Genomic DNA, 72,089 nt, shown 5'->3' with positions numbered 1-72,089 from the left:
CAAAAAATGCATCCTACACCACTGAAAGTTACGAATATGTTAGCAGCCCAAAAAAGGCCGTAAAATGCATTTTAGGCCTGCAAACATGTTGAAAACTTTGGAGGCCCAAAAAAGGGGTTTACAGGCATCCTAGACACCCTAAAGTCCAGAAAATGATGGTGGCCCAAAAACTGTGTCAGAGAGCTCTGAAAGTCCCGAAAACATTTGCAGCCTAAAAGGGGCATTAACCCACATCCTAGACCACTGAAATTCCCAAAAATAACTTTGGCACAAAAAATGCATCCTACACCACTGAAAGTTACGAATATGTTAGCAGCACAAAAAAGGCTGTAAAATGCATTTTAGGCCTGCAAAAATGTTGAAAACTTTGGAGGCCCAAAAAAGGGGTTTACAGGCATCCTAGACCCCCTAAAGTCCAGAAAATGATGGTGGCCCAAAAACTGTGTCAGAGAACTCTAAATGTCCCAAAAACATTTGCAGTCTGAAAGGGGCTTTAACCCGCATCCTAGACCACTGAAATTCCCAAAAATAATTTTGGCACATAAAATGCATCCTACACCCCTGAAATGTAAGAATATGTTAGCAGCCCAAAAAAGGCCTTAAAATGCATCTTAGGCCTGAAAAAATGTTGAAAACTTTGGAGGCCCTAAAATGGGGTTTTCAGGCATCCTAGACCCCCTAAAGTCCAGAAAATGTTGGTGGCCCAGAAACAGGGTCAGAGAGCTCTGAATGTCCCAAAAACATTTGCAGCCTGAAAGGGGCATTAACCCGCATCCTAGACCACTGAAATTCCCAAAAATATTTTTTCCACGAAAAATGCAACTTACATCCGTGAACGTTCAGAATATGTTAGCAGCCCAAAAAAAGACCTTAAAATGCATTTTAGAATGCAAAAATGTTGAAAACTTTAGAGGCCCAAAAACGGGGTTTACAGGCATCCTAGACCCCTTAACTCCAGAAAATGATGGTGCCCAAATACTGTGTCAGAGAGCTCTGAATGTCCCTAACGCATATGCAGCCTAAAAGGGGCATTAATGCGTATCCTAGACCACTGAAATTCCCAAAAATAATTTTGGCACAAAAAATGCATCCTACACCCCTGAAAGTTAAGAATATGTTAGCAGCCCAAAAAAGGCCTTAAAATGCAATTTAGGCCTGCAAAAATGTTGAAAACTTTGAAGGCCCAAAAAAGGGTTTTACAGGCATCCTAGACCCCCTAAAATCCAGAAAATGATGGTGGCCCAAAAGGTGCGTCAGAGAGCTCTGAATGTCCCAAAAACATTTGCATCCTGAAAGGGGCATTAACCCTCATCCTAGACCACTGAAATTCCCAAAAATATTTTTGGCACGAAAAATGCATCCTCCACCCTTGAAAGTTAAGAATATGTTAGCAGCCCAAAAAAGGCCTTAAAATGCATCTTAGGCCTGCAAAAATGTTGAAAACTTTGGAGGCCCTAAAATGGGGTTTACAGGCATTCTTGACCCCCTAAAGTCCAGAAAATGTTGATGGCCCAGAAACAGGGTCAGAGAGCTCTGAATGTCCCAAAAATATTTGCAGCCTGAAAGGGGCATTAACCCGCATCCTAGACCACTGAAATTCCAAAAATTATTTTTTCCACGAAAAATGCATCTTACATCCGTGAACGTTCAGAATATGTTAGCAGCCCAAAAAAGGCCTTAAAATGCATCTTAGGCCTGCAAAAATGTAGAAAACTTTGGAGGCCCAAAAAAGAGGTTTACAGGCATCCTAGACCCCTTAAAGTCCAGAAAATGATGGTGGCCCAAAAACTGTGTCAGAGAGCTCTGAAAGTCCCAAAAACATTTGCAGCCTGAAAGGGGCATTAACCCACATCCTAGACCACTGAAATTCCCAAAAATAACTTTGGCACAAAAAATGCATTCTACACCACTGAAAGTTACGAATATGTTAGCAGCCCAAAAAAGACCTTAAAATGCATTTTAGGCCTGCAAAAATGTAGAAAACTTTGGAGGCCCAAAAAAGAGGTTTACAGGCATCCTAGACCCCCTAAAGTCCAGAAAATGATGGTGGCCCAAAAACTGTGTCAGAGAGCTCTGAAAGTCCCGAAAACATTTGCAGCCTAAAAGGGGCATTAACCCACATCCTAGACCACTGAAATTCCCAAAAATAACTTTGGCACAAAAAATGCATCCTACACCACTGAAAGTTAAGAATATGTTAGCAGCACAAAAAAGGCCGTAAAATGCATTTTAGGCCTGCAAAAATGTTGAAAACTTTGGAGGACCAAAAAAGGGGTTTACAGGCATCCTAGACCCCCTAAAGTCCAGAAAATGATGGTGGCCCAAAAACTGTGTCAGAGAGCTCTAAATGTCCCAAAAACATTTCCAGTCTGAAAGGGGCTTTAACCCGCATCCTAGACCACTGAAATTCCCAAAAATAATTTTGGCACAAAAAATGCATCCTACACCCCTGAAATGTAAGAATATGTTAGCAGCCCAAAAAAGGCCTTAAAATGCATCTTAGGCCTGAAAAAATGTTGAAAACTTTGGAGGACCAAAAAAGGGGTTTACAGGCATCCTAGACCCCCTAAAGTCCAGAAAATGATGGTGGCCCAGAAACAGGGTCAGAGAGCTCTGAATGTCCCAAAAACATTTGCAGCCTGAAAGGGGCATTAACCCGCATCCAAGACCACTGAAATTCCCAAAAATATTTTTTCCACGAAAAATGCAACTTACATCCGTGAACGTTCACAATATGTTAGCAGCCCAAAAAAGACCTTAAAATGCATTTTAGGCCTGCAAAAATGTAGAAAACTTTAGAGGCCCAAAAACGGGGTTTACAGGCATCCTAGACCCCTTAACTCCAGAAAATGATGGTGCCCAAATACTGTGTCAGAGAGCTCTGAATGTCCCTAACGCATATGCAGCCTAAAAGGGGCATTCATGCGTATCCTAGACCACTGAAATTCCCAAAAATAATTTTGGCACAAAAAATGCATCCTACACCACTGAAAGTTACGAATATGTTAGCAGCCCAAAAAAGGCCGTAAAATGCATTTTAGGCCTGCAAAAATGTTGAAAACTTTGGAGGCCCAAAAAAGGGGTTTACAGGCATCCTAGACCCCCTAAAGTCCAGAAAATGATGGTGGCCCAAAAAATGTGTCAGAGAGCTCTGAAAGTCCCAAAAACATTTGCAGCCTGAAAGGGGCATTAACCCACATCCTAGACCACTGAAATTCCCAAAAATAACTTTGGCACAAAAAATGCATCCTACACCACTGAAAGTTACGAATATGTTAGCAGCCCAAAAAAGGCCGTAAAATGCATTTTAGGCCTGCAAAAATGTTGAAAACTTTGGAGGCCCAAAAAAGGGGTTTACAGGCATCCTAGACCCCCTAAAGTCCAGAAAATGATGGTGGCCCAAAAACTGTGTCAGAGAGCTCTGAAAGTCCCGAAAACATTTGCAGCCTAAAAGGGGCATTAACCCACATCCTAGACCACTGAAATTCCCAAAAATAACTTTGGCACAAAAAATGCATCCTACACCACTGAAAGTTACGAATATGTTAGCAGCACAAAAAAGGCCGTAAAATGCATTTTAGGCCTGCAAAAATGTTGAAAACTTTGGAGGACCAAAAAAGGGGTTTACAGGCATCCTAGACCCCCTAAAGTCCAGAAAATGATGGTGGCCCAAAAACTGTGTCAGAGAGCTCTAAATGTCCCAAAAACATTTGCAGTCTGAAAGGGGCTTTAACCCGCATCCTAGACCACTGAAATTCCCAAAAATAATTTTGGCACAAAAAATGCATCCTACACCCCTGAAATGTAAGAATATGTTAGCAGCCCAAAAAAGGCCTTAAAATGCATCTTAGGCCTGAAAAAATGTTGAAAACTTTGGAGGCCCTAAAATGGGGTTTTCAGGCATCCTAGACCCCCTAAAGTCCAGAAAATGTTGGTGGCCCAGAAACAGGGTCAGAGAGCTCTGAATGTCCCAAAAACATTTGCAGCCTGAAAGGGGCATTAACCCGCATCCTAGACCACTGAAATTCCCAAAAATATTTTTTCCACGAAAAATGCAACTTACATCCGTGAACGTTCACAATATGTTAGCAGCCCAAAAAAGACCTTAAAATGCATTTTAGGCCTGCAAAAATGTAGAAAACTTTGGAGGCCCAAAAAAGAGGTTTACAGGCATCCTAGGCCCCTTAAAGTCCAGAAAATGATGGTAGCCCCAAAACTGCGTCAGAGAGCTCTGAAAGTCCCAAAAACATTTGCAGCCTGAAAGGGGCATTAACCCACATCCTAGACCACTGAAATTCCCAAAAATAATTTTGGCACGAAAAATGCATCCTACACCCCTGAAAGTTAAGAATATGTTAGCAGCCCAAAAAGGCCTTAAAATGCATCTTAGGCCTGCAAAAATATTGAAAACTTTGGAGGCCCAAAAAAGGGGTTTACAGGCATCCTAGACCCCCTAAAGTCCAGAAAATGATGGTGGCCTAAAAACTGCGTCAGAGAGCGCTGAATGTCCCAAAAACATGTGTAGCCTGAAAGGGGCATTAACCCACATCCTAGACCACTGAAATTCCCAAAAATATTTTTTCCACTAAAAATGCATCTTACATCCGTAAACGTTCAGAATATGTTCGCTGCCCAAAAAATACCTTAAAATGCATTTTAGGCCTGCACAAATGTTGAAAATTATGGAGGCCCAAAAAAGGGGTTTACAGGCATCCTAGACCCCCTAAAGTCCAGAAAATGATGGTGGCCCAAAAGGTGCGTCAGAGAGCTCTGAATGTCCCAAAAACATTTGCATCCTGAAAGGGGCATTAACCCGGATCCTAGACCACTGAAATTCCCAAAAATAATTTTGGCACAAAAAATGCATCCTACACCCCTGAAAGTTAAGAATATGTTAGCAGCCCAAAAAAGGCCTTAAAATGCGTCTTAGGCCTGCAAAAATATTGAAAAATTTGGAGGCCTTAAAAAGGTTTTTTTCAGGCATCCTAGACCCCCTAAAGTCCAGAAAATGGTGATGGCCCAGAAACAGGGTCAGAGAGCTCTGAATGTCCCAAAAACATTTGCAGCCTGAAAGGGGCATTAACCCACATCCTAGACCACTGAAATTCCCAAAAATAACTTTGGCACAAAAAATGCATCCTACACCACTGAAAGTTACGAATATGTTAGCAGCCCAAAAAAGGCCGTAAAATGCATTTTAGGCCTGCAAACATGTTGAAAACTTTGGAGGCCCAAAAAAGGGGTTTACAGGCATCCTAGACACCCTAAAGTCCAGAAAATGATGGTGGCCCAAAAACTGTGTCAGAGAGCTCTGAAAGTCCCGAAAACATTTGCAGCCTAAAAGGGGCATTAACCCACATCCTAGACCACTGAAATTCCCAAAAATAACTTTGGCACAAAAAATGCATCCTACACCACTGAAAGTTACGAATATGTTAGCAGCACAAAAAAGGCCGTAAAATGCATTTTAGGCCTGCAAAAATGTTGAAAACTTTGGAGGCCCAAAAAAGGGGTTTACAGGCATCCTAGACCCCCTAAAGTCCAGAAAATGATGGTGGCCCAAAAACTGTGTCAGAGAGCTCTAAATGTCCCAAAAACATTTGCAGTCTGAAAGGGGCTTTAACCCGCATCCTAGACCACTGAAATTCCCAAAAATAATTTTGGCACATAAAATGCACCTACACCCCTGAAATGTAAGAATATGTTAGCAGCCCAAAAAAGGCCTTAAAATGCATCTTAGGCCTGAAAAAATGTTGAAAACTTTGGAGGCCCTAAAATGGGGTTTATAGGCATCCTAGACCCCCTTAAATCCAGAAAATGATGGTGCCCAAATACTGTGTCAAAGAGCTCTGAATGTCCCTAACCCATTTGCAGCCTAAAAGGGGCATTAACGCGCATCCTAGACCACTGAAATTCCCAAAAATATTTTTGGCACGAAAAATGCATCCTCCACCCTTGAAAGTTAAGAATATGTTAGCAGCCCAAAAAAGGCCTTAAAATGCATCTTAGGCCTGCAAAAATGTTGAAAACTTTGGAGGCCCTAAAATGGGGTTTACAGGCATCCTAGACCCCCTAAAGTCCAGAAAATGTTGATGGCCCAGAAACAGGGTCAGAGAGCCCTGAATGTCCCAAAAATATTTGCAGCCTGAAAGGGGCATTAACCCGCATCCTAGACCACTGAAATTCCAAAAATTATTTTTTCCACGAAAAATGCATCTTACATCCGTGAACGTTCAGAATATGTTAGCAGCCCAAAAAAGGCCTTAAAATGCATCTTAGGCCTGCAAAAATGTAGAAAACTTTGGAGGCCCAAAAAAGAGGTTTACAGGCATCCTAGACCCCCTAAAGTCCAGAAAATGCTGGTGGCCCAAAAACTGTATCAGAGAGCTCTGAAAGTCCCAAAAACATTTGCAGCCTGAAAGGGGCATTAACCCACATCCTAGACCACTGAAATTCCCAAAAATAACTTTGGCACAAAAAATGCATCCTACACCACTGAAAGTTAAGAATATGTTAGCAGCCGAAAAAAGGCCTTAAAATGCAACTTAGGCCTGCAAAAATGTTGAAAACTTTGAAGGCCCAAAAAAGGGGTTTACAGGCATCCTAGATCCCCTAAAGTCCAGAAAATGATGGTGGCCCAAAAGGTGCGTCAGAGAGCTCTGAATGTCCCAAAAACATTTGCATCCTGAAACGGGCATTAACCCACATCCTAGACCAGTGAAATTCCCAAAAATAACTTTGGCACAAAAAATGCATCCTACACCAATGAAAGTTACGAATATGTTAGCAGCCCAAAAAAGGCCGTAAAATGCATTTTAGGCCTGCAAAAATGTTGAAAACTTTTGAGGCCCAAAAAAGGGGTTTACAGGCATCCTAGACCCCCTAAAGTCCAGAAAATGATGGTGGCCCAAAAGGTGCGTCAGAGATCTCTGAATGTCCCAAAAACATTTGCATCCTGAAAAGGGCATTAACCCGCATCCTAGACCACTGAAATTCCCAAAAATAATTTTGGCACAAAAAATGCATCCTACACCCCTGAAAGTTAAGAATATGTTAGCAGCACAAAAAAGGCCTTAAAATGCATCTTAGGCCTGCAAAAATGTTGAAAACTTTGGAGGCCCTAAAATGGGGTTTACAGGCATCCTAGACCCCCTAAAGTCCAGAAAATGTTGATGGCCCAGAAACAGGGTCAGAGAGCTCTGAATGTCCCAAAAACATTTGCAGCCTGAAAGGGGCATTAACCCACATCCTAGACCAGTGAAATTCCCAAAAATAACTTTGGCACAAAAAATGCATCCTACACCAATGAAAGTTACGAATATGTTAGCAGCCCAAAAAAGGCCGTAAAATGCATTTTAGGCCTGCAAAAATGTTGAAAACTTTGGAGGCCCAAAAAAGGGGTTTACAGGCATCCTAGACCCCCTAAAGTCCAGAAAATGATGGTGGCCCAAAAGGTGCGTCAGAGAGCTCTGAATGTCCCAAAAACATTTGCATCCTGAAAAGGGCATTAACCCGCATCCTAGACCACTGAAATTCCCAAAAATAATTTTGGCACAAAAAATGCATCCTACACCCCTGAAAGTTAAGAATATGTTAGCAGCCCAAAAAAGGCCTTAAAATGCATCTTAGGCCTGCATAAATGTTGAAAACTTTGGAGGCCCTAAAATGGGGTTTAAAGGCATCCTAGACCCCCTAAAGTCCAGAAAATGTTGATGGCCCAGAAACAGGGTCAGAGAGCTCTGAATGTCCCAAAAACATTTGCAGCCTGAAAGGGGCATTAACCCACATCCTAGACCAGTGAAATTCCCAAAAATAACTTTGGCACAAAAAATGCATCCTACACCAATGAAAGTTACGAATATTTTAGCAGCCCAAAAAAGGTCGTAAAATGCATTTTAGGCCTGCAAAAATGTTGAAAACTTTGGAGGCCCAAAAAAGGGGTTTACAGGCATCCTAGACCCCCTAAAGTCCAGAAAATGATGGTGGCCCAAAAGGTGCGTCAGAGAGCTCTGAATGTCCCAAAAACATTTGCACCCTGAAAGGGGCATTAACCCTCATCCTAGACCACTGAAATTCCCAAAAATAATTTTGGCACAAAAAATGCATCCTACACCCCTGAAAGTCAAGAATATGTTAGCAGCCCAAAAAAGGCCTTAAAATGCATCTTAGGCCTGCAAAAATGTTGAAAACTTTGGAGTCCCTAAAAAGGGGTTTACAGGCAGCCCAGACCCCTAAAGTCCAGAAAATGTTGGTGGCCCAGAAACAGGGTCAGAGAGCTATTAATGTCCCAAAATCATTTGCAGCCTGAAAGGGGCATTAACCCGCATCCTAGACCACTGAAATTCCCAAAAATATTTTTACCACGAAAAATGCATCTTACATCCTTGAACGTTCAGAATATGTTAGCAGCCCAAAAAGGCCTTAAAATGCATCTTAGGGCTGCAAAAATGTAGAAAACTTTGGAGGCCCAAAAAAGAGGTTTACAGGCATCCTAGACCCCCTAAAGTCCAGAAAATGATGGTGGCCCAAAAACTGTGTCAGAGAGCTCTGAAAGTCACAAAAACATGTGCAGCCTGAAAGGGGCATTAACCCACATCCTAGACCACTGAAATTCCCAAAAATAACTTTGGCACAAAAAATGCATCCTACACCAATGAAAGTTACGAATATGTTAGCAGCCCAAAAAAGGCCGTTAAATGCATTTTAGGCCTGCAAAAATGTTGAAAACTTTGGAGGCCCAAAAAAGGGGTTTACAGGCATCCTAGACCCCATAAAGTCCAGAAAATGATGGTGGCCCAAAAACTGCATCAGAGAGCTCTCAATGTCCCAAAAACATTTGCAGTCTGAAAGGGGCATTAACCCGCATCCTAGACGACTGAAATTCCCAAAAATAACTTTGACACAAAAAATGCATCCTACACCACTGAAAGTTACGAATATGTTAGCAGCCCAAAAAAGGCCTTAAAATGCATCTTAGGCCTGCAAAAATGTTGAAAACTTTGGAGGCCCTAAAAAGGGGTTTACAGGCATCCTAGACCCACTAAAGTCCAGAAAATGGTGATGGCCCAGAAACAGGGTCAGAGAGCTCTGAATGTCCCAAAAATATTTGCAGCCTGAAAGGGGCATTAACCCGCATCCTAGACCACTGAAATTCCCAAAAATAATTTTGGCACGAAAAATGCATCCTACACCCCTGAAAGTTAAGAATATGTTAGCAGCCCAAAAAAGGCCTTAAAATGCATCTTAGGCCTGCAAAAATATTGAAAACTTTGGAGGCCCAAAAAAGGGGCTTACAGGCATCCTAGACCCCCTAAAGTCCAGAAAATGATGGTGGCCTAAAAACTGCGTCAGAGAGCTCTGAATGTCCCAAAAACATTTGCAGCCTGAAAGGGGCATTAACCCACATCCTAGACCACTGAAATTCCCAAAAATAACTTTGGCACAAAAAATGCATCCTACACCACTGAAAGTTACGAATATGTTAGCAGCCCAAAAAAGGCCGTAAAATGCATTTTAGGCCTGCAAACATGTTGAAAACTTTGGAGGCCCAAAAAAGGGGTTTACAGGCATCCTAGACACCCTAAAGTCCAGAAAATGATGGTGGCCCAAAAACTGTGTCAGAGAGCTCTGAAAGTCCTGAAAACATTTGCAGCCTAAAAGGGGCATTAACCCACATCCTAGACCACTGAAATTCCCAAAAATAACTTTGGCACAAAAAATGCATCCTACACCACTGAAAGTTACGAATATGTTAGCAGCACAAAAAAGGCTGTAAAATGCATTTTAGGCCTGCAAAAATGTTGAAAACTTTGGAGGCCCAAAAAAGGGGTTTACAGGCATCCTAGACCCCCTAAAGTCCAGAAAATGATGGTGGCCCAAAAACTGTGTCAGAGAGCTCTAAATGTCCCAAAAACATTTGCAGTCTGAAAGGGGCTTTAACCCGCATCCTAGACCACTGAAATTCCCAAAAATAATTTTGGCACATAAAATGCATCCTACACCCCTGAAATGTAAGAATATGTTAGCAGCCCAAAAAAGGCCTTAAAATGCATCTTAGGCCTGAAAAAATGTTGAAAACTTTGGAGGCCCTAAAATGGGGTTTTCAGGCATCCTAGACCCCCTAAAGTCCAGAAAATGTTGGTGGCCCAGAAACAGGGTCAGAGAGCTCTGAATGTCCCAAAAACATTTGCAGCCTGAAAGGGGCATTAACCCGCATCCTAGACCACTGAAATTCCCAAAAATATTTTTTCCACGAAAAATGCAACTTACATCCGTGAACGTTCAGAATATGTTAGCAGCCCAAAAAAGACCTTAAAATGCATTTTAGAATGCAAAAATGTTGAAAACTTTAGAGGCCCAAAAACGGGGTTTACAGGCATCCTAGACCCCTTAACTCCAGAAAATGATGGTGCCCAAATACTGTGTCAGAGAGCTCTGAATGTCCCTAACGCATATGCAGCCTAAAAGGGGCATTAATGCGTATCCTAGACCACTGAAATTCCCAAAAATAATTTTGGCACAAAAAATGCATCCTACACCCCTGAAAGTTAAGAATATGTTAGCAGCCCAAAAAAGGCCTTAAAATGCAATTTAGGCCTGCAAAAATGTTGAAAACTTTGAAGGCCCAAAAAAGGGTTTTACAGGCATCCTAGACCCCCTAAAATCCAGAAAATGATGGTGGCCCAAAAGGTGCGTCAGAGAGCTCTGAATGTCCCAAAAACATTTGCATCCTGAAAGGGGCATTAACCCTCATCCTAGACCACTGAAATTCCCAAAAATATTTTTGGCACGAAAAATGCATCCTCCACCCTTGAAAGTTAAGAATATGTTAGCAGCCCAAAAAAGGCCTTAAAATGCATCTTAGGCCTGCAAAAATGTTGAAAACTTTGGAGGCCCTAAAATGGGGTTTACAGGCATTCTTGACCCCCTAAAGTCCAGAAAATGTTGATGGCCCAGAAACAGGGTCAGAGAGCTCTGAATGTCCCAAAAATATTTGCAGCCTGAAAGGGGCATTAACCCGCATCCTAGACCACTGAAATTCCAAAAATTATTTTTTCCACGAAAAATGCATCTTACATCCGTGAACGTTCAGAATATGTTAGCAGCCCAAAAAAGGCCTTAAAATGCATCTTAGGCCTGCAAAAATGTAGAAAACTTTGGAGGCCCAAAAAAGAGGTTTACAGGCATCCTAGACCCCTTAAAATCCAGAAAATGATGGTGGCCCAAAAACTGTGTCAGAGAGCTCTGAAAGTCCCAAAAACATTTGCAGCCTGAAAGGGGCATTAACCCAGATCCTAGACCACTGAAATTCCCAAAAATAACTTTGGCACAAAAAATGCATTCTACACCACTGAAAGTTACGAATATGTTAGCAGCCCAAAAAAGACCTTAAAATGCATTTTAGGCCTGCAAAAATGTTGAAAACTTTGGAGGCCCAAAAAAGGGGTTTACAGGCATCCTAGACCCCCTAAAGTCCAGAAAATGATGGTGGCCCAAAAGGTGCGTCAGAGAGCTCTGAATGTCCCAAAAACATTTGCACCCTGAAAGGGGCATTAACCCTCATCCTAGACCACTGAAATTCCCAAAAATAATTTTGGCACAAAAAATGCATCCTACACCCCTGAAAGTCAAGAATATGTTAGCAGCCCAAAAAAGGCCTTAAAATGCATCTTAGGCCTGCAAAAATGTTGAAAACTTTGGAGTCCCTAAAAAGGGGTTTACAGGCAGCCCAGACCCCTAAAGTCCAGAAAATGTTGGTGGCCCAGAAACAGGGTCAGAGAGCTATTAATGTCCCAAAATCATTTGCAGCCTGAAAGGGGCATTAACCCGCATCCTAGACCACTGAAATTCCCAAAAATATTTTTACCACGAAAAATGCATCTTACATCCTTGAACGTTCAGAATATGTTAGCAGCCCAAAAAGGCCTTAAAATGCATCTTAGGGCTGCAAAAATGTAGAAAACTTTGGAGGCCCAAAAAAGAGGTTTACAGGCATCCTAGACCCCCTAAAGTCCAGAAAATGATGGTGGCCCAAAAACTGTGTCAGAGAGCTCTGAAAGTCACAAAAACATGTGCAGCCTGAAAGGGGCATTAACCCGCACCCTAGACCACTGAAATTCCCAAAAATAATTTTGGCACAAAAAATGCATCCTACACCCCTGAAAGTTAAGAATATGTTAGCAGCCCAAAAAAGGCCTTAAAATGCATTTTAGGCCTGCAAAAATGTTGAAAACTTTGGAGGCCCAAAAAGGGGTTTACAGGCATCCTAGACCCCCTAAAGTCCAGAAAATGATGGTGGCCCAAAAACTGCATCAGAGAGCTCTGAATGTCCCAAAAACATTTGCAGTCTGAAAGGGGAATTAACCCGCACCCTAGACCACTGAAATTCCCAAAAATAATTTTGGCACAAAAAATGCATCCTACACCCCTGAAAGTTAAGAATATCAGCCCAAAAAAGGCCTTAAAATGCAACTTAGGCCTGCAAAAATGTTGAAAACTTTGGAGGCCCAAAAAAAAGGTTTACAGGCATCCTAGACCCCCTAAAGTCCAGAAAATGATGGTGGCCCAAAAGGTGCGTCAGAGAGCTCTGAATGTCCCAAAAACATTTGCATCCTGAAAGGGGCATTAACCCGGATCCTAGACCACTGAAATTCCCAAAAATAATTTTGGCACAAAAAATGCATCCTACACCCCTGAAAGTTAAGAATATGTTAGCAGCCCAAAAAAGGCCTTAAAATGCATCTTAGGCCTGCAAAAATGTTGAAAACTTTGGAGGCCCAAAAAAGGGGTTTACAGGCATCCTAGACCCCCTAAAGTCCAGAAAATGATGGTGGCCCAAAAACTGCATCAGAGAGCTCTCAATGTCCCAAAAACATTTGCAGTCTGAAAGGGGCATTAACCCGCATCCTAGACGACTGAAATTCCCAAAAATAACTTTGACACAAAAAATGCATCCTACACCACTGAAAGTTACGAATATGTTAGCAGCCCAAAAAAGGCCTTAAAATGCATCTTAGGCCTGCAAAAATGTTGAAAACTTTGGAGGCCCTAAAAAGGGGTTTACAGGCATCCTAGACCCACTAAAGTCCAGAAAATGGTGATGGCCCAGAAACAGGGTCAGAGAGCTCTGAATGTCCCAAAAATATTTGCAGCCTGAAAGGGGCATTAACCCGCATCCTAGACCACTGAAATTCCCAAAAATAATTTTGGCACGAAAAATGCATCCTACACCCCTGAAAGTTAAGAATATGTTAGCAGCCCAAAAAAGGCCTTAAAATGCATCTTAGGCCTGCAAAAATATTGAAAACTTTGGAGGCCCAAAAAAGGGGCTTACAGGCATCCTAGACCCCCTAAAGTCCAGAAAATGATGGTGGCCTAAAAACTGCGTCAGAGAGCTCTGAATGTCCCAAAAACATTTGCAGCCTGAAAGGGGCATTAACCCACATCCTAGACCATTGAAATTCCCAAAAATAACTTTGGCACAAAAAATGCATCCTACACCACTGAAAGTTACGAATATGTTAGCAGCACAAAAAAGGCTGTAAAATGCATTTTAGGCCTGCAAAAATGTTGAAAACTTTGGAGGCCCAAAAAAGGGGTTTACAGGCATCCTAGACCCCCTAAAGTCCAGAAAATGATGGTGGCCCAAAAACTGTGTCAGAGAGCTCTAAATGTCCCAAAAACATTTGCAGTCTGAAAGGGGCTTTAACCCGCATCCTAGACCACTGAAATTCCCAAAAATAATTTTGGCACATAAAATGCATCCTACACCCCTGAAATGTAAGAATATGTTAGCAGCCCAAAAAAGGCCTTAAAATGCATCTTAGGCCTGAAAAAATGTTGAAAACTTTGGAGGCCCTAAAATGGGGTTTTCAGGCATCCTAGACCCCCTAAAGTCCAGAAAATGTTGGTGGCCCAGAAACAGGGTCAGAGAGCTCTGAATGTCCCAAAAACATTTGCAGCCTGAAAGGGGCATTAACCCTCATCCTAGACCACTGAAATTCCCAAAAATATTTTTTCCACGAAAAATGCAACTTACATCCGTGAACGTTCAGAATATGTTAGCAGCCCAAAAAAGACCTTAAAATGCATTTTAGAATGCAAAAATGTTGAAAACTTTAGAGGCCCAAAAACGGGGTTTACAGGCATCCTAGACCCCTTAACTCCAGAAAATGATGGTGCCCAAATACTGTGTCAGAGAGCTCTGAATGTCCCTAACGCATATGCAGCCTAAAAGGGGCATTAATGCGTATCCTAGACCACTGAAATTCCCAAAAATAATTTTGGCACAAAAAATGCATCCTACACCCCTGAAAGTTAAGAATATGTTAGCAGCCCAAAAAAGGCCTTAAAATGCAATTTAGGCCTGCAAAAATGTTGAAAACTTTGAAGGCCCAAAAAAGGGTTTTACAGGCATCCTAGACCCCCTAAAATCCAGAAAATGATGGTGGCCCAAAAGGTGCGTCAGAGAGCTCTGAATGTCCCAAAAACATTTGCATCCTGAAAGGGGCATTAACCCTCATCCTAGACCACTGAAATTCCCAAAAATATTTTTGGCACGAAAAATGCATCCTCCACCCTTGAAAGTTAAGAATATGTTAGCAGCCCAAAAAAGGCCTTAAAATGCATCTTAGGCCTGCAAAAATGTTGAAAACTTTGGAGGCCCTAAAATGGGGTTTACAGGCATTCTTGACCCCCTAAAGTCCAGAAAATGTTGATGGCCCAGAAACAGGGTCAGAGAGCTCTGAATGTCCCAAAAATATTTGCAGCCTGAAAGGGGCATTAACCCGCATCCTAGACCACTGAAATTCCAAAAATTATTTTTTCCACGAAAAATGCATCTTACATCCGTGAACGTTCAGAATATGTTAGCAGCCCAAAAAAGGCCTTAAAATGCATCTTAGGCCTGCAAAAATGTAGAAAACTTTGGAGGCCCAAAAAAGAGGTTTACAGGCATCCTAGACCCCTTAAAGTCCAGAAAATGATGGTGGCCCAAAAACTGTGTCAGAGAGCTCTGAAAGTCCCAAAAACATTTGCAGCCTGAAAGGGGCATTAACCCACATCCTAGACCACTGAAATTCCCAAAAATAACTTTGGCACAAAAAATGCATTCTACACCACTGAAAGTTACGAATATGTTAGCAGCCCAAAAAAGACCTTAAAATGCATTTTAGGCCTGCAAAAATGTAGAAAACTTTGGAGGCCCAAAAAAGAGGTTTACAGGCATCCTAGACCCCCTAAAGTCCAGAAAATGATGGTGGCCCAAAAACTGTGTCAGAGAGCTCTGAAAGTCCCGAAAACTTTTGCAGCCTAAAAGGGGCATTAACCCACATCCTAGACCACTGAAATTCCCAAAAATAACTTTGGCACAAAAAATGCATCCTACACCACTGAAAGTTACGAATATGTTAGCAGCACAAAAAAGGCCGTAAAATGCATTTTAGGCCTGCAAAAATGTTGAAAACTTTGGAGGACCAAAAAAGGGGTTTACAGGCATCCTAGACCCCCTAAAGTCCAGAAAATGATGGTGGCCCAAAAACTGTGTCAGAGAGCTCTAAATGTCCCAAAAACATTTCCAGTCTGAAAGGGGCTTTAACCCGCATCCTAGACCACTGAAATTCCCAAAAATAATTTTGGCACAAATAATGCATCCTACACCCCTGAAATGTAAGAATATGTTAGCAGCCCAAAAAAGGCCTTAAAATGCATCTTAGGCCTGAAAAAATGTTGAAAACTTTGGAGGACCAAAAAAGGGGTTTACAGGCATCCTAGACCCCCTAAAGTCCAGAAAATGATGGTGGCCCAGAAACAGGGTCAGAGAGCTCTGAATGTCCCAAAAACATTTGCAGCCTGAAAGGGGCATTAACCCGCATCCAAGACCACTGAAATTCCCAAAAATATTTTTTCCACGAAAAATGCAACTTACATCCGTGAACGTTCAGAATATGTTAGCAGCCCAAAAAAGACCTTAAAATGCATTTTAGAATGCAAAAATGTTGAAAACTTTAGAGGCCCAAAAACGGGGTTTACAGGCATCCTAGACCCCTTAACTCCAGAAAATGATGGTGCCCAAATACTGTGTCAGAGAGCTCTGAATGTCCCTAACGCATATGCAGCCTAAAAGGGGCATTAATGCGTATCCTAGACCACTGAAATTCCCAAAAATAATTTTGGCACAAAAAATGCATCCTACACCACTGAAAGTTACGAATATGTTAGCAGCCCAAAAAAGGCCGTAAAATGCATTTTAGGCCTGCAAAAATGTTGAAAACTTTGGAGGCCCAAAAAAGGGGTTTACAGGCATCCTAGACCCCCTAAAGTCCAGAAAATGATGGTGGCCCAAAAAATGTGTCAGAGAGCTCTGAAAGTCCCAAAAACATTTGCAGCCTGAAAGGGGCATTAACCCATATCCTAGACCACTGAAATTCCCAAAAATAACTTTGGCACAAAAAATGCATCCTACACCACTGAAAGTTACGAATATGTTAGCAGCCCAAAAAAGGCCGTAAAATGCATTTTAGGCCTGCAAAAATGTTGAAAACTTTGGAGGCCCAAAAAAGGGGTTTACAGGCATCCTAGACCCCCTAAAGTCCAGAAAATGATGGTGGCCCAAAAACTGTGTCAGAGAGCTCTGAAAGTCCCGAAAACATTTGCAGCCTAAAAGGGGCATTAACCCACATCCTAGACCACTGAAATTCCCAAAAATAACTTTGGCACAAAAAATGCATCCTACACCACTGAAAGTTACGAATATGTTAGCAGCACAAAAAAGGCCGTAAAATGCATTTTAGGCCTGCAAAAATGTTGAAAACTTTGGAGGACCAAAAAAGGGGTTTACAGGCATCCTAGACCCCCTAAAGTCCAGAAAATGATGGTGGCCCAAAAACTGTGTCAGAGAGCTCTAAATGTCCCAAAAACATTTGCAGTCTGAAAGGGGCTTTAACCCGCATCCTAGACCACTGAAATTCCCAAAAATAATTTTGGCACATAAAATGCACCTACACCCCTGAAATGTAAGAATATGTTAGCAGCCCAAAAAAGGCCTTAAAATGCATCTTAGGCCTGAAAAAATGTTGAAAACTTTGGAGGCCCTAAAATGGGGTTTACAGGCATCCTAGACCCCCTTAACTCCAGAAAATGATGGTGCTCAAATACTGTGTCAGAGAGCTCTGAATGTCCCTAACGCATTTGCAGCCTAAAAGGGGCATTAACGCGCATCCTAGACCACTGAAATTCCCAAAAATATTTTTGGCACGAAAAATGCATCCTCCACCCTTGAAAGTTAAGAATATGTTAGCAGCCCAAAAAAGGCCTTAAAATGCATCTTAGGCCTGCAAAAATGTAGAAAACTGTGGAGGCCCAAAAAAGAGGTTTACAGGCATCCTAGACCCCCTAAAGTCCAGAAAATGCTGGTGGCCCAAAAACTGTGTCAGAGAGCTCTGAAAGTCCCAAAAACATTTGCAGCCTGAAAGGGGCATTAACCCACATCCTAGACCACTGAAATTCCCAAAAATAACTTTGGCACAAAAAATGCATCCTACACCACTGAAAGTTAAGAATATGTTAGCAGCCGAAAAAAGGCCTTAAAATGCAACTTAGGCCTGCAAAAATGTAGAAAACTTTGGAGGCCCAAAAAAGAGGTTTACAGGCATCCTAGGCCCCTTAAAGTCCAGAAAATGATGGTAGCCCCAAAACTGCGTCAGAGAGCTCTGAAAGTCCCAAAAACATTTGCAGCCTGAAAGGGGCATTAACCCACATCCTAGACCACTGAAATTCCCAAAAATAATTTTGGCACGAAAAATGCATCCTACACCCCTGAAAGTTAAGAATATGTTAGCAGCCCAAAAAGGCCTTAAAATGCATCTTAGGCCTGCAAAAATATTGAAAACTTTGGAGGCCCAAAAAAGGGGTTTACAGGCATCCTAGACCCCCTAAAGTCCAGAAAACGATGGTGGCCTAAAAACTGCGTCAGAGAGCGCTGAATGTCCCAAAAACATGTGTAGCCTGAAAGGGGCATTAACCCACATCCTAGACCACTGAAATTCCCAAAAATATTTTTTCCACTAAAAATGCATCTTACATCCGTGAACGTTCAGAATATGTTCGCTGCCCAAAAAATACCTTAAAATGCATTTTAGGCCTGCACAAATGTTGAAAATTATGGAGGCCCAAAAAAAAGGTTTACAGGCATCCTAGACCCCCTAAAGTCCAGAAAATGATGGTGGCCCAAAAGGTGCGTCAGAGAGCTCTGAATGTCCCAAAAACATTTGCATCCTGAAAGGGGCATTAACCCGGATCCTAGACCACTGAAATTCCCAAAAATAATTTTGGCACAAAAAATGCATCCTACACCCCTGAAAGTTAAGAATATGTTAGCAGCCCAAAAAAGGCCTTAAAATGCATCTTAGGCCTGCAAAAATGTTGAAAACTTTGGAGGCCCTAAAAAGGGGTTTACAGGCATCCTAGACCCCCTAAAGTCCAGAAAATGGTGATGGCCCAGAAACAGGGTCAGAGAGCTCTGAATGTCCCAAAAACATTTGCAGCCTGAAAGGGGCATTAACCCACATCCTAGACCACTGAAATTCCCAAAAATAACTTTGGCACAAAAAATGCATCCTACACCACTGAAAGTTACGAATATGTTAGCAGCCCAAAAAAGGCCGTAAAATGCATTTTAGGCCTGCAAACATGTTGAAAACTTTGGAGGCCCAAAAAAGGGGTTTACAGGCATCCTAGACACCCTAAAGTCCAGAAAATGATGGTGGCCCAAAAACTGTGTCAGAGAGCTCTGAAAGTCCCGAAAACATTTGCAGCCTAAAAGGGGCATTAACCCACATCCTAGACCACTGAAATTCCCAAAAATAACTTTGGCACAAAAAATGCATCCTACACCACTGAAAGTTACGAATATGTTAGCAGCACAAAAAAGGCCGTAAAATGCATTTTAGGCCTGCAAAAATGTTGAAAACTTTGGAGGCCCAAAAAAGGGGTTTACAGGCATCCTAGACCCCCTAAAGTCCAGAAAATGATGGTGGCCCAAAAACTGTGTCAGAGAGCTCTAAATGTCCCAAAAACATTTGCAGTCTGAAAGGGGCTTTAACCCGCATCCTAGACCACTGAAATTCCCAAAAATAATTTTGGCACATAAAATGCACCTACACCCCTGAAATGTAAGAATATGTTAGCAGCCCAAAAAAGGCCTTAAAATGCATTTTAGGCCTGCAAAAATGTTGAAAACTTTGGAGGCCCAAAAAAGGGGTTTACAGGCATCCTAGACCCCCTAAAGTCCAGAAAATGATGGTGGCCCAAAAACTGTGTCAGAGAGCTCTGAAAGTCCCGAAAACATTTGCAGCCTAAAAGGGGCATTAACCCACATCCTAGACCACTGAAATTCCCAAAAATAACTTTGGCACAAAAAATGCATCCTACACCACTGAAAGTTACGAATATGTTAGCAGCACAAAAAAGGCCGTAAAATGCATTTTAGGCCTGCAAAAATGTTGAAAACTTTGGAGGACCAAAAAAGGGGTTTACAGGCATCCTAGACCCCCTAAAGTCCAGAAAATGATGGTGGCCCAAAAACTGTGTCAGAGAGCTCTAAATGTCCCAAAAACATTTGCAGTCTGAAAGGGGCTTTAACCCGCATCCTAGACCACTGAAATTCCCAAAAATAATTTTGGCACAAAAAATGCATCCTACACCCCTGAAATGTAAGAATATGTTAGCAGCCCAAAAAAGGCCTTAACATGCATCTTAGGCCTGAAAAAATGTTGAAAACTTTGGAGGCCCTAAAATGGGGTTTTCCGGCATCCTAGACCCCCTAAAGTCCAGAAAATGTTGGTGGCCCAGAAACAGGGTCAGAGAGCTCTGAATGTCCCAAAAACATTTGCAGCCTGAAAGGGGCATTAACCCGCATCCTAGACCACTGAAATTCCCAAAAATATTTTTTCCACGAAAAATGCAACTTACATCCGTGAACGTTCACAATATGTTAGCAGTCCAAAAAAGACCTTAAAATGCATTTTAGGCCTGCAAAAATGTAGAAAACTTTGGAGGCCCAAAAAAGAGGTTTACAGGCATCCTAGGCCCCTTAAAGTCCAGAAAATGATGGTAGCCCCAAAACTGCGTCAGAGAGCTCTGAAAGTCCCAAAAACATTTGCAGCCTGAAAGGGGCATTAACCCACATCCTAGACCACTGAAATTCCCAAAAATAACTTTGGCACAAAAAATGCATCCTACACCACTGAAAGTTACGAATATGTTAGCAGCCCAAAAAAGGCCGTAAAATGCATTTTAGGCCTGCAAAAATGTTGAAAACTTTGGAGGCCCAAAAAAGGGGTTTACAGGCATCCTAGACCCCCTAAAGTCCAGAAAATGATGGTGGCCCAAAAGGTGCGTCAGAGAGATCTGAATGTCCCAAAAACATTTGCAGCCTGAAAGGGGCATTAACCCACATCCTAGACCACTGAAATACCCAAAAATAACTTTGGCACAAAAAATGCATCCTACACCACTGAAAGTTACGAATATGTTAGCAACCCAAAAAAGGCCGTAAAATGCATTTTAGGCCTGCAAAAATGTTGAAAACTTTGGAGGCCCAAAAAAGGGGTTTACAGGCATCCTAGACCCCCTAAAGTCCAGAAAATGATGGTGGCCCAAAAACTGTGTCAGAGAGCTCTAAATGTCCCAAAAACATTTGCAGTCTGAAAGGGGCTTTAACCCGCATCCTAGACCACTGAAATTCCCAAAAATAATATTGGCACAAAAAATGCATCCTACACCCCTGAAATGTAAGAATATGTTAGCAGCCCAAAAAAGGCCTTAAAATGCATCTTAGGCCTGAAAAAATGTTGAAAACTTTGGAGGCCCTAAAATGGGGTTTTCAGGCATCCTAGACCCCCTAAAGTCCAGAAAATGTTGGTGGCCCAGAAACAGGGTCAGAGAGCTCTGAAAGTCCCAAAAACATTTGCAGCCTGAAAGGGGCATTAACCCACATCCTAGACCACTGAAATTCCCAAAAATAACTTTGGCACAAAAGATGCATCCTACACCACTGAAAGTTACGAATATGTTAGCAGCCCAAAAAAGGCCGTAAAATGCATTTTAGGCCTGCAAAAATGTTGAAAACTTTGGAGGCCCAAAAAAGGGGTTTACAGGCATCCTAGACCCCCTTAACTCCAGAAAATGATGGTGCTCAAATACTGTGTCAGAGAGCTCTGAATGTCCCTAACGCATTTGCAGCCTAAAAGGGGCATTAACGCGCATCCTAGACCACTGAAATTCCCAAAAATATTTTTGGCACGAAAAATGCATCCTCCACCCTTGAAAGTTAAGAATATGTTAGCAGCCCAGAAAAGGCCTTAAAATGCATCTTAGGCCTGCAAAAATGTTGAAAACTTTGGAGGCCCTAAAATGGGGTTTACAGACATCCTAGACCCCCTGAAATTCCCAAAAATATTTTTTCCACGAAAAATGCAACTTACATCCGTGAACGTTCACAATATGTTAGCAGTCCAAAAAAGACCTTAAAATGCATTTTAGGCCTGCAAAAATGTAGAAAACTTTGGAGGCCCAAAAAAGAGGTTTACAGGCATCCTAGGCCCCTTAAAGTCCAGAAAATGATGGTAGCCCCAAAACTGCGTCAGAGAGCTCTGAAAGTCCCAAAAACATTTGCAGCCTGAAAGGGGCATTAACCCACATCCTAGACCACTGAAATTCCCAAAAATAACTTTGGCACAAAAAATGCATCCTACACCACTGAAAGTTACGAATATGTTAGCAGCCCAAAAAAGGCCGTAAAAAGCATTTTAGGCCTGCAAAAATGTTGAAAACTTTGGAGGCCCAAAAAAGGGGTTTACAGGCATCCTAGACCCCCTAAAGTCCAGAAAATGATGGTGGCCCAAAAGGTGCGTCAGAGAGATCTGAATGTCCCAAAAACATTTGCAGCCTGAAAGGGGCATTAACCCACATCCTAGACCACTGAAATACCCAAAAATAACTTTGGCACAAAAAATGCATCCTACACCACTGAAAGTTACGAATATGTTAGCAACCCAAAAAAGGCCGTAAAATGCATTTTAGGCCTGCAAAAATGTTGAAAACTTTGGAGGCCCAAAAAAGGGGTTTACAGGCATCCTAGACCCCCTAAAGTCCAGAAAATGATGGTGGCCCAAAAACTGTGTCAGAGAGCTCTAAATGTCCCAAAAACATTTGCAGTCTGAAAGGGGCTTTAACCCGCATCCTAGACCACTGAAATTCCCAAAAATAATATTGGCACAAAAAATGCATCCTACACCCCTGAAATGTAAGAATATGTTAGCAGCCCAAAAAAGGCCTTAAAATGCATCTTAGGCCTGAAAAAATGTTGAAAACTTTGGAGGCCCTAAAATGGGGTTTTCAGGCATCCTAGACCCCCTAAAGTCCAGAAAATGTTGGTGGCCCAGAAACAGGGTCAGAGAGCTCTGAAAGTCCCAAAAACATTTGCAGCCTGAAAGGGGCATTAACCCACATCCTAGACCACTGAAATTCCCAAAAATAACTTTGGCACAAAAGATGCATCCTACACCACTGAAAGTTACGAATATGTTAGCAGCCCAAAAAAGGCCGTAAAATGCATTTTAGGCCTGCAAAAATGTTGAAAACTTTGGAGGCCCAAAAAAGGGGTTTACAGGCATCCTAGACCCCCTTAACTCCAGAAAATGATGGTGCTCAAATACTGTGTCAGAGAGCTCTGAATGTCCCTAACGCATTTGCAGCCTAAAAGGGGCATTAACGCGCATCCTAGACCACTGAAATTCCCAAAAATATTTTTGGCACGAAAAATGCATCCTCCACCCTTGAAAGTTAAGAATATGTTAGCAGCCCAAAAAAGGCCTTAAAATGCATCTTAGGCCTGCAAAAATGTTGAAAACTTTGGAGGCCCAAAAAAGGGGTTTACAGGCATCCTAGACCCCCTAAAGTCCAGAAAATGTTGATGGCCCAGAAACAGAGTCAGAGACCTCTGAATGTCCCAAAAATATTTGCAGCCTGAAAGGGGCATTAACCCGCATCCCAGACCACTGAAATGCCAAAAATTATTTTTTCCACGAAAAATGCATCTTACATCCGTGAATGTTCAGAATATGTTAGCAGCCCAAAAAAGGCCTTAAAATGCATCTTAGGCCTGCAAAAATGTAGAAAACTGTGGAGGCCCAAAAAAGACGTTTACAGGCATCCTAGACCCCCTAAAGTCCAGAAAATGATGGTGGCCCAAAAACTGTGTCAGAGAGCTCTGAAAGTCCCAAAAACATTTGCAGCCTGAAAGGGGCATTAACCCACATCCTAGACCACTGAAATTCCGAAAAATAACTGGCACAAAAATGCATCCTAAACCACTGAAAGTTACGAATATGTTAGCAGCCCAAAAAAGGCCGTAAAATGCATTTTAGGCCTGCAAAAATGTTGAAAACTTTGGAGGCCCAAAAAAGGGGTTTACAGGCATCCTAGACCCCCTAAAGTCCAGAAAATGATGGTGGCCCAAAAACTGTGTCAGAGAGCTCTGAAAGTCCCAAAAACATTTGCAGCCTAAAAGGGCATTAACCCACATCCTAGACCACTGAAATTCCCAAAAATAACTTTGGCACAAAAAATGCATCCTACACCACTGAAAGTTACGAATATGTTAGCAGCACAAAAAAGGCCGTAAAATGCATTTTAGGCCTGCAAAAATGTTGAAAACTTTGGAGGCCCAAAAAAGGGGTTTACAGGCATCCTAGACCCCCTAAAGTCCAGAAAATGATGGTGGCCCAAAAACTGTGTCAGAGAGCTCTGAATGTCCCAAAAACATTTGCAGCCTGAAAGGGGCATTAACCTGCATCCTAGACCACTGAAATTCCCAAAATTATTTTTTCCACGAAAAGTGCATCTTACATCCGTGAACGTTCAGAATATGTTAGCAGCCCAAAAATGGGCCTTAACATGCATTTTAGGCCTGCAAAAATGTTGAAAACTTTGGAGGCCCAAAAAAGAGGTTTACAGGCATCCTAGACCCCCTAAAGTCCAGAAAATGATGGTGGCCCAAAAGGTGCGTCAGAGAGCTCTGAATGTCCCAAAAACATTGGCAGCCTGAAAGGGGCATTAACCCGCATCCTAGACCACTGAAATTCCCAAAAATAATTTTGGCACAAAAAATGCATCCTACACCCCTGAAAGTTAAGAATATGTTAGCAGCCCAAAAAAGGCCTTAAAATGCATCTTAGGCCTGCAAAAATGTTGAAAACTTTGGAGGCCCTAAAAAGGGGTTTGCAGGCATCCTAGACCCCCTAAAGTCCAGAAAATGTTGGAGGCCCAGAAACATTGTCAGAGAGCTCTGAATCTCCCAAAAACATTTGCAGCCTGAAAGGGGCATTAACCCGCATCCTAGACCACTGAAATTCCAAAAATTATTTTTTCCACGAAAAATGCATCTTACATCCGTGAATGTTCAGAATATGTTAGCAGCCCAAAAAAGGCCTTAAAATGCATCTTAGGCCTGCAAAAATGTAGAAAACTGTGGAGGCCCAAAAAAGAGGTTTACAGGCATCCTAGACCCCCTAAAGTCCAGAAAATGATGGTGGCCCAAAAGGTGCGTCAGAGAGCTCTGAAAGTCCCAAAAACATTTGCATCCTGAAAGGGGCATTAACCCGCATCCTAGACCACTGAAATTCCCAAAAATAATTTTGACACAAAAAATACATCCTACACCCCTGAAAGTTAAGAATATGTTAGCAGCCCAAAAAAGGCCTTAAAATGCATCTTAGGCCTGCAAAAATGTTGAAAACTTTGGAGGCCCTAAAATGGGGTTTACAGGCATCCTAGACCCCCTAAAGTCCAGAAAATGTTGATGGCCCAGAAAGAGGGTCAGAGAGCTCTGAATGTCCCAAAAATATTTGCAGCCTGAAAGGGGCATTAACCCGCATCCTAGACCACTGAAATTCCCAAAAATAACTTTGGCACAAAAAATGCATCCTACACCACTGAAAGTTACGAATATGTTAGCAGCCCAAAAAAGGCCGTAAAATGCATTTTAGGCCTGCAAAAATGTTGAAAACTTTGGAGGCCCAAAAAAGGGGTTTACAGGCATCCTAGACCCCCTAAAGTCCAGAAAATGATGGTGGCCCAAAAACTGTGTCAGAGAGCTCTGAATGTCCCAAAAACATTTGCAGCCTGAAAGGGGCATTAACCTGCATCCTAGACCACTGAAATTCCCAAAATTATTTTTTCCACGAAAAGTGCATCTTACATCCGTGAACGTTCAGAATATGTTAGCAGCCCAAAAATGGGCCTTAACATGCATTTTAGGCCTGCAAAAATGTTGAAAACTTTGGAGGCCCAAAAAAGAGGTTTACAGGCATCCTAGACCCCCTAAAGTCCAGAAAATGATGGTGGCCCAAAAGGTGCGTCAGAGAGCTCTGAATGTCCCAAAAACATTGGCAGCCTGAAAGGGGCATTAACCCGCATCCTAGACCACTGAAATTCCCAAAAATAATTTTGGCACAAAAAATGCATCCTACACCCCTGAAAGTTAAGAATATGTTAGCAGCCCAGAAAAGGCCTTAAAATGCATCTTAGGCCTGCAAAAATGTTGAAAACTTTGGAGGCCCTAAAAAGGGGTTTGCAGGCATCCTAGACCCCCTAAAGTCCAGAAAATGTTGGAGGCCCAGAAACATTGTCAGAGAGCTCTGAATCTCCCAAAAACATTTGCAGCCTGAAAGGGGCATTAACCCGCATCCTAGACCACTGAAATTCCAAAAATTATTTTTTCCACGAAAAATGCATCTTACATCCGTGAATGTTCAGAATATGTTAGCAGCCCAAAAAAGACCTTAAAATGCATCTTAGGCCTGCAAAAATGTAGAAAACTGTGGAGGCCCAAAAAAGAGGTTTACAGGCATCCTAGACCCCCTAAAGTCCAGAAAATGATGGTGGCCCAAAAGGTGCGTCAGAGAGCTCTGAAAGTCCCAAAAACATTTGCATCCTGAAAGGGGCATTAACCCGCATCCTAGACCACTGAAATTCCCAAAAATAATTTTGACACAAAAAATACATCCTACACCCCTGAAAGTTAAGAATATGTTAGCAGCCCAAAAAAGGCCTTAAAATGCATCTTAGGCCTGCAAAAATGTTGAAAACTTTGGAGGCCCTAAAATGGGGTTTACAGGCATCCTAGACCCCCTAAAGTCCAGAAAATGTTGATGGCCCAGAAAGAGGGTCAGAGAGCTCTGAATGTCCCAAAAATATTTGCAGCCTGAAAGGGGCATTAACCCGCATCCTAGACCACTGAAATTCCAAAAATTATTTTTTCCACGAAAAATGCATCTTACATCCGTGAATGTTCAGAATATGTTAGCAGCCCAAAAAAGGCCTTAAAATGCATCTTGGCCTGCAAAAATTTAGAAAACTTTGGAGGCCCAAAAAAGAGGTTTACAGGCATCCTAGACCCCCTAAAGTCCAGAAAATGATGGTGGCCCAAAAACTGTGTCAGAGAGCTCTGAAAGTCCCAAAAACATTTGCAGCCTGAAAGGGGCATTAACCCACATCCTAGACCACTGAAATTCCCAAAAATTATTTTTTCCACGAAAAGTGCATCTTACATCCGTGAACGTTCAGAATATGTTAGCAGCCCAAAAAAGGCCTTAAAATGCATTTTAGGCCTGCACAAATGTTGAAAATTATGGAGGCCCAAAAAAGGGGTTTACAGGCATCCTAGACCCCCTAAAGTCCAGAAAATGATGGTGGCCCAAAAGGTGCGTCAGAGAGCTCTGAATGTCCCAAAAACATTTGCATCCTGAAAGGGGCATTAACCCGGATCCTAGACCACTGAAATTCCCAAAAATAATTTTGGCACAAAAAATGCATCCTACACCCCTGAAAGTTAAGAATATGTTAGCAGCCCAAAAAAGGCCTTAAAATGCATCTTAGGCCTGCAAAAATGTTGAAAACTTTGGAGGCCCTAAAAAGGGGTTTACAGGCATCCTAGACCCACTAAAGTCCAGAAAATGGTGATGGCCCAGAAACAGGGTCAGAGAGCTCTGAATGTCCCAAAAATATTTGCAGCCTGAAAGGGGCATTAACCCGCATCCTAGACCACTGAAATTCCCAAAAATAATTTTGGCACGAAAAATGCATCCTACACCCCTGAAAGTTAAGAATATGTTAGCAGCCCAAAAAAGGCCTTAAAATGCATCTTAGGCCTGCAAAAATATTGAAAACTTTGGAGGCCCAAAAAAGGGGCTTACAGGCATCCTAGACCCCCTAAAGTCCAGAAAATGATGGTGGCCTAAAAACTGCGTCAGAGAGCTCTGAATGTCCCAAAAACATTTGCAGCCTGAAAGGGGCATTAACCCACATCCTAGACCACTGAAATTCCCAAAAATAACTTTGGCACAAAAAATGCATCCTACACCACTGAAAGTTACGAATATGTTAGCAGCCCAAAAAAGGCCGTAAAATGCATTTTAGGCCTGCAAACATGTTGAAAACTTTGGAGGCCCAAAAAAGGGGTTTACAGGCATCCTAGACACCCTAAAGTCCAGAAAATGATGGTGGCCCAAAAACTGTGTCAGAGAGCTCTGAAAGTCCCGAAAACATTTGCAGCCTAAAAGGGGCATTAACCCACATCCTAGACCACTGAAATTCCCAAAAATAACTTTGGCACAAAAAATGCATCCTACACCACTGAAAGTTACGAATATGTTAGCAGCACAAAAAAGGCTGTAAAATGCATTTTAGGCCTGCAAAAATGTTGAAAACTTTGGAGGCCCAAAAAAGGGGTTTACAGGCATCCTAGACCCCCTAAAGTCCAGAAAATGATGGTGGCCCAAAAACTGTGTCAGAGAGCTCTAAATGTCCCAAAAACATTTGCAGTCTGAAAGGGGCTTTAACCCGCATCCTAGACCACTGAAATTCCCAAAAATAATTTTGGCACATAAAATGCATCCTACACCCCTGAAATGTAAGAATATGTTAGCAGCCCAAAAAAGGCCTTAAAATGCATCTTAGGCCTGAAAAAATGTTGAAAACTTTGGAGGCCCTAAAATGGGGTTTTCAGGCATCCTAGACCCCCTAAAGTCCAGAAAATGTTGGTGGCCCAGAAACAGGGTCAGAGAGCTCTGAATGTCCCAAAAACATTTGCAGCCTGAAAGGGGCATTAACCCGCATCCTAGACCACTGAAATTCCCAAAAATATTTTTTCCACGAAAAATGCAACTTACATCCGTGAACGTTCAGAATATGTTAGCAGCCCAAAAAAGACCTTAAAATGCATTTTAGAATGCAAAAATGTTGAAAACTTTAGAGGCCCAAAAACGGGGTTTACAGGCATCCTAGACCCCTTAACTCCAGAAAATGATGGTGCCCAAATACTGTGTCAGAGAGCTCTGAATGTCCCTAACGCATATGCAGCCTAAAAGGGGCATTAATGCGTATCCTAGACCACTGAAATTCCCAAAAATAATTTTGGCACAAAAAATGCATCCTACACCCCTGAAAGTTAAGAATATGTTAGCAGCCCAAAAAAGGCCTTAAAATGCAATTTAGGCCTGCAAAAATGTTGAAAACTTTGAAGGCCCAAAAAAGGGTTTTACAGGCATCCTAGACCCCCTAAAATCCAGAAAATGATGGTGGCCCAAAAGGTGCGTCAGAGAGCTCTGAATGTCCCAAAAACATTTGCATCCTGAAAGGGGCATTAACCCTCATCCTAGACCACTGAAATTCCCAAAAATATTTTTGGCACGAAAAATGCATCCTCCACCCTTGAAAGTTAAGAATATGTTAGCAGCCCAAAAAAGGCCTTAAAATGCATCTTAGGCCTGCAAAAATGTTGAAAACTTTGGAGGCCCTAAAATGGGGTTTACAGGCATTCTTGACCCCCTAAAGTCCAGAAAATGTTGATGGCCCAGAAACAGGGTCAGAGAGCTCTGAATGTCCCAAAAATATTTGCAGCCTGAAAGGGGCATTAACCCGCATCCTAGACCACTGAAATTCCCAAAAATAACTTTGGCACAAAAAATGCATCCTACACCACTGAAAGTTACGAATATGTTAGCAGCACAAAAAAGGCCGTAAAATGCATTTTAGGCCTGCAAAAATGTTGAAAACTTTGGAGGACCAAAAAAGGGGTTTACAGGCATCCTAGACCCCCTAAAGTCCAGAAAATGATGGTGGCCCAAAAACTGTGTCAGGGAGCTCTAAATGTCCCAAAAACATTTGCAGTCTGAAAGGGGCTTTAACCCGCATCCTAGACCACTGAAATTCCCAAAAATAATTTTGGCACAAAAAATGCATCCTACACCCCTGAAATGTAAGAATATGTTAGCAGCCCAAAAAAGGCCTTAACATGCATCTTAGGCCTGAAAAAATGTTGAAAACTTTGGAGGCCCTAAAATGGGGTTTTCCGGCATCCTAGACCCCCTAAAGTCCAGAAAATGTTGGTGGCCCAGAAACAGGGTCAGAGAGCTCTGAATGTCCCAAAAACATTTGCAGCCTGAAAGGGGCATTAACCCGCATCCTAGACCACTGAAATTCCCAAAAATATTTTTTCCACGAAAAATGCAACTTACATCCGTGAACGTTCACAATATGTTAGCAGTCCAAAAAAGACCTTAAAATGCATTTTAGGCCTGCAAAAATGTAGAAAACTTTGGAGGCCCAAAAAAGAGGTTTACAGGCATCCTAGGCCCCTTAAAGTCCAGAAAATGATGGTAGCCCCAAAACTCCGTCAGAGAGCTCTGAAAGTCCCAAAAACATTTGCAGCCTGAAAGGGGCATTAACCCACATCCTAGACCACTGAAATTCCCAAAAATAACTTTGGCACAAAAAATGCATCCTACACCACTGAAAGTTACGAATATGTTAGCAACCCAAAAAAGGCCGTAAAATGCATTTTAGGCCTGCAAAAATGTTGAAAACTTTGGAGGCCCAAAAAAGGGGTTTACAGGCATCCTAGACCCCCTAAAGTCCAGAAAATGATGGTGGCCCAAAAACTGTGTCAGAGAGCTCTAAATGTCCCAAAAACATTTGCAGTCTGAAAGGGGCTTTAACCCGCATCCTAGACCACTGAAATTCCCAAAAATAATATTGGCACAAAAAATGCATCCTACACCCCTGAAATGTAAGAATATGTTAGCAGCCCAAAAAAGGCCTTAAAATGCATCTTAGGCCTGAAAAAATGTTGAAAACTTTGGAGGCCCTAAAATGGGGTTTTCAGGCATCCTAGACCCCCTAAAGTCCAGAAAATGTTGGTGGCCCAGAAACAGGGTCAGAGAGCTCTGAAAGTCCCAAAAACATTTGCAGCCTGAAAGGGGCATTAACCCACATCCTAGACCACTGAAATTCCCAAAAATAACTTTGGCACAAAAGATGCATCCTACACCACTGAAAGTTACGAATATGTTAGCAGCCCAAAAAAGGCCGTAAAATGCATTTTAGGCCTGCAAAAATGTTGAAAACTTTGGAGGCCCAAAAAAGGGGTTTACAGGCATCCTAGACCCCCTTAACTCCAGAAAATGATGGTGCTCAAATACTGTGTCAGAGAGCTCTGAATGTCCCTAACGCATTTGCAGCCTAAAAGGGGCATTAACGCGCATCCTAGACCACTGAAATTCCCAAAAATATTTTTGGCACGAAAAATGCATCCTCCACCCTTGAAAGTTAAGAATATGTTAGCAGCCCAAAAAAGGCCTTAAAATGCATCTTAGGCCTGCAAAAATGTTGAAAACTTTGGAGGCCCTAAAATGGGGTTTACAGACATCCTAGACCCCCTGAAATTCCCAAAAATATTTTTTCCACGAAAAATGCAACTTACATCCGTGAACGTTCACAATATGTTAGCAGTCCAAAAAAGACCTTAAAATGCATTTTAGGCCTGCAAAAATGTAGAAAACTTTGGAGGCCCAAAAAAGAGGTTTACAGGCATCCTAGGCCCCTTAAAGTCCAGAAAATGATGGTAGCCCCAAAACTGCGTCAGAGAGCTCTGAAAGTCCCAAAAACATTTGCAGCCTGAAAGGGGCATTAACCCACATCCTAGACCACTGAAATTCCCAAAAATAACTTTGGCACAAAAAATGCATCCTACACCACTGAAAGTTACGAATATGTTAGCAGCCCAAAAAAGGCCGTAAAATGCATTTTAGGCCTGCAAAAATGTTGAAAACTTTGGAGGCCCAAAAAAGGGGTTTACAGGCATCCTAGACCCCCTAAAGTCCAGAAAATGATGGTGGCCCAAAAGGTGCGTCAGAGAGATCTGAATGTCCCAAAAACATTTGCAGCCTGAAAGGGGCATTAACCCACATCCTAGACCACTGAAATACCCAAAAATAACTTTGGCACAAAAAATGCATCCTACACCACTGAAAGTTACGAATATGTTAGCAACCCAAAAAAGGCCGTAAAATGCATTTTAGGCCTGCAAAAATGTTGAAAACTTTGGAGGCCCAAAAAAGGGGTTTACAGGCATCCTAGACCCCCTAAAGTCCAGAAAATGATGGTGGCCCAAAAACTGTGTCAGAGAGCTCTAAATGTCCCAAAAACATTTGCAGTCTGAAAGGGGCTTTAACCCGCATCCTAGACCACTGAAATTCCCAAAAATAATATTGGCACGAAAAATGCATCCTACACCCCTGAAATGTAAGAATATGTTAGCAGCCCAAAAAAGGCCTTAAAATGCATCTTAGGCCTGAAAAAATGTTGAAAACTTTGGAGGCCCTAAAATGGGGTTTTCAGGCATCCTAGACCCCCTAAAGTCCAGAAAATGTTGGTGGCCCAGAAACAGGGTCAGAGAGCTCTGAAAGTCCCAAAAACATTTGCAGCCTGAAAGGGGCATTAACCCACATCCTAGACCACTGAAATTCCCAAAAATAACTTTGGCACAAAAGATGCATCCTACACCACTGAAAGTTACGAATATGTTAGCAGCCCAAAAAAGGCCGTAAAATGCATTTTAGGCCTGCAAAAATGTTGAAAACTTTGGAGGCCCAAAAAAGGGGTTTACAGGCATCCTAGACCCCCTTAACTCCAGAAAATGATGGTGCTCAAATACTGTGTCAGAGAGCTCTGAATGTCCCTAACGCATTTGCAGCCTAAAAGGGGCATTAACGCGCATCCTAGACCACTGAAATTCCCAAAAATATTTTTGGCACGAAAAATGCATCCTCCACCCTTGAAAGTTAAGAATATGTTAGCAGCCCAAAAAAGGCCTTAAAATGCATCTTAGGCCTGCAAAAATGTTGAAAACTTTGGAGGCCCTAAAATGGGGTTTACAGACATCCTAGACCCCCTAAAGTCCAGAAAATGTTGATGGCCCAGAAACAGAGTCAGAGACCTCTGAATGTCCCAAAAATATTTGCAGCCTGAAAGGGGCATTAACCCGCATCCCAGACCACTGAAATGCCAAAAATTATTTTTTCCACGAAAAATGCATCTTACATCCGTGAATGTTCAGAATATGTTAGCAGCCCAAAAAAGGCCTTAAAATGCATCTTAGGCCTGCAAAAATGTAGAAAACTGTGGAGGCCCAAAAAAGACGTTTACAGGCATCCTAGACCCCCTAAAGTCCAGAAAATGATGGTGGCCCAAAAACTGTGTCAGAGAGCTCTGAAAGTCCCAAAAACATTTGCAGCCTGAAAGGGGCATTAACCCACATCCTAGACCACTGAAATTCCGAAAAATAACTGGCACAAAAAATGCATCCTAAACCACTGAAAGTTACGAATATGTTAGCAGCCCAAAAAAGGCCGTAAAATGCATTTTAGGCCTGCAAAAATGTTGAAAACTTTGGAGGCCCAAAAAAGGGGTTTACAGGCATCCTAGATCCCCTAAAGTCCAGAAAATGATGGTGGCCCAAAAACTGTGTCAGAGAGCTCTGAAAGTCCCAAAAACATTTGCAGCCTAAAAGGGCATTAACCCACATCCTAGAACACTGAAATTCCCAAAAATAACTTTGGCACAAAAAATGCATCCTACACCACTGAAAGTTACGAATATGTTAGCAGCACAAAAAAGGCCGTAAAATGCATTTTAGGCCTGCAAAAATGTTGAAAACTTTGGAGGACCAAAAAAGGGGTTTACAGGCATCCTAGACCCCCTAAAGTCCAGAAAATGATGGTGGCCCAAAAACTGTGTCAGAGAGCTCTGAATGTCCCAAAAACATTTGCAGCCTGAAAGGGGCATTAACCTGCATCCTAGACCACTGAAATTCCCAAAATTATTTTTTCCACGAAAAGTGCATCTTACATCCGTGAACGTTCAGAATATGTTAGCAGCCCAAAAATGGGCCTTAACATGCATTTTAGGCCTGCAAAAATGTTGAAAACTTTGGAGGCCCAAAAAAGAGGTTTACAGGCATCCTAGACCCCCTAAAGTCCAGAAAATGATGGTGGCCCAAAAGGTGCGTCAGAGAGCTCTGAATGTCCCAAAAACATTGGCAGCCTGAAAGGGGCATTAACCCGCATCCTAGACCACTGAAATTCCCAAAAATAATTTTGGCACAAAAAATGCATCCTACACCCCTGAAAGTTAAGAATATGTTAGCAGCCCAAAAAAGGCCTTAAAATGCATCTTAGGCCTGCAAAAATGTTGAAAACTTTGGAGGCCCTAAAAAGGGGTTTGCAGGCATCCTAGACCCCCTAAAGTCCAGAAAATGTTGGAGGCCCAGAAACATTGTCAGAGAGCTCTGAATCTCCCAAAAACATTTGCAGCCTGAAAGGGGCATTAACCCGCATCCTAGACCACTGAAATTCCAAAAATTATTTTTTCCACGAAAAATGCATCTTACATCCGTGAATGTTCAGAATATGTTAGCAGCCCAAAAAAGGCCTTAAAATGCATCTTAGGCCTGCAAAAATGTAGAAAACTGTGGAGGCCCAAAAAAGAGGTTTACAGGCATCCTAGACCCCCTAAAGTCCAGAAAATGATGGTGGCCCAAAAGGTGCGTCAGAGAGCTCTGAAAGTCCCAAAAACATTTGCATCCTGAAAGGGGCATTAACCCGCATCCTAGACCACTGAAATTCCCAAAAATAATTTTGACACAAAAAATACATCCTACACCCCTGAAAGTTAAGAATATGTTAGCAGCCCAAAAAAGGCCTTAAAATGCATCTTAGGCCTGCAAAAATGTTGAAAACTTTGGAGGCCCTAAAATGGGGTTTACAGGCATCCTAGACCCCCTAAAGTCCAGAAAATGTTGATGGCCCAGAAAGAGGGTCAGAGAGCTCTGAATGTCCCAAAAATATTTGCAGCCTGAAAGGGGCATTAACCCGCATCCTAGACCACTGAAATTCCCAAAAATAACTTTGGCACAAAAAATGCATCCCACACCACTGAAAGTTACGAATATGTTAGCAGCCCAAAAAAGGCCGTAAAATGCATTTTAGGCCTGCAAAAATGTTGAAAACTTTGGAGGCCCAAAAAAGGGGTTTACAGGCATCCTAGACCCCCTAAAGTCCAGAAAATGATGGTGGCCCAAAAACTGTGTCAGAGAGCTCTGAATGTCCCAAAAACATTTGCAGCCTGAAAGGGGCATTAACCTGCATCCTAGACCACTGAAATTCCCAAAATTATTTTTTCCACGAAAAGTGCATCTTACATCCGTGAACGTTCAGAATATGTTAGCAGCCCAAAAATGGGCCTTAACATGCATTTTAGGCCTGCAAAAATGTTGAAAACTTTGGAGGCCCAAAAAAGAGGTTTACAGGCATCCTAGACCCCCTAAAGTCCAGAAAATGATGGTGGCCCAAAAGGTGCGTCAGAGAGCTCTGAATGTCCCAAAAACATTGGCAGCCTGAAAGGGGCATTAACCCGCATCCTAGACCACTGAAATTCCCAAAAATAATTTTGGCACAAAAAATGCATCCTACACCCCTGAAAGTTAAGAATATGTTAGCAGCCCAAAAAAGGCCTTAAAATGCATCTTAGGCCTGCAAAAATGTTGAAAACTTTGGAGGCCCTAAAAAGGGGTTTGCAGGCATCCTAGACCCCCTAAAGTCCAGAAAATGTTGGAGGCCCAGAAACATTGTCAGAGAGCTCTGAATCTCCCAAAAACATTTGCAGCCTGAAAGGGGCATTAACCCGCATCCTAGACCACTGAAATTCCAAAAATTATTTTTTCCACGAAAAATGCATCTTACATCCGTGAATGTTCAGAATATGTTAGCAGCCCAAAAAAGACCTTAAAATGCATCTTAGGCCTGCAAAAATGTAGAAAACTGTGGAGGCCCAAAAAAGAGGTTTACAGGCATCCTAGACCCCCTAAAGTCCAGAAAATGATGGTGGCCCAAAAGGTGCGTCAGAGAGCTCTGAAAGTCCCAAAAACATTTGCATCCTGAAAGGGGCATTAACCCGCATCCTAGACCACTGAAATTCCCAAAAATAATTTTGACACAAAAAATACATCCTACACCCCTGAAAGTTAAGAATATGTTAGCAGCCCAAAAAAGGCCTTAAAATGCATCTTAGGCCTGCAAAAATGTTGAAAACTTTGGAGGCCCTAAAATGGGGTTTACAGGCATCCTAGACCCCCTAAAGTCCAGAAAATGTTGATGGCCCAGAAAGAGGGTCAGAGAGCTCTGAATGTCCCAAAAATATTTGCAGCCTGAAAGGGGCATTAACCCGCATCCTAGACCACTGAAATTCCAAAAATTATTTTTTCCACGAAAAATGCATCTTACATCCCTGAATGTTCAGAATATGTTAGCAGCCCAAAAAAGGCCTTAAAATGCATCTTGGCCTGCAAAAATTTAGAAAACTTTGGAGGCCCAAAAAAGAGGTTTACAGGCATCCTAGACCCCCTAAAGTCCAGAAAATGATGGTGGCCCAAAAACTGTGTCAGAGAGCTCTGAAAGTCCCAAAAACATTTGCAGCCTGAAAGGGGCATTAACCCACATCCTAGACCACTGAAATTCCCAAAAATTATTTTTTCCACGAAAAGTGCATCTTACATCCGTGAACGTTCAGAATATGTTAGCAGCCCAAAAAAGGCCTTAAAATGCATTTTAGGCCTGCACAAATGTTGAAAATTATGGAGGCCCAAAAAAGGGGTTTACAGGCATCCTAGACCCCCTAAAGTCCAGAAAATGATGGTGGCCCAAAAGGTGCGTCAGAGAGCTCTGAATGTCCCAAAAACATTTGCATCCTGAAAGGGGCATTAACCCGGATCCTAGACCACTGAAATTCCCAAAAATAATTTTGGCACAAAAAATGCATCCTACACCCCTGAAAGTTAAGAATATGTTAGCAGCCCAAAAAAGGCCTTAAAATGCATCTTAGGCCTGCAAAAATGTTGAAAACTTTGGAGGCCCTAAAAAGGGGTTTACAGGCATCCTAGACCCACTAAAGTCCAGAAATTGGTGATGGCCCAGAAACAGGGTCAGAGAGCTCTGAATGTCCCAAAAATATTTGCAGCCTGAAAGGGGCATTAACCCGCATCCTAGACCACTGAAATTCCCAAAAATAATTTTGGCACGAAAAATGCATCCTACACCCCTGAAAGTTACGAATATGTTAGCAGCCCAAAAAAGGCCTTAAAATGCATCTTAGGCCTGCAAAAATATTGAAAACTTTGGAGGCCCAAAAAAGGGGCTTACAGGCATCCTAGACCCCCTAAAGTCCAGAAAATGATGGTGGCCTAAAAACTGCGTCAGAGAGCTCTGAATGTCCCAAAAACATTTGCAGCCTGAAAGGGGCATTAACCCACATCCTAGACCACTGAAATTCCCAAAAATAACTTTGGCACAAAAAATGCATCCTACACCACTGAAAGTTACGAATATGTTAGCAGCCCAAAAAAGGCCGTAAAATGCATTTTAGGCCTGCAAACATGTTGAAAACTTTGGAGGCCCAAAAAAGGGGTTTACAGGCATCCTAGACACCCTAAAGTCCAGAAAATGATGGTGGCCCAAAAACTGTGTCAGAGAGCTCTGAAAGTCCCGAAAACATTTGCAGCCTAAAAGGGGCATTAACCCACATCCTAGACCACTGAAATTCCCAAAAATAACTTTGGCACAAAAAATGCATCCTACACCACTGAAAGTTACGAATATGTTAGCAGCACAAAAAAGGCTGTAAAATGCATTTTAGGCCTGCAAAAATGTTGAAAACTTTGGAGGCCCAAAAAAGGGGTTTACAGGCATCCTAGACCCCCTAAAGTCCAGAAAATGATGGTGCCCCAAAAACTGTGTCAGAGAGCTCTAAATGTCCCAAAAACATTTGCAGTCTGAAAGGGGCTTTAACCCGCATCCTAGACCACTGAAATTCCCAAAAATAATTTTGGCACATAAAATGCATCCTACACCCCTGAAATGTAAGAATATGTTAGCAGCCCAAAAAAGGCCTTAAAATGCATCTTAGGCCTGAAAAAATGTTGAAAACTTTGGAGGCCCTAAAATGGGGTTTTCAGGCATCCTAGACCCCCTAAAGTCCAGAAAATGTTGGTGGCCCAGAAACAGGGTCAGAGAGCTCTGAATGTCCCAAAAACATTTGCAGCCTGAAAGGGGCATTAACCCGCATCCTAGACCACTGAAATTCCCAAAAATATTTTTTCCACGAAAAATGCAACTTACATCCGTGAACGTTCAGAATATGTTAGCAGCCCAAAAAAGACCTTAAAATGCATTTTAGAATGCAAAAATGTTGAAAACTTTAGAGGCCCAAAAACGGGGTTTACAGGCATCCTAGACCCCTTAACTCCAGAAAATGATGGTGCCCAAATACTGTGTCAGAGAGCTCTGAATGTCCCTAACGCATATGCAGCCTAAAAGGGGCATTAATGCGTATCCTAGACCACTGAAATTCCCAAAAATAATTTTGGCACAAAAAATGCATCCTACACCCCTGAAAGTTAAGAATATGTTAGCAGCCCAAAAAAGGCCTTAAAATGCAATTTAGGCCTGCAAAAATGTTGAAAACTTTGAAGGCCCAAAAAAGGGTTTTACAGGCATCCTAGACCCCCTAAAATCCAGAAAATGATGGTGGCCCAAAAGGTGCGTCAGAGAGCTCTGAATGTCCCAAAAACATTTGCATCCTGAAAGGGGCATTAACCCTCATCCTAGACCACTGAAATTCCCAAAAATATTTTTGGCACGAAAAATGCATCCTCCACCCTTGAAAGTTAAGAATATGTTAGCAGCCCAAAAAAGGCCTTAAAATGCATCTTAGGCCTGCAAAAATGTTGAAAACTTTGGAGGCCCTAAAATGGGGTTTACAGGCATTCTTGACCCCCTAAAGTCCAGAAAATGTTGATGGCCCAGAAACAGGGTCAGAGAGCTCTGAATGTCCCAAAAATATTTGCAGCCTGAAAGGGGCATTAACCCGCATCCTAGACCACTGAAATTCCAAAAATTATTTTTTCCACGAAAAATGCATCTTACATCCGTGAACGTTCAGAATATGTTAGCAGCCCAAAAAAGGCCTTAAAATGCATCTTAGGCCTGCAAAAATGTAGAAAACTTTGGAGGCCCAAAAAAGAGGTTTACAGGCATCCTAGACCCCTTAAAGTCCAGAAAATGATGGTGGCCCAAAAACTGTGTCAGAGAGCTCTGAAAGTCCCAAAAACATTTGCAGCCTGAAAGGGGCATTAACCCACATCCTAGACCACTGAAATTCCCAAAAATAACTTTGGCACAAAAAATGCATTCTACACCACTGAAAGTTACGAATATGTTAGCAGCCCAAAAAAGACCTTAAAATGCATTTTAGGCCTGCAAAAATGTAGAAAACTTTGGAGGCCCAAAAAAGAGGTTTACAGGCATCCTAGACCCCCTAAAGTCCAGAAAATGATGGTGGCCCAAAAACTGTGTCAGAGAGCTCTGAAAGTCCCGAAAACATTTGCAGCCTAAAAGGGGCATTAACCCACATCCTAGACCACTGAAATTCCCAAAAATAACTTTGGCACAAAAAATGCATCCTACACCACTGAAAGTTACGAATATGTTAGCAGCACAAAAAAGGCCGTAAAATGCATTTTAGGCCTGCAAAAATGTTGAAAACTTTGGAGGACCAAAAAAGGGGTTTACAGGCATCCTAGACCCCCTAAAGTCCAGAAAATGATGGTGGCCCAAAAACTGTGTCAGAGAGCTCTAAATGTCCCAAAAACATTTCCAGTCTGAAAGGGGCTTTAACCCGCATCCTAGACCACTGAAATTCCCAAAAATAATTTTGGCACAAAAAATGCATCCTACACCCCTGAAATGTAAGAATATGTTAGCAGCCCAAAAAAGGCCTTAAAATGCATCTTAGGCCTGAAAAAATGTTGAAAACTTTGGAGGACCAAAAAAGGGGTTTACAGGCATCCTAGACCCCCTAAAGTCCAGAAAATGATGGTGGCCCAGAAACAGGGTCAGAGAGCTCTGAATGTCCCAAAAACATTTGCAGCCTGAAAGGGGCATTAACCCGCATCCAAGACCACTGAAATTCCCAAAAATATTTTTTCCACGAAAAATGCAACTTACATCCGTGAACGTTCACAATATGTTAGCAGCCCAAAAAAGACCTTAAAATGCATTTTAGGCCTGCAAAAATGTAGAAAACTTTGGAGGCCCAAAAAAGAGGTTTACAGGCATCCTAGACCCCCTAAAGTCCAGAAAATGATGGTGGCCCAAAAACTGTGTCAGAGAGCTCTGAAAGTCCCAAAAACATCTGCAGCCTGAAAGGGGCATTAACCCACATCCTAGACCACTGAAATTCCCAAAAATAACTTTGGCACAAAAAATGCATCCTACACCACTGAAAGTTACGAATATGTTAGCAGCCCAAAAAAGGCCGTAAAATGCATTTTAGGCCTGCAAAAATGTTGAAAACTTTGGAGGCCCAAAAAAGGGGTTTACAGGCATCCTAGACCCCCTAAAGTCCAGAAAATGATGGTGGCCCAAAAAATGTGTCAGAGAGCTCTGAAAGTCCCAAAAACATTTGCAGCCTGAAAGGGGCATTAACCCACATCCTAGACCACTGAAATTCCCAAAAATAACTTTGGCACAAAAAATGCATCCTACACCACTGAAAGTTACGAATATGTTAGCAGCCCAAAAAAGGCAGTAAAATGCATTTTAGGCCTGCAAAAATGTTGAAAACTTTGGAGGCCCAAAAAAGGGGTTTACAGGCATCCTAGACCCCCTAAAGTCCAGAAAATGATGGTGGCCCAAAAACTGTGTCAGAGAGCTCTGAAAGTCCCGAAAACATTTGCAGCCTAAAAGGGGCATTAACGCGCATCCTAGACCACTGAAATTCCCAAAAATATTTTTGGCACGAAAAATGCATCCTACACCCCTGAAAGTTAAGAATATGTTAGCAGCCCAAAAAAGGCCTTAAAATGCATCTTAGGCCTGCAAAAATATTGAAAACTTTGGAGGCCGAAAAAAAGGGTTTTGCAGGCATCCTAGACCCCCTAAAGTGCAGAAAATGATGGTGGCCCTAAAACTGTGTCAGAGAGCTCTGAATGTCCCAAAAACATGTGTAGCGTGAAAGGGGCATTACTCGCATCCTAGACCACTGAAATTCCCAAAAATATTTTTTCCACGAAAAATGCATCTTACATCCGTGAACGTTCAGAATATGTAAGCAGCCCAAAAAAGGCCTTAAAATGCATTTTAGGGCTGCAAAATGTTGAAAACTTTGGAGGCCCAAAAAAGGGGTTTACAGGCATCCTAGACCCCCTAAAGTCCAGAAAATGATGGTGGCCCAAAAGGTGCGTCAGAGAGCTCTGAATGTCCCAAAAACATTTGCATCCTGAAAAGGGCATTAACCCGCATCCTAGACCACTGAAATTCCCAAAAATAATTTTGGCACAAAAAATGCATCCTACACCCCTGAAAGTTAAGAATATGTTAGCAGCCCAAAAAAGGCCTTAAAATGCATCTTAGGCCTGCAAAAATGTTGAAAACTTTGGAGGCCCTAAAATGGGGTTTACAGGCATCCTAGACCCCCTAAAGTCCAGAAAATGTTGATGGCCCAGAAACAGGGTCAGAGAGCTCTGAATGTCCCAAAAACATTTGCAGCCTGAAAGGGGCATTAACCCACATCCTAGACCAGTGAAATTCCCAAAAATAACTTTGGCACAAAAAATGCATCCTACACCAATGAAAGTTACGAATATTTTAGCAGCCCAAAAAAGGTCGTAAAATGCATTTTAGGCCTGCAAAAATGTTGAAAACTTTGGAGGCCCAAAAAAGGGGTTTACAGGCATCCTAGACCCCCTAAAGTCCAGAAAATGATGGTGGCCCAAAAGGTGCGTCAGAGAGCTCTGAATGTCCCAAAAACATTTGCACCCTGAAAGGGGCATTAACCCTCATCCTAGACCACTGAAATTCCCAAAAATAATTTTGGCACAAAAAATGCATCCTACACCCCTGAAAGTCAAGAATATGTTAGCAGCCCAAAAAAGGCCTTAAAATGCATCTTAGGCCTGCAAAAATGTTGAAAACTTTGGAGTCCCTAAAAAGGGGTTTACAGGCAGCCCAGACCCCTAAAGTCCAGAAAATGTTGGTGGCCCAGAAACAGGGTCAGAGAGCTATTAATGTCCCAAAATCATTTGCAGCCTGAAAGGGGCATTAACCCGCATCCTAGACCACTGAAATTCCCAAAAATATTTTTACCACGAAAAATGCATCTTACATCCTTGAACGTTCAGAATATGTTAGCAGCCCAAAAAGGCCTTAAAATGCATCTTAGGGCTGCAAAAATGTAGAAAACTTTGGAGGCCCAAAAAAGAGGTTTACAGGCATCCTAGACCCCCTAAAGTCCAGAAAATGATGGTGGCCCAAAAGGTGCGTCAGAGATCTCTGAATGTCCCAAAAACATTTGCATCCTGAAAAGGGCATTAACCCGCATCCTAGACCACTGAAATTCCCAAAAATAATTTTGGCACAAAAAATGCATCCTACACCCCTGAAAGTTAAGAATATGTTAGCAGCACAAAAAAGGCCTTAAAATGCATCTTAGGCCTGCAAAAATGTTGAAAACTTTGGAGGCCCTAAAATGGGGTTTACAGGCATCCTAGACCCCCTAAAGTCCAGAAAATGTTGATGGCCCAGAAACAGGGTCAGAGAGCTCTGAATGTCCCAAAAACATTTGCAGCCTGAAAGGGGCATTAACCCACATCCTAGACCAGTGAAATTCCCAAAAATAACTTTGGCACAAAAAATGCATCCTACACCAATGAAAGTTACGAATATGTTAGCAGCCCAAAAAAGGCCGTAAAATGCATTTTAGGCCTGCAAAAATGTTGAAAACTTTGGAGGCCCAAAAAAGGGGTTTACAGGCATCCTAGACCCCCTAAAGTCCAGAAAATGATGGTGGCCCAAAAGGTGCGTCAGAGAGCTCTGAATGTCCCAAAAACATTTGCATCCTGAAAAGGGCATTAACCCGCATCCTAGACCACTGAAATTCCCAAAAATAATTTTGGCACAAAAAATGCATCCTACACCCCTGAAAGTTAAGAATATGTTAGCAGCCCAAAAAAGGCCTTAAAATGCATCTTAGGCCTGCAAAAATGTTGAAAACTTTGGAGGCCCTAAAATGGGGTTTACAGGCATCCTAGACCCCCTAAAGTCCAGAAAATGTTGATGGCCCAGAAACAGGGTCAGAGAGCTCTGAATGTCCCAAAAACATTTGCAGCCTGAAAGGGGCATTAACCCACATCCTAGACCACTGAAATTCCCAAAAATAACTTTGGCACAAAAAATGCATCCTACACCAATGAAAGTTACGAATATTTTAGCAGCCCAAAAAAGGTCGTAAAATGCATTTTAGGCCTGCAAAAATGTTGAAAACTTTGGAGGCCCAAAAAAGGGGTTTACAGGCATCCTAGACCCCCTAAAGTCCAGAAAATGATGGTGGCCCAAAAGGTGCGTCAGAGAGCTCTGAATGTCCCAAAAACATTTGCACCCTGAAAGGGGCATTAACCCTCATCCTAGACCACTGAAATTCCCAAAAATAATTTTGGCACAAAAAATGCATCCTACACCCCTGAAAGTCAAGAATATGTTAGCAGCCCAAAAAAGGCCTTAAAATGCATCTTAGGCCTGCAAAAATGTTGAAAACTTTGGAGTCCCTAAAAAGGGGTTTACAGGCAGCCCAGACCCCTAAAGTCCAGAAAATGTTGGTGGCCCAGAAACAGGGTCAGAGAGCTATTAATGTCCCAAAATCATTTGCAGCCTGAAAGGGGCATTAACCCGCATCCTAGACCACTGAAATTCCCAAAAATATTTTTACCACAAAAAATGCATCTTACATCCTTGAACGTTCAGAATATGTTAGCAGCCCAAAAAGGCCTTAAAATGCATCTTAGGGCTGCAAAAATGTAGAAAACTTTGGAGGCCCAAAAAAGAGGTTTACAGGCATCCTAGACCCCCTAAAGTCCAGAAAATGATGGTGGCCCAAAAACAGTGTCAGAGAGCTCTGAAAGTCACAAAAACATTTGCAGCCTGAAAGGGGCATTAACCCACATCCTAGACCAGTGAAATTCCCAAAAATAACTTTGGCACAAAAAATGCATCCTACACCAATGAAAGTTACGAATATGTTAGCAGCCCAAAAAAGGCCGTAAAATGCATTTTAGGCCTGCAAAAATGTTGAAAACTTTGGAGGCCCAAAAAAGGGGTTTACAGGCATCCTAGACCCCCTAAAGTCCAGAAAATGATGGTGGCCCAAAAGGTGCGTCAGAGAGCTCTGAATGTCCCAAAAACATTTGCATCCTGAAAAGGGCATTAACCCGCATCCTAGACCACTGAAATTCCCAAAAATAATTTTGGCACAAAAAATGCATCCTACACCCCTGAAAGTTAAGAATATGTTAGCAGCCCAAAAAAGGCCTTAAAATGCATCTTAGGCCTGCAAAAATGTTGAAAACTTTGGAGGCCCTAAAATGGGGTTTACAGGCATCCTAGACCCCCTAAAGTCCAGAAAATGTTGATGGCCCAGAAACAGGGTCAGAGAGCTCTGAATGTCCCAAAAACATTTGCAGCCTGAAAGGGGCATTAACCCACATCCTAGACCACTGAAATTCCCAAAAATAACTTTGGCACAAAAAATGCATCCTACACCAATGAAAGTTACGAATATTTTAGCAGCCCAAAAAAGGTCGTAAAATGCATTTTAGGCCTGCAAAAATGTTGAAAACTTTGGAGGCCCAGAAAAGGGGTTTACAGGCATCCTAGACCCCCTAAAGTCCAGAAAATGATGGTGGCCCAAAAGGTGCGTCAGAGAGCTCTGAATGTCCCAAAAACATTTGCACCCTGAAAGGGGCATTAACCCTCATCCTAGACCACTGAAATTCCCAAAAATAATTTTGGCACAAAAAATGCATCCTACACCCCTGAAAGTCAAGAATATGTTAGCAGCCCAAAAAAGGCCTTAAAATGCATCTTAGGCCTGCAAAAATGTTGAAAACTTTGGAGTCCCTAAAAAGGGGTTTACAGGCAGCCCAGACCCCTAAAGTCCAGAAAATGTTGGTGGCCCAGAAACAGGGTCAGAGAGCTATTAATGTCCCAAAATCATTTGCAGCCTGAAAGGGGCATTAACCCGCATCCTAGACCACTGAAATTCCCAAAAATATTTTTACCACAAAAAATGCATCTTACATCCTTGAACGTTCAGAATATGTTAGCAGCCCAAAAAGGCCTTAAAATGCATCTTAGGGCTGCAAAAATGTAGAAAACTTTGGAGGCCCAAAAAAGAGGTTTACAGGCATCCTAGACCCCCTAAAGTCCAGAAAATGATGGTGGCCCAAAAACAGTGTCAGAGAGCTCTGAAAGTCACAAAAACATGTGCAGCCTGAAAGGGGCATTAACCCGCACCCTAGACCACTGAAATTCCCAAAAATAATTTTGGCACAAAAAATGCATCCTACACCCCTGAAAGTTAAGAATATGTTAGCAGCCCAAAAAAGGCCTTAAAATGCATTTTAGGCCTGCAAAAATGTTGAAAACTTTGGAGGCCCAAAAAGGGGTTTACAGGCATCCTAGACCCCCTAAAGTCCAGAAAATGATGGTGGCCCAAAAACTGCATCAGAGAGCTCTGAATGTCCCAAAAACATTTGCAGTCTGAAAGGGGAATTAACCCGCACCCTAGACCACTGAAATTCCCAAAAATAATTTTGGCACAAAAAATGCATCCTACACCCCTGAAAGTTAAGAATATCAGCCCAAAAAAGGCCTTAAAATGCAACTTAGGCCTGCAAAAATGTTGAAAACTTTGGAGGCCCAAAAAAGGGGTTTACAGGCATCCTAGACCCCCTAAAGTCCAGAAAATGATGGTGGCCCAAAAGGTGCGTCAGAGAGCTCTGAATGTCCCAAAAACATTTGCATCCTGAAAGGGGCATTAACCCGGATCCTAGACCACTGAAATTCCCAAAAATAATTTTGGCACAAAAAATGCATCCTACACCCCTGAAAGTTAAGAATATGTTAGCAGCCCAAAAAAGGCCTTAAAATGCATCTTAGGCCTGCAAAAATGTTGAAAACTTTGGAGGCCCAAAAAAGGGGTTTACAGGCATCCTAGACCCCCTAAAGTCCAGAAAATGATGGTGGCCCAAAAACTGCATCAGAGAGCTCTCAATGTCCCAAAAACATTTGCAGTCTGAAAGGGGCATTAACCCGCATCCTAGACCACTGAAATTCCCAAAAATAACTTTGACACAAAAAATGCATCCTACACCACTGAAAGTTACGAATATGTTAGCAGCCCAAAAAAGGCCTTAAAATGCATCTTAGGCCTGCAAAAATGTTGAAAACTTTGGAGGCCCTAAAAAGGGGTTTACAGGCATCCTAGACCCACTAAAGTCCAGAAAATGGTGATGGCCCAGAAACAGGGTCAGAGAGCTCTGAATGTCCCAAAAATATTTGCAGCCTGAAAGGGGCATTAACCCGCATCCTAGACCACTGAAATTCCCAAAAATAATTTTGGCACGAAAAATGCATCCTACACCCCTGAAAGTTAAGAATATGTTAGCAGCCCAAAAAAGGCCTTAAAATGCATCTTAGGCCTGCAAAAATATTGAAAACTTTGGAGGCCCAAAAAAGGGGCTTACAGGCATCCTAGACCCCCTAAAGTCCAGAAAATGATGGTGGCCTAAAAACTGCGTCAGAGAGCTCTGAATGTCCCAAAAACATTTGCAGCCTGAAAGGGGCATTAACCCACATCCTAGACCACTGAAATTCCCAAAAATAACTTTGGCACAAAAAATGCATCCTACACCACTGAAAGTTACGAATATGTTAGCAGCCCAAAAAAGGCCGTAAAATGCATTTTAGGCCTGCAAACATGTTGAAAACTTTGGAGGCCCAAAAAAGGGGTTTACAGGCATCCTAGACACCCTAAAGTCCAGAAAATGATGGTGGCCCAAAAACTGTGTCAGAGAGCTCTGAAAGTCCCGAAAACATTTGCAGCCTAAAAGGGGCATTAACCCACATCCTAGACCACTGAAATTCCCAAAAATAACTTTGGCACAAAAAATGCATCCTACACCACTGAAAGTTACGAATATGTTAGCAGCACAAAAAAGGCTGTAAAATGCATTTTAGGCCTGCAAAAATGTTGAAAACTTTGGAGGCCCAAAAAAGGGGTTTACAGGCATCCTAGACCCCCTAAAGTCCAGAAAATGATGGTGGCCCAAAAACTGTGTCAGAGAGCTCTAAATGTCCCAAAAACATTTGCAGTCTGAAAGGGGCTTTAACCCGCATCCTAGACCACTGAAATTCCCAAAAATAATTTTGGCACATAAAATGCATCCTACACCCCTGAAATGTAAGAATATGTTAGCAGCCCAAAAAAGGCCTTAAAATGCATCTTAGGCCTGAAAAAATGTTGAAAACTTTGGAGGCCCTAAAATGGGGTTTTCAGGCATCCTAGACCCCCTAAAGTCCAGAAAATGTTGGTGGCCCAGAAACAGGGTCAGAGAGCTCTGAATGTCCCAAAAACATTTGCAGCCTGAAAGGGGCATTAACCCGCATCCTAGACCACTGAAATTCCCAAAAATATTTTTTCCACGAAAAATGCAACTTACATCCGTGAACGTTCAGAATATGTTAGCAGCCCAAAAAAGACCTTAAAATGCATTTTAGAATGCAAAAATGTTGAAAACTTTAGAGGCCCAAAAACGGGGTTTACAGGCATCCTAGACCCCTTAACTCCAGAAAATGATGGTGCCCAAATACTGTGTCAGAGAGCTCTGAATGTCCCTAACGCATATGCAGCCTAAAAGGGGCATTAATGCGTATCCTAGACCACTGAAATTCCCAAAAATAATTTTGGCACAAAAAATGCATCCTACACCCCTGAAAGTTAAGAATATGTTAGCAGCCCAAAAAAGGCCTTAAAATGCAATTTAGGCCTGCAAAAATGTTGAAAACTTTGAAGGCCCAAAAAAGGGTTTTACAGGCATCCTAGACCCCCTAAAATCCAGAAAATGATGGTGGCCCAAAAGGTGCGTCACAGAGCTCTGAATGTCCCAAAAACATTTGCATCCTGAAAGGGGCATTAACCCTCATCCTAGACCACTGAAATTCCCAAAAATATTTTTGGCACGAAAAATGCATCCTCCACCCTTGAAAGTTAAGAATATGTTAGCAGCCCAAAAAAGGCCTTAAAATGCATCTTAGGCCTGCAAAAATGTTGAAAACTTTGGAGGCCCTAAAATGGGGTTTACAGGCATTCTTGACCCCCTAAAGTCCAGAAAATGTTGATGGCCCAGAAACAGGGTCAGAGAGCTCTGAATGTCCCAAAAATATTTGCAGCCTGAAAGGGGCATTAACCCGCATCCTAGACCACTGAAATTCCAAAAATTATTTTTTCCACGAAAAATGCATCTTACATCCGTGAACGTTCAGAATATGTTAGCAGCCCAAAAAAGGCCTTAAAATGCATCTTAGGCCTGCAAAAATGTAGAAAACTTTGGAGGCCCAAAAAAGAGGTTTACAGGCATCCTAGACCCCTTAAAGTCCAGAAAATGATGGTGGCCCAAAAACTGTGTCAGAGAGCTCTGAAAGTCCCAAAAACATTTGCAGCCTGAAAGGGGCATTAACCCACATCCTAGACCACTGAAATTCCCAAAAATAACTTTGGCACAAAAAATGCATTCTACACCACTGAAAGTTACGAATATGTTAGCAGCCCAAAAAAGACCTTAAAATGCATTTTAGGCCTGCAAAAATGTAGAAAACTTTGGAGGCCCAAAAAAGAGGTTTACAGGCATCCTAGACCCCCTAAAGTCCAGAAAATGATGGTGGCCCAAAAACTGTGTCAGAGAGCTCTGAAAGTCCCGAAAACATTTGCAGCCTAAAAGGGGCATTAACCCACATCCTAGACCACTGAAATTCCCAAAAATAACTTTGGCACAAAAAATGCATCCTACACCACTGAAAGTTACGAATATGTTAGCAGCACAAAAAAGGCCGTAAAATGCATTTTAGGCCTGCAAAAATGTTGAAAACTTTGGAGGACCAAAAAAGGGGTTTACAGGCATCCTAGACCCCCTAAAGTCCAGAAAATGATGGTGGCCGAAAAACTGTGTCAGAGAGCTCTAAATGTCCCAAAAACATTTCCAGTCTGAAAGGGGCTTTAACCCGCATCCTAGACCACTGAAATTCCCAAAAATAATTTTGGCACAAAAAATGCATCCTACACCCCTGAAATGTAAGAATATGTTAGCAGCCCAAAAAAGGCCTTAAAATGCATCTTAGGCCTGAAAAAATGTTGAAAACTTTGGAGGACCAAAAAAGGGGTTTACAGGCATCCTAGACCCCCTAAAGTCCAGAAAATGATGGTGGCCCAGAAACAGGGTCAGAGAGCTCTGAATGTCCCAAAAACATTTGCAGCCTGAAAGGGGCATTAACCCGCATCCAAGACCACTGAAATTCCCAAAAATATTTTTTCCACGAAAAATGCAACTTACATCCGTGAACGTTCACAATATGTTAGCAGCCCAAAAAAGACCTTAAAATGCATTTTAGGCCTGCAAAAATGTAGAAAACTTTGGAGGCCCAAAAAAGAGGTTTACAGGCATCCTAGACCCCCTAAAGTCCAGAAAATGATGGTGGCCCAAAAACTGTGTCAGAGAGCTCTGAAAGTCCCAAAAACATTTGCAGCCTGAAAGGGGCATTAACCCACATCCTAGACCACTGAAATTCCCAAAAATAACTTTGGCACAAAAAATACATCCTACACCACTGAAAGTTACGAATATGTTAGCAGCCCAAAAAAGGCCGTAAAATGCATTTTAGGCCTGCAAAAATGTTGAAAACTTTGGAGGCCCAAAAAAGGGGTTTACAGGCATCCTAGACCCCCTAAAGTCCAGAAAATGATGGTGGCCCAAAAAATGTGTCAGAGAGCTCTGAAAGTCCCAAAAACATTTGCAGCCTGAAAGGGGCATTAACCCACATCCTAGACCACTGAAATTCCCAAAAATAACTTTGGCACAAAAAATGCATCCTACACCACTGAAAGTTACGAATATGTTAGCAGCCCAAAAAAGGCCGTAAAATGCATTTTAGGCCTGCAAAAATGTTGAAAACTTTGGAGGCCCAAAAAAGGGGTTTACAGGCATCCTAGACCCCCTAAAGTCCAGAAAATGATGGTGGCCCAAAAACTGTGTCAGAGAGCTCTGAAAGTCCCGAAAACATTTGCAGCCTAAAAGGGGCATTAACCCACATCCTAGACCACTGAAATTCCCAAAAATAACTTTGGCACAAAAAATGCATCCTACACCACTGAAAGTTACGAATATGTTAGCAGCACAAAAAAGGCCGTAAAATGCATTTTAGGCCTGCAAAAATGTTGAAAACTTTGGAGGACCAAAAAAGGGGTTTACAGGCATCCTAGACCCCCTAAAGTCCAGAAAATGATGGTGGCCCAAAAACTGTGTCAGAGAGCTCTAAATGTCCCAAAAACATTTGCAGTCTGAAAGGGGCTTTAACCCGCATCCTAGACCACTGAAATTCCCAAAAATAATTTTGGCACAAAAAATGCATCCTACACCCCTGAAATGTAAGAATATGTTAGCAGCCCAAAAAAGGCCTTAAAATGCATCTTAGGCCTGAAAAAATGTTGAAAACTTTGGAGGCCCTACAATGGGGTTTTCAGGCATCCTAGACCCCCTAAAGTCCAGAAAATGTTGGTGGCCCAGAAACAGGGTCAGAGAGCTCTGAATGTCCCAAAAACATTTGCAGCCTGAAAGGGGCATTAACCCGCATCCTAGACCACTGAAATTCCCAAAAATATTTTTTCCACGAAAAATGCAACTTACATCCGTGAACGTTCACAATATGTTAGCAGCCCAAAAAAGACCTTAAAATGCATTTTAGGCCTGCAAAAATGTAGAAAACTTTGGAGGCCCAAAAAAGAGGTTTACAGGCATCCTAGGCCCCTTAAAGTCCAGAAAATGATGGTAGCCCCAAAACTGCGTCAGAGAGCTCTGAAAGTCCCAAAAACATTTGCAGCCTGAAAGGGGCATTAACCCACATCCTAGACCACTGAAATTCCCAAAAATAATTTTGGCACGAAAAATGCATCCTACACCCCTGAAAGTTAAGAATATGTTAGCAGCCCAAAAAGGCCTTAAAATGCATCTTAGGCCTGCAAAAATATTGAAAACTTTGGAGGCCCAAAAAAGGGGTTTACAGGCATCCTAGACCCCCTAAAGTCCAGAAAATGATGGTGGCCTAAAAACTGCGTCAGAGAGCGCTGAATGTCCCAAAAACATGTGTAGCCTGAAAGGGGCATTAACCCACATCCTAGACCACTGAAATTCCCAAAAATATTTTTTCCACTAAAAATGCATCTTACATCCGTGAACGTTCAGAATATGTTCGCTGCCCAAAAAATACCTTAAAATGCATTTTAGGCCTGCACAAATGTTGAAAATTATGGAGGCCCAAAAAGGGGTTTACAGGCATCCTAGACCCCCTAAAGTCCAGAAAATGATGGTGGCCCAAAAGGTGCGTCAGAGAGCTCTGAATGTCCCAAAAACATTTGCATCCTGAAAGGGGCATTAACCCGGATCCTAGACCACTGAAATTCCCAAAAATAATTTTGGCACAAAAAATGCATCCTACACCCCTGAAAGTTAAGAATATGTTAGCAGCCCAAAAAAGGCCTTAAAATGCATCTTAGGCCTGCAAAAATGTTGAAAACTTTGGAGGCCCTAAAAAGGGGTTTACAGGCATCCTAGACCCCCTAAAGTCCAGAAAATGGTGATGGCCCAGAAACAGGGTCAGAGAGCTCTGAATGTCCCAAAAACATTTGCAGCCTGAAAGGGGCATTAACCCACATCCTAGACCACTGAAATTCCCAAAAATAACTTTGGCACAAAAAATGCATCCTACACCACTGAAAGTTACGAATATGTTAGCAGCCCAAAAAAGGCCGTAAAATGCATTTTAGGCCTGCAAACATGTTGAAAACTTTGGAGGCCCAAAAAAGGGGTTTACAGGCATCCTAGACACCCTAAAGTCCAGAAAATGATGGTGGCCCAAAAACTGTGTCAGAGAGCTCTGAAAGTCCCGAAAACATTTGCAGCCTAAAAGGGGCATTAACCCACATCCTAGAGCACTGAAATTCCCAAAAATAACTTTGGCACAAAAAATGCATCCTACACCACTGAAAGTTACGAATATGTTAGCAGCACAAAAAAGGCCGTAAAATGCATTTTAGGCCTGCAAAAATGTTGAAAACTTTGGAGGCCCAAAAAAGGGGTTTACAGGCATCCTAGACCCCCTAAAGTCCAGAAAATGATGGTGGCCCAAAAACTGTGTCAGAGAGCTCTAAATGTCCCAAAAACATTTGCAGTCTGAAAGGGGCTTTAACCCGCATCCTAGACCACTGAAATTCCCAAAAATAATTTTGGCACATAAAATGCACCTACACCCCTGAAATGTAAGAATATGTTAGCAGCCCAAAAAAGGCCTTAAAATGCATCTTAGGCCTGAAAAAATGTTGAAAACTTTGGAGGCCCTAAAATGGGGTTTATAGGCATCCTAGACCCCCTTAAATCCAGAAAATGATGGTGCCCAAATACTGTGTCAAAGAACTCTGAATGTCCCTAACCCATTTGCAGCCTAAAAGGGGCATTAACGCGCATCCTAGACCACTGAAATTCCCAAAAATATTTTTGGCACGAAAAATGCATCCTCCACCCTTGAAAGTTAAGAATATGTTAGCAGCCCAAAAAAGGCCTTAAAATGCATCTTAGGCCTGCAAAAATGTTGAAAACTTTGGAGGCCCTAAAATGGGGTTTACAGGCATCCTAGACCCCCTAAAGTCCAGAAAATGTTGATGGCCCAGAAACAGGGTCAGAGAGCCCTGAATGTCCCAAAAATATTTGCAGCCTGAAAGGGGCATTAACCCGCATCCTAGACCACTGAAATTCCAAAAATTATTTTTTCCACGAAAAATGCATCTTACATCCGTGAACGTTCAGAATATGTTAGCAGCCCAAAAAAGGCCTTAAAATGCATCTTAGGCCTGCAAAAATGTAGAAAACTTTGGAGGCCCAAAAAAGAGGTTTACAGGCATCCTAGACCCCCTAAAGTCCAGAAAATGCTGGTGGCCCAAAAACTGTGTCAGAGAGCTCTGAAAGTCCCAAAAACATTTGCAGCCTGAAAGGGGCATTAACCCACATCCTAGACCACTGAAATTCCCAAAAATAACTTTGGCACAAAAAATGCATCCTACACCACTGAAAGTTAAGAATATGTTAGCAGCCGAAAAAAGGCCTTAAAATGCAACTTAGGCCTGCAAAAATGTTGAAAACTTTGAAGGCCCAAAAAAGGGGTTTACAGGCATCCTAGACCCCCTAAAGTCCAGAAAATGATGGTGGCCCAAAAGGTGCGTCAGAGAGCTCTGAATGTCCCAAAAACATTTGCATCCTGAAACGGGCATTAACCCACATCCTAGACCAGTGAAATTCCCAAAAATAACTTTGGCACAAAAAATGCATCCTACACCAATGAAAGTTACGAATATGTTAGCAGCCCAAAAAAGGCCTTAAAATGCATCTTAGGCCTGCAAAAATGTTGAAAACTTTGGAGGCCCTAAAATGGGGTTTACAGGCATCCTAGACCCCTTAAAGTCCAGAAAATGTTGATGGCCCAGAAACAGGGTCAGAGAGCTCTGAATGTCCCAAAAACATTTGCAGCCTGAAAGGGGCATTAACCCACATCCTAGACCAGTGAAATTCCCAAAAATAACTTTGGCACAAAAAATGCATCCTACACCAATGAAAGTTACGAATATGTTAGCAGCCCAAAAAAGGCCGTAAAATGCATTTTAGGCCTGCAAAAATGTTGAAAACTTTGGAGGACCAAAAAAGGGGTTTACAGGCATCCTAGACCCCCTAAAGTCCAGAAAATGATGGTGGCCCAAAAACTGTGTCAGAGAGCTCTAAATGTCCCAAAAACATTTGCAGTCTGAAAGGGGCTTTAACCCGCATCCTAGACCACTGAAATTCCCAAAAATAATTTTGGCACAAAAAATGCATCCTACACCCCTGAAATGTAAGAATATGTTAGCAGCCCAAAAAAGGCCTTAAAATGCATCTTAGGCCTGAAAAAATGTTGAAAACTTTGGAGGACCAAAAAAGGGGTTTACAGGCATCCTAGACCCCCTAAAGTCCAGAAAATGATGGTGGCCCAGAAACAGGGTCAGAGAGCTCTGAATGTCCCAAAAACATTTGCAGCCTGAAAGGGGCATTAACCCGCATCCAAGACCACTGAAATTCCCAAAAATATTTTTTCCACGAAAAATGCAACTTACATCCGTGAACGTTCACAATATGTTAGCAGCCCAAAAAAGGCCGTAAAATGCATTTTAGGCCTGCAAAAATGTTGAAAACTTTGGAGGCCCAAAAAAGGGGTTTACAGGCATCCTAGACCCCCTAAAGTCCAGAAAATGATGGTGGCCCAAAAAATGTGTCAGAGAGCTCTGAAAGTCCCAAAAACATTTGCAGCCTGAAAGGGGCTTTAACCCACATCCTAGACCACTGAAATTCCCAAAAATAACTTTGGCACAAAAAATGCATCCTACACCCCTGAAAGTTAAGAATATGTTAGCAGCCCAAAAAAGGCCTTAAAATGCAATTTAGGCCTGCAAAAATGTTGAAAACTTTGAAGGCCCAAAAAAGGGTTTTACAGGCATCCTAGACCCCCTAAAATCCAGAAAATGATGGTGGCCCAAAAGGTGCGTCAGAGAGCTCTGAATGTCCAAAAACATTTGCATCCTGAAAGGGGCATTAACCCTCATCCTAGACCACTGAAATTCCCAAAAATATTTTTGGCACGAAAAATGCATCCTCCACCCTTGAAAGTTAAGAATATGTTAGCAGCCCAAAAAAGGCCTTAAAATGCATCTTAGGCCTGCAAAAATGTTGAAAACTTTGGAGGCCCTAAAATGGGGTTTACAGGCATCCTAGACCCCCTAAAGTCCAGAAAATGTTGGTGGCCCAGAAACAGGGTCAGAGAGCTCTGAATGTCCCAAAAACATTTGCAGCCTGAAAGGGGCATTAACCCGCATCCTAGACCACTGAAATTCCCAAAATTATTTTTTCCACGAAAAATGCAACTTACATCCGTGAACGTTCACAATATGTTAGCAGCCCAAAAAAGACCTTAAAATGCATTTTAGGCCTGCAAAAATGTAGAAAACTTTGGAGGCCCAAAAAAGAGGTTTACAGGCATCCTAGGCCCCTTAAAGTCCAGAAAATGATGGTAGCCCCAAAACTGCGTCAGAGAGCTCTGAAAGTCCCAAAAACATTTGCAGCCTGAAAGGGGCATTAACCCACATCCTAGACCACTGAAATTCCCAAAAATAACTTTGGCACAAAAAATGCATCCTACACCACTGAAAGTTACGAATATGTTAGCAGCCCAAAAAAGGCCGTAAAATGCATTTTAGGCCTGCAAAAATGTTGAAAACTTTGGAGGCCCAAAAAAGGGGTTTACAGGCATCCTAGACCCCCTAAAGTCCAGAAAATGATGGTGGCCCAAAAGGTGCGTCAGAGAGATCTGAATGTCCCAAAAACATTTGCAGCCTGAAAGGGCCATTAACCCACATCCTAGACCACTGAAATTCCCAAAAATAACTTTGGCACAAAAAATGCATCCTATACCACTGAAAGTTACGAATATGTTAGCAGCCCAAAAAAGGCCGTAAAATGCATTTTAGGCCTGCAAAAATGTTGAAAACTTTGGAGGCCCAAAAAAGGGGTTTCCAGGCATCCTAGACCCCCTAAAGTCCAGAAAATGATGGTGGCCCAAAAACTGTGTCAGAGAGCTCTGAAAGTCCCGAAAACATTTGCAGCCTAAAAGGGGCATTAACCCACATCCTAGACCACTGAAATTCCCAAAAATAACTTTGGCACAAAAAATGCATCCTACACCACTGAAAGTTACGAATATGTTAGCAGCACAAAAAAGGCCGTAAAATGCATTTTAGGCCTGCAAAAATGTTGAAAACTTTGGAGGACCAAAAAAGGGGTTTACAGGCATCCTAGACCCCCTAAAGTCCAGAAAATGATGGTGGCCCAAAAACTGTGTCAGAGAGCTCTAAATGTCCCAAAAACATTTGCAGTCTGAAAGGGGCTTTAACCCGCATCCTAGACCACTGAAATTCCCAAAAATAATTTTGGCACATAAAATGCATCCTACACCCCTGAAATGTAAGAATATGTTAGCAGCCCAAAAAAGGCCTTAAAATGCATCTTAGGCCTGAAAAAATGTTGAAAACTTTGGAGGCCCTAAAATGGGGTTTTCAGGCATCCTAGACCCCCTAAAGTCCAGAAAATGTTGGTGGCCCAGAAACAGGGTCAGAGAGCTCTGAATGTCCCAAAAACATTTGCAGCCTGAAAGGGGCATTAACCCTCATCCTAGACCACTGAAATTCCCAAAAATATTTTTTCCACGAAAAATGCAACTTACATCCGTGAACGTTCAGAATATGTTAGCAGCCCAAAAAAGACCTTAAAATGCATTTTAGAATGCAAAAATGTTGAAAACTTTAGAGGCCCAAAAACGGGGTTTACAGGCATCCTAGACCCCTTAACTCCAGAAAATGATGGTGCCCAAATACTGTGTCAGAGAGCTCTGAATGTCCCTAACGCATATGCAGCCTAAAAGGGGCATTAATGCGTATCCTAGACCACTGAAATTCCCAAAAATAATTTTGGCACAAAAAATGCATCCTACACCCCTGAAAGTTAAGAATATGTTAGCAGCCCAAAAAAGGCCTTAAAATGCAATTTAGGCCTGCAAAAATGTTGAAAACTTTGAAGGCCCAAAAAAGGGTTTTACAGGCATCCTAGACCCCCTAAAATCCAGAAAATGATGGTGGCCCAAAAGGTGCGTCAGAGAGCTCTGAATGTCCCAAAAACATTTGCATCCTGAAAGGGGCATTAACCCTCATCCTAGACCACTGAAATTCCCAAAAATATTTTTGGCACGAAAAATGCATCCTCCACCCTTGAAAGTTAAGAATATGTTAGCAGCCCAAAAAAGGCCTTAAAATGCATCTTAGGCCTGCAAAAATGTTGAAAACTTTGGAGGCCCTAAAATGGGGTTTACAGGCATTCTTGACCCCCTAAAGTCCAGAAAATGTTGATGGCCCAGAAACAGGGTCAGAGAGCTCTGAATGTCCCAAAAATATTTGCAGCCTGAAAGGGGCATTAACCCGCATCCTAGACCACTGAAATTCCAAAAATTATTTTTTCCACGAAAAATGCATCTTACATCCGTGAACGTTCAGAATATGTTAGCAGCCCAAAAAAGGCCTTAAAATGCATCTTAGGCCTGCAAAAATGTAGAAAACTTTGGAGGCCCAAAAAAGAGGTTTACAGGCATCCTAGACCCCTTAAAGTCCAGAAAATGATGGTGGCCCAAAAACTGTGTCAGAGAGCTCTGAAAGTCCCAAAAACATTTGCAGCCTGAAAGGGGCATTAACCCACATCCTAGACCACTGAAATTCCCAAAAATAACTTTGGCACAAAAAATGCATTCTACACCACTGAAAGTTACGAATATGTTAGCAGCCCAAAAAAGACCTTAAAATGCATTTTAGGCCTGCAAAAATGTAGAAAACTTTGGAGGCCCAAAAAAGAGGTTTACAGGCATCCTAGACCCCCTAAAGTCCAGAAAATGATGGTGGCCCAAAAACTGTGTCAGAGAGCTCTGAAAGTCCCGAAAACTTTTGCAGCCTAAAAGGGGCATTAACCCACATCCTAGACCACTGAAATTCCCAAAAATAACTTTGGCACAAAAAATGCATCCTACACCACTGAAAGTTACGAATATGTTAGCAGCACAAAAAAGGCCGTAAAATGCATTTTAGGCCTGCAAAAATGTTGAAAACTTTGGAGGACCAAAAAAGGGGTTTACAGGCATCCTAGACCCCCTAAAGTCCAGAAAATGATGGTGGCCCAAAAACTGTGTCAGAGAGCTCTAAATGTCCCAAAAACATTTCCAGTCTGAAAGGGGCTTTAACCCGCATCCTAGACCACTGAAATTCCCAAAAATAATTTTGGCACAAAAAATGCATCCTACACCCCTGAAATGTAAGAATATGTTAGCAGCCCAAAAAAGGCCTTAAAATGCATCTTAGGCCTGAAAAAATGTTGAAAACTTTGGAGGACCAAAAAAGGGGTTTACAGGCATCCTAGACCCCCTAAAGTCCAGAAAATGATGGTGGCCCAGAAACAGGGTCAGAGAGCTCTGAATGTCCCAAAAACATTTGCAGCCTGAAAGGGGCATTAACCCGCATCCAAGACCACTGAAATTCCCAAAAATATTTTTTCCACGAAAAATGCAACTTACATCCGTGAACGTTCAGAATATGTTAGCAGCCCAAAAAAGACCTTAAAATGCATTTTAGAATGCAAAAATGTTGAAAACTTTAGAGGCCCAAAAACGGGGTTTACAGGCATCCTAGACCCCTTAACTCCAGAAAATGATGGTGCCCAAATACTGTGTCAGAGAGCTCTGAATGTCCCTAACGCATATGCAGCCTAAAAGGGGCATTAATGCGTATCCTAGACCACTGAAATTCCCAAAAATAATTTTGGCACAAAAAATGCATCCTACACCACTGAAAGTTACGAATATGTTAGCAGCCCAAAAAAGGCCGTAAAATGCATTTTAGGCCTGCAAAAATGTTGAAAACTTTGGAGGCCCAAAAAAGGGGTTTACAGGCATCCTAGACCCCCTAAAGTCCAGAAAATGATGGTGGCCCAAAAAATGTGTCAGAGAGCTCTGAAAGTCCCAAAAACATTTGCAGCCTGAAAGGGGCATTAACCCATATCCTAGACCACTGAAATTCCCAAAAATAACTTTGGCACAAAAAATGCATCCTACACCACTGAAAGTTACGAATATGTTAGCAGCCCAAAAAAGGCCGTAAAATGCATTTTAGGCCTGCAAAAATGTTGAAAACTTTGGAGGCCCAAAAAAGGGGTTTACAGGCATCCTAGACCCCCTAAAGTCCAGAAAATGATGGTGGCCCAAAAACTGTGTCAGAGAGCTCTGAAAGTCCCGAAAACATTTGCAGCCTAAAAGGGGCATTAACCCACATCCTAGACCACTGAAATTCCCAAAAATAACTTTGGCACAAAAAATGCATCCTACACCACTGAAAGTTACGAATATGTTAGCAGCACAAAAAAGGCCGTAAAATGCATTTTAGGCCTGCAAAAATGTTGAAAACTTTGGAGGACCAAAAAAGGGGTTTACAGGCATCCTAGACCCCCTAAAGTCCAGAAAATGATGGTGGCCCAAAAACTGTGTCAGAGAGCTCTAAATGTCCCAAAAACATTTGCAGTCTGAAAGGGGCTTTAACCCGCATCCTAGACCACTGAAATTCCCAAAAATAATTTTGGCACATAAAATGCACCTACACCCCTGAAATGTAAGAATATGTTAGCAGCCCAAAAAAGGCCTTAAAATGCATCTTAGGCCTGAAAAAATGTTGAAAACTTTGGAGGCCCTAAAATGGGGTTTACAGGCATCCTAGACCCCCTTAACTCCAGAAAATGATGGTGCTCAAATACTGTGTCAGAGAGCTCTGAATGTCCCTAACGCATTTGCAGCCTAAAAGGGGCATTAACGCGCATCCTAGACCACTGAAATTCCCAAAAATATTTTTGGCACGAAAAATGCATCCTCCACCCTTGAAAGTTAAGAATATGTTAGCAGCCCAAAAAAGGCCTTAAAATGCATCTTAGGCCTGCAAAAATGTAGAAAACTGTGGAGGCCCAAAAAAGAGGTTTACAGGCATCCTAGACCCCCTAAAGTCCAGAAAATGCTGGTGGCCCAAAAACTGTGTCAGAGAGCTCTGAAAGTCCCAAAAACATTTGCAGCCTGAAAGGGGCATTAACCCACATCCTAGACCACTGAAATTCCCAAAAATAACTTTGGCACAAAAAATGCATCCTACACCACTGAAAGTTAAGAATATGTTAGCAGCCGAAAAAAGGCCTTAAAATGCAACTTAGGCCTGCAAAAATGTAGAAAACTTTGGAGGCCCAAAAAAGAGGTTTACAGGCATCCTAGGCCCCTTAAAGTCCAGAAAATGATGGTAGCCCCAAAACTGCGTCAGAGAGCTCTGAAAGTCCCAAAAACATTTGCAGCCTGAAAGGGGCATTAACCCACATCCTAGACCACTGAAATTCCCAAAAATAATTTTGGCACGAAAAATGCATCCTACACCCCTGAAAGTTAAGAATATGTTAGCAGCCCAAAAAGGCCTTAAAATGCATCTTAGGCCTGCAAAAATATTGAAAACTTTGGAGGCCCAAAAAAGGGGTTTACAGGCATCCTAGACCCCCTAAAGTCCAGAAAACGATGGTGGCCTAAAAACTGCGTCAGAGAGCGCTGAATGTCCCAAAAACATGTGTAGCCTGAAAGGGGCATTAACCCACATCCTAGACCACTGAAATTCCCAAAAATATTTTTTCCACTAAAAATGCATCTTACATCCGTGAACGTTCAGAATATGTTCGCTGCCCAAAAAATACCTTAAAATGCATTTTAGGCCTGCACAAATGTTGAAAATTATGGAGGCCCAAAAAAAAGGTTTACAGGCATCCTAGACCCCCTAAAGTCCAGAAAATGATGGTGGCCCAAAAGGTGCGTCAGAGAGCTCTGAATGTCCCAAAAACATTTGCATCCTGAAAGGGGCATTAACCCGGATCCTAGACCACTGAAATTCCCAAAAATAATTTTGGCACAAAAAATGCATCCTACACCCCTGAAAGTTAAGAATATGTTAGCAGCCCAAAAAAGGCCTTAAAATGCATCTTAGGCCTGCAAAAATGTTGAAAACTTTGGAGGCCCTAAAAAGGGGTTTACAGGCATCCTAGACCCCCTAAAGTCCAGAAAATGGTGATGGCCCAGAAACAGGGTCAGAGAGCTCTGAATGTCCCAAAAACATTTGCAGCCTGAAAGGGGCATTAACCCACATCCTAGACCACTGAAATTCCCAAAAATAACTTTGGCACAAAAAATGCATCCTACACCACTGAAAGTTACGAATATGTTAGCAGCCCAAAAAAGGCCGTAAAATGCATTTTAGGCCTGCAAACATGTTGAAAACTTTGGAGGCCCAAAAAAGGGGTTTACAGGCATCCTAGACACCCTAAAGTCCAGAAAATGATGGTGGCCCAAAAACTGTGTCAGAGAGCTCTGAAAGTCCCGAAAACATTTGCAGCCTAAAAGGGGCATTAACCCACATCCTAGACCACTGAAATTCCCAAAAATAACTTTGGCACAAAAAATGCATCCTACACCACTGAAAGTTACGAATATGTTAGCAGCACAAAAAAGGCCGTAAAATGCATTTTAGGCCTGCAAAAATGTTGAAAACTTTGGAGGCCCAAAAAAGGGGTTTACAGGCATCCTAGACCCCCTAAAGTCCAGAAAATGATGGTGGCCCAAAAACTGTGTCAGAGAGCTCTAAATGTCCCAAAAACATTTGCAGTCTGAAAGGGGCTTTAACCCGCATCCTAGACCACTGAAATTCCCAAAAATAATTTTGGCACATAAAATGCACCTACACCCCTGAAATGTAAGAATATGTTAGCAGCCCAAAAAAGGCCTTAAAATGCATTTTAGGCCTGCAAAAATGTTGAAAACTTTGGAGGCCCAAAAAAGCGGTTTACAGGCATCCTAGACCCCCTAAAGTCCAGAAAATGATGGTGGCCCAAAAACTGTGTCAGAGAGCTCTGAAAGTCCCGAAAACATTTGCAGCCTAAAAGGGGCATTAACCCACATCCTAGACCACTGAAATTCCCAAAAATAACTTTGGCACAAAAAATGCATCCTACACCACTGAAAGTTACGAATATGTTAGCAGCACAAAAAAGGCCGTAAAATGCATTTTAGGCCTGCAAAAATGTTGAAAACTTTGGAGGACCAAAAAAGGGGTTTACAGGCATCCTAGACCCCCTAAAGTCCAGAAAATGATGGTGGCCCAAAAACTGTGTCAGAGAGCTCTAAATGTCCCAAAAACATTTGCAGTCTGAAAGGGGCTTTAACCCGCATCCTAGACCACTGAAATTCCCAAAAATAATTTTGGCACAAAAAATGCATCCTACACCCCTGAAATGTAAGAATATGTTAGCAGCCCAAAAAAGGCCTTAACATGCATCTTAGGCCTGAAAAAATGTTGAAAACTTTGGAGGCCCTAAAATGGGGTTTTCCGGCATCCTAGACCCCCTAAAGTCCAGAAAATGTTGGTGGCCCAGAAACAGGGTCAGAGAGCTCTGAATGTCCCAAAAACATTTGCAGCCTGAAAGGGGCATTAACCCGCATCCTAGACCACTGAAATTCCCAAAAATATTTTTTCCACGAAAAATGCAACTTACATCCGTGAACGTTCACAATATGTTAGCAGTCCAAAAAAGACCTTAAAATGCATTTTAGGCCTGCAAAAATGTAGAAAACTTTGGAGGCCCAAAAAAGAGGTTTACAGGCATCCTAGGCCCCTTAAAGTCCAGAAAATGATGGTAGCCCCAAAACTGCGTCAGAGAGCTCTGAAAGTCCCAAAAACATTTGCAGCCTGAAAGGGGCATTAACCCACATCCTAGACCACTGAAATTCCCAAAAATAACTTTGGCACAAAAAATGCATCCTACACCACTGAAAGTTACGAATATGTTAGCAGCCCAAAAAAGGCCGTAAAATGCATTTTAGGCCTGCAAAAATGTTGAAAACTTTGGAGGCCCAAAAAAGGGGTTTACAGGCATCCTAGACCCCCTAAAGTCCAGAAAATGATGGTGGCCCAAAAGGTGCGTCAGAGAGATCTGAATGTCCCAAAAACATTTGCAGCCTGAAAGGGGCATTAACCCACATCCTAGACCACTGAAATACCCAAAAATAACTTTGGCACAAAAAATGCATCCTACACCACTGAAAGTTACGAATATGTTAGCAACCCAAAAAAGGCCGTAAAATGCATTTTAGGCCTGCAAAAATGTTGAAAACTTTGGAGGCCCAAAAAAGGGGTTTACAGGCATCCTAGACCCCCTAAAGTCCAGAAAATGATGGTGGCCCAAAAACTGTGTCAGAGAGCTCTAAATGTCCCAAAAACATTTGCAGTCTGAAAGGGGCTTTAACCCGCATCCTAGACCACTGAAATTCCCAAAAATAATATTGGCACAAAAAATGCATCCTACACCCCTGAAATGTAAGAATATGTTAGCAGCCCAAAAAAGGCCTTAAAATGCATCTTAGGCCTGAAAAAATGTTGAAAACTTTGGAGGCCCTAAAATGGGGTTTTCAGGCATCCTAGACCCCCTAAAGTCCAGAAAATGTTGGTGGCCCAGAAACAGGGTCAGAGAGCTCTGAAAGTCCCAAAAACATTTGCAGCCTGAAAGGGGCATTAACCCACATCCTAGACCACTGAAATTCCCAAAAATAACTTTGGCACAAAAGATGCATCCTACACCACTGAAAGTTACGAATATGTTAGCAGCCCAAAAAAGGCCGTAAAATGCATTTTAGGCCTGCAAAAATGTTGAAAACTTTGGAGGCCCAAAAAAGGGGTTTACAGGCATCCTAGACCCCCTTAACTCCAGAAAATGATGGTGCTCAAATACTGTGTCAGAGAGCTCTGAATGTCCCTAACGCATTTGCAGCCTAAAAGGGGCATTAACGCGCATCCTAGACCACTGAAATTCCCAAAAATATTTTTGGCACGAAAAATGCATCCTCCACCCTTGAAAGTTAAGAATATGTTAGCAGCCCAGAAAAGGCCTTAAAATGCATCTTAGGCCTGCAAAAATGTTGAAAACTTTGGAGGCCCTAAAATGGGGTTTACAGACATCCTAGACCCCCTGAAATTCCCAAAAATATTTTTTCCACGAAAAATGCAACTTACATCCGTGAACGTTCACAATATGTTAGCAGTCCAAAAAAGACCTTAAAATGCATTTTAGGCCTGCAAAAATGTAGAAAACTTTGGAGGCCCAAAAAAGAGGTTTACAGGCATCCTAGGCCCCTTAAAGTCCAGAAAATGATGGTAGCCCCAAAACTGCGTCAGAGAGCTCTGAAAGTCCCAAAAACATTTGCAGCCTGAAAGGGGCATTAACCCACATCCTAGACCACTGAAATTCCCAAAAATAACTTTGGCACAAAAAATGCATCCTACACCACTGAAAGTTACGAATATGTTAGCAGCCCAAAAAAGGCCGTAAAAAGCATTTTAGGCCTGCAAAAATGTTGAAAACTTTGGAGGCCCAAAAAAGGGGTTTACAGGCATCCTAGACCCCCTAAAGTCCAGAAAATGATGGTGGCCCAAAAGGTGCGTCAGAGAGATCTGAATGTCCCAAAAACATTTGCAGCCTGAAAGGGGCATTAACCCACATCCTAGACCACTGAAATACCCAAAAATAACTTTGGCACAAAAAATGCATCCTACACCACTGAAAGTTACGAATATGTTAGCAACCCAAAAAAGGCCGTAAAATGCATTTTAGGCCTGCAAAAATGTTGAAAACTTTGGAGGCCCAAAAAAGGGGTTTACAGGCATCCTAGACCCCCTAAAGTCCAGAAAATGATGGTGGCCCAAAAACTGTGTCAGAGAGCTCTAAATGTCCCAAAAACATTTGCAGTCTGAAAGGGGCTTTAACCCGCATCCTAGACCACTGAAATTCCCAAAAATAATATTGGCACAAAAAATGCATCCTACACCCCTGAAATGTAAGAATATGTTAGCAGCCCAAAAAAGGCCTTAAAATGCATCTTAGGCCTGAAAAAATGTTGAAAACTTTGGAGGCCCTAAAATGGGGTTTTCAGGCATCCTAGACCCCCTAAAGTCCAGAAAATGTTGGTGGCCCAGAAACAGGGTCAGAGAGCTCTGAAAGTCCCAAAAACATTTGCAGCCTGAAAGGGGCATTAACCCACATCCTAGACCACTGAAATTCCCAAAAATAACTTTGGCACAAAAGATGCATCCTACACCACTGAAAGTTACGAATATGTTAGCAGCCCAAAAAAGGCCGTAAAATGCATTTTAGGCCTGCAAAAATGTTGAAAACTTTGGAGGCCCAAAAAAGGGGTTTACAGGCATCCTAGACCCCCTTAACTCCAGAAAATGATGGTGCTCAAATACTGTGTCAGAGAGCTCTGAATGTCCCTAACGCATTTGCAGCCTAAAAGGGGCATTAACGCGCATCCTAGACCACTGAAATTCCCAAAAATATTTTTGGCACGAAAAATGCATCCTCCACCCTTGAAAGTTAAGAATATGTTAGCAGCCCAAAAAAGGCCTTAAAATGCATCTTAGGCCTGCAAAAATGTTGAAAACTTTGGAGGCCCAAAAAAGGGGTTTACAGGCATCCTAGACCCCCTAAAGTCCAGAAAATGTTGATGGCCCAGAAACAGAGTCAGAGACCTCTGAATGTCCCAAAAATATTTGCAGCCTGAAAGGGGCATTAACCCGCATCCCAGACCACTGAAATGCCAAAAATTATTTTTTCCACGAAAAATGCATCTTACATCCGTGAATGTTCAGAATATGTTAGCAGCCCAAAAAAGGCCTTAAAATGCATCTTAGGCCTGCAAAAATGTAGAAAACTGTGGAGGCCCAAAAAAGACGTTTACAGGCATCCTAGACCCCCTAAAGTCCAGAAAATGATGGTGGCCCAAAAACTGTGTCAGAGAGCTCTGAAAGTCCCAAAAACATTTGCAGCCTGAAAGGGGCATTAACCCACATCCTAGACCACTGAAATTCCGAAAAATAACTGGCACAAAAATGCATCCTAAACCACTGAAAGTTACGAATATGTTAGCAGCCCAAAAAAGGCCGTAAAATGCATTTTAGGCCTGCAAAAATGTTGAAAACTTTGGAGGCCCAAAAAAGGGGTTTACAGGCATCCTAGACCCCCTAAAGTCCAGAAAATGATGGTGGCCCAAAAACTGTGTCAGAGAGCTCTGAAAGTCCCAAAAACATTTGCAGCCTAAAAGGGCATTAACCCACATCCTAGACCACTGAAATTCCCAAAAATAACTTTGGCACAAAAAATGCATCCTACACCACTGAAAGTTACGAATATGTTAGCAGCACAAAAAAGGCCGTAAAATGCATTTTAGGCCTGCAAAAATGTTGAAAACTTTGGAGGCCCAAAAAAGGGGTTTACAGGCATCCTAGACCCCCTAAAGTCCAGAAAATGATGGTGGCCCAAAAACTGTGTCAGAGAGCTCTGAATGTCCCAAAAACATTTGCAGCCTGAAAGGGGCATTAACCTGCATCCTAGACCACTGAAATTCCCAAAATTATTTTTTCCACGAAAAGTGCATCTTACATCCGTGAACGTTCAGAATATGTTAGCAGCCCAAAAATGGGCCTTAACATGCATTTTAGGCCTGCAAAAATGTTGAAAACTTTGGAGGCCCAAAAAAGAGGTTTACAGGCATCCTAGACCCCCTAAAGTCCAGAAAATGATGGTGGCCCAAAAGGTGCGTCAGAGAGCTCTGAATGTCCCAAAAACATTGGCAGCCTGAAAGGGGCATTAACCCGCATCCTAGACCACTGAAATTCCCAAAAATAATTTTGGCACAAAAAATGCATCCTACACCCCTGAAAGTTAAGAATATGTTAGCAGCCCAAAAAAGGCCTTAAAATGCATCTTAGGCCTGCAAAAATGTTGAAAACTTTGGAGGCCCTAAAAAGGGGTTTGCAGGCATCCTAGACCCCCTAAAGTCCAGAAAATGTTGGAGGCCCAGAAACATTGTCAGAGAGCTCTGAATCTCCCAAAAACATTTGCAGCCTGAAAGGGGCATTAACCCGCATCCTAGACCACTGAAATTCCAAAAATTATTTTTTCCACGAAAAATGCATCTTACATCCGTGAATGTTCAGAATATGTTAGCAGCCCAAAAAAGGCCTTAAAATGCATCTTAGGCCTGCAAAAATGTAGAAAACTGTGGAGGCCCAAAAAAGAGGTTTACAGGCATCCTAGACCCCCTAAAGTCCAGAAAATGATGGTGGCCCAAAAGGTGCGTCAGAGAGCTCTGAAAGTCCCAAAAACATTTGCATCCTGAAAGGGGCATTAACCCGCATCCTAGACCACTGAAATTCCCAAAAATAATTTTGACACAAAAAATACATCCTACACCCCTGAAAGTTAAGAATATGTTAGCAGCCCAAAAAAGGCCTTAAAATGCATCTTAGGCCTGCAAAAATGTTGAAAACTTTGGAGGCCCTAAAATGGGGTTTACAGGCATCCTAGACCCCCTAAAGTCCAGAAAATGTTGATGGCCCAGAAAGAGGGTCAGAGAGCTCTGAATGTCCCAAAAATATTTGCAGCCTGAAAGGGGCATTAACCCGCATCCTAGACCACTGAAATTCCCAAAAATAACTTTGGCACAAAAAATGCATCCTACACCACTGAAAGTTACGAATATGTTAGCAGCCCAAAAAAGGCCGTAAAATGCATTTTAGGCCTGCAAAAATGTTGAAAACTTTGGAGGCCCAAAAAAGGGGTTTACAGGCATCCTAGACCCCCTAAAGTCCAGAAAATGATGGTGGCCCAAAAACTGTGTCAGAGAGCTCTGAATGTCCCAAAAACATTTGCAGCCTGAAAGGGGCATTAACCTGCATCCTAGACCACTGAAATTCCCAAAATTATTTTTTCCACGAAAAGTGCATCTTACATCCGTGAACGTTCAGAATATGTTAGCAGCCCAAAAATGGGCCTTAACATGCATTTTAGGCCTGCAAAAATGTTGAAAACTTTGGAGGCCCAAAAAAGAGGTTTACAGGCATCCTAGACCCCCTAAAGTCCAGAAAATGATGGTGGCCCAAAAGGTGCGTCAGAGAGCTCTGAATGTCCCAAAAACATTGGCAGCCTGAAAGGGGCATTAACCCGCATCCTAGACCACTGAAATTCCCAAAAATAATTTTGGCACAAAAAATGCATCCTACACCCCTGAAAGTTAAGAATATGTTAGCAGCCCAGAAAAGGCCTTAAAATGCATCTTAGGCCTGCAAAAATGTTGAAAACTTTGGAGGCCCTAAAAAGGGGTTTGCAGGCATCCTAGACCCCCTAAAGTCCAGAAAATGTTGGAGGCCCAGAAACATTGTCAGAGAGCTCTGAATCTCCCAAAAACATTTGCAGCCTGAAAGGGGCATTAACCCGCATCCTAGACCACTGAAATTCCAAAAATTATTTTTTCCACGAAAAATGCATCTTACATCCGTGAATGTTCAGAATATGTTAGCAGCCCAAAAAAGACCTTAAAATGCATCTTAGGCCTGCAAAAATGTAGAAAACTGTGGAGGCCCAAAAAAGAGGTTTACAGGCATCCTAGACCCCCTAAAGTCCAGAAAATGATGGTGGCCCAAAAGGTGCGTCAGAGAGCTCTGAAAGTCCCAAAAACATTTGCATCCTGAAAGGGGCATTAACCCGCATCCTAGACCACTGAAATTCCCAAAAATAATTTTGACACAAAAAATACATCCTACACCCCTGAAAGTTAAGAATATGTTAGCAGCCCAAAAAAGGCCTTAAAATGCATCTTAGGCCTGCAAAAATGTTGAAAACTTTGGAGGCCCTAAAATGGGGTTTACAGGCATCCTAGACCCCCTAAAGTCCAGAAAATGTTGATGGCCCAGAAAGAGGGTCAGAGAGCTCTGAATGTCCCAAAAATATTTGCAGCCTGAAAGGGGCATTAACCCGCATCCTAGACCACTGAAATTCCAAAAATTATTTTTTCCACGAAAAATGCATCTTACATCCGTGAATGTTCAGAATATGTTAGCAGCCCAAAAAAGGCCTTAAAATGCATCTTGGCCTGCAAAAATTTAGAAAACTTTGGAGGCCCAAAAAAGAGGTTTACAGGCATCCTAGACCCCCTAAAGTCCAGAAAATGATGGTGGCCCAAAAACTGTGTCAGAGAGCTCTGAAAGTCCCAAAAACATTTGCAGCCTGAAAGGGGCATTAACCCACATCCTAGACCACTGAAATTCCCAAAAATTATTTTTTCCACGAAAAGTGCATCTTACATCCGTGAACGTTCAGAATATGTTAGCAGCCCAAAAAAGGCCTTAAAATGCATTTTAGGCCTGCACAAATGTTGAAAATTATGGAGGCCCAAAAAAGGGGTTTACAGGCATCCTAGACCCCCTAAAGTCCAGAAAATGATGGTGGCCCAAAAGGTGCGTCAGAGAGCTCTGAATGTCCCAAAAACATTTGCATCCTGAAAGGGGCATTAACCCGGATCCTAGACCACTGAAATTCCCAAAAATAATTTTGGCACAAAAAATGCATCCTACACCCCTGAAAGTTAAGAATATGTTAGCAGCCCAAAAAAGGCCTTAAAATGCATCTTAGGCCTGCAAAAATGTTGAAAACTTTGGAGGCCCTAAAAAGGGGTTTACAGGCATCCTAGACCCACTAAAGTCCAGAAAATGGTGATGGCCCAGAAACAGGGTCAGAGAGCTCTGAATGTCCCAAAAATATTTGCAGCCTGAAAGGGGCATTAACCCGCATCCTAGACCACTGAAATTCCCAAAAATAATTTTGGCACGAAAAATGCATCCTACACCCCTGAAAGTTAAGAATATGTTAGCAGCCCAAAAAAGGCCTTAAAATGCATCTTAGGCCTGCAAAAATATTGAAAACTTTGGAGGCCCAAAAAAGGGGCTTACAGGCATCCTAGACCCCCTAAAGTCCAGAAAATGATGGTGGCCTAAAAACTGCGTCAGAGAGCTCTGAATGTCCCAAAAACATTTGCAGCCTGAAAGGGGCATTAACCCACATCCTAGACCACTGAAATTCCCAAAAATAACTTTGGCACAAAAAATGCATCCTACACCACTGAAAGTTACGAATATGTTAGCAGCCCAAAAAAGGCCGTAAAATGCATTTTAGGCCTGCAAACATGTTGAAAACTTTGGAGGCCCAAAAAAGGGGTTTACAGGCATCCTAGACACCCTAAAGTCCAGAAAATGATGGTGGCCCAAAAACTGTGTCAGAGAGCTCTGAAAGTCCCGAAAACATTTGCAGCCTAAAAGGGGCATTAACCCACATCCTAGACCACTGAAATTCCCAAAAATAACTTTGGCACAAAAAATGCATCCTACACCACTGAAAGTTACGAATATGTTAGCAGCACAAAAAAGGCTGTAAAATGCATTTTAGGCCTGCAAAAATGTTGAAAACTTTGGAGGCCCAAAAAAGGGGTTTACAGGCATCCTAGACCCCCTAAAGTCCAGAAAATGATGGTGGCCCAAAAACTGTGTCAGAGAGCTCTAAATGTCCCAAAAACATTTGCAGTCTGAAAGGGGCTTTAACCCGCATCCTAGACCACTGAAATTCCCAAAAATAATTTTGGCACATAAAATGCATCCTACACCCCTGAAATGTAAGAATATGTTAGCAGCCCAAAAAAGGCCTTAAAATGCATCTTAGGCCTGAAAAAATGTTGAAAACTTTGGAGGCCCTAAAATGGGGTTTTCAGGCATCCTAGACCCCCTAAAGTCCAGAAAATGTTGGTGGCCCAGAAACAGGGTCAGAGAGCTCTGAATGTCCCAAAAACATTTGCAGCCTGAAAGGGGCATTAACCCGCATCCTAGACCACTGAAATTCCCAAAAATATTTTTTCCACGAAAAATGCAACTTACATCCGTGAACGTTCAGAATATGTTAGCAGCCCAAAAAAGACCTTAAAATGCATTTTAGAATGCAAAAATGTTGAAAACTTTAGAGGCCCAAAAACGGGGTTTACAGGCATCCTAGACCCCTTAACTCCAGAAAATGATGGTGCCCAAATACTGTGTCAGAGAGCTCTGAATGTCCCTAACGCATATGCAGCCTAAAAGGGGCATTAATGCGTATCCTAGACCACTGAAATTCCCAAAAATAATTTTGGCACAAAAAATGCATCCTACACCCCTGAAAGTTAAGAATATGTTAGCAGCCCAAAAAAGGCCTTAAAATGCAATTTAGGCCTGCAAAAATGTTGAAAACTTTGAAGGCCCAAAAAAGGGTTTTACAGGCATCCTAGACCCCCTAAAATCCAGAAAATGATGGTGGCCCAAAAGGTGCGTCAGAGAGCTCTGAATGTCCCAAAAACATTTGCATCCTGAAAGGGGCATTAACCCTCATCCTAGACCACTGAAATTCCCAAAAATATTTTTGGCACGAAAAATGCATCCTCCACCCTTGAAAGTTAAGAATATGTTAGCAGCCCAAAAAAGGCCTTAAAATGCATCTTAGGCCTGCAAAAATGTTGAAAACTTTGGAGGCCCTAAAATGGGGTTTACAGGCATTCTTGACCCCCTAAAGTCCAGAAAATGTTGATGGCCCAGAAACAGGGTCAGAGAGCTCTGAATGTCCCAAAAATATTTGCAGCCTGAAAGGGGCATTAACCCGCATCCTAGACCACTGAAATTCCCAAAAATAACTTTGGCACAAAAAATGCATCCTACACCACTGAAAGTTACGAATATGTTAGCAGCACAAAAAAGGCCGTAAAATGCATTTTAGGCCTGCAAAAATGTTGAAAACTTTGGAGGACCAAAAAAGGGGTTTACAGGCATCCTAGACCCCCTAAAGTCCAGAAAATGATGGTGGCCCAAAAACTGTGTCAGGGAGCTCTAAATGTCCCAAAAACATTTGCAGTCTGAAAGGGGCTTTAACCCGCATCCTAGACCACTGAAATTCCCAAAAATAATTTTGGCACAAAAAATGCATCCTACACCCCTGAAATGTAAGAATATGTTAGCAGCCCAAAAAAGGCCTTAACATGCATCTTAGGCCTGAAAAAATGTTGAAAACTTTGGAGGCCCTAAAATGGGGTTTTCCGGCATCCTAGACCCCCTAAAGTCCAGAAAATGTTGGTGGCCCAGAAACAGGGTCAGAGAGCTCTGAATGTCCCAAAAACATTTGCAGCCTGAAAGGGGCATTAACCCGCATCCTAGACCACTGAAATTCCCAAAAATATTTTTTCCACGAAAAATGCAACTTACATCCGTGAACGTTCACAATATGTTAGCAGTCCAAAAAAGACCTTAAAATGCATTTTAGGCCTGCAAAAATGTAGAAAACTTTGGAGGCCCAAAAAAGAGGTTTACAGGCATCCTAGGCCCCTTAAAGTCCAGAAAATGATGGTAGCCCCAAAACTCCGTCAGAGAGCTCTGAAAGTCCCAAAAACATTTGCAGCCTGAAAGGGGCATTAACCCACATCCTAGACCACTGAAATTCCCAAAAATAACTTTGGCACAAAAAATGCATCCTACACCACTGAAAGTTACGAATATGTTAGCAACCCAAAAAAGGCCGTAAAATGCATTTTAGGCCTGCAAAAATGTTGAAAACTTTGGAGGCCCAAAAAAGGGGTTTACAGGCATCCTAGACCCCCTAAAGTCCAGAAAATGATGGTGGCCCAAAAACTGTGTCAGAGAGCTCTAAATGTCCCAAAAACATTTGCAGTCTGAAAGGGGCTTTAACCCGCATCCTAGACCACTGAAATTCCCAAAAATAATATTGGCACAAAAAATGCATCCTACACCCCTGAAATGTAAGAATATGTTAGCAGCCCAAAAAAGGCCTTAAAATGCATCTTAGGCCTGAAAAAATGTTGAAAACTTTGGAGGCCCTAAAATGGGGTTTTCAG

Source organism: Ambystoma mexicanum, chromosome 2p (genome assembly GCF_040938575.1).
Source record: "Ambystoma mexicanum isolate Mex_15411 chromosome 2p, UKY_AmexF1_1, whole genome shotgun sequence".
Classification (NCBI taxonomy): Eukaryota; Metazoa; Chordata; class Amphibia; order Caudata; family Ambystomatidae; genus Ambystoma; species Ambystoma mexicanum.
This window is presented reverse-complemented; position numbering follows the sequence as displayed.